The 50,975-nt window shown below is 45.5% G+C and overlaps 1 protein-coding gene across 1 annotated transcript; it reads right to left on the bottom strand.

Annotated features, from left to right (window-relative positions):
• Positions 1 to 6,595: 6,595 nt before the first annotated feature.
• On the bottom strand, positions 6,596 to 49,730 carry LOC116979925 (ceruloplasmin). The gene is made up of 20 exons (XM_033031866.1): positions 49,726 to 49,730; positions 49,492 to 49,680; positions 43,105 to 43,349; positions 40,889 to 41,101; positions 38,479 to 38,652; positions 36,321 to 36,575; positions 33,954 to 34,122; positions 33,163 to 33,302; positions 31,144 to 31,284; positions 29,285 to 29,505; positions 26,730 to 26,880; positions 23,141 to 23,353; positions 21,888 to 22,092; positions 19,095 to 19,234; positions 17,932 to 18,060; positions 15,429 to 15,535; positions 12,349 to 12,571; positions 11,549 to 11,688; positions 10,246 to 10,408; positions 6,596 to 6,800 (listed from the first exon to the last, which is right to left on the bottom strand). Exons 2-20 carry the CDS (start codon positions 49,647 to 49,649, stop codon positions 6,751 to 6,753), a joined length of 3,237 nt encoding a protein of 1,078 aa, XP_032887757.1. The 5' UTR covers positions 49,650 to 49,680; positions 49,726 to 49,730; the 3' UTR covers positions 6,596 to 6,750.
• Between the last annotated feature and the right edge of the window lie 1,245 nt (positions 49,731 to 50,975).

Raw genomic sequence — 50,975 nt, 5'->3', positions numbered from 1 at the left:
AACATGGAATGTAGAACACAGGAACAGGCCCTTCGGCCCACAATGTCTGTGCTTACCATAATGCCAATTCAAATCAGTCCTATCTGCCTGCACATGCTGCCACTTTTCTGCAGAGTGCTATGGATTGCTGAAGATTATTATCTCACTCCTCCCTACACCAACCTCGTTAAGTCTCTGCCTGGACGGGTTCATTGTGTTCCAGTGACCTTGAGGTTAACTGAACCATTGAGTCTCTTTTCATCATTTTGTGTATTTAACCTGTTATTTATTTAAGCTGTTGATATTTCACCATGTTTCTGTTGGTTCCAGAGATAAACCTTATTTGAAGCCAGTAACCTTTTACCAAGAAAGCAAAAAACATATTTTTTAGATTAGTAAAGTGATACTGCATATATTTTAATGCATAAAGTATTAATACTATTATATTTTACTGGTGGTACTCATGTAATCCTGGTGGACTAATTAGTTCACAAACCTGTTGCTAGGTGAACGTTGAGAAGAGTGTGCAATAAAATTCAATAACCAAAAACCTCGGCCAAGTCCTCTCATGCACTTCAGCTAAATACCACAGTATAACAAGCTTAAGAATGAAGACAAAATGCTGGAGTAACTCAAAGGTCAAGCAGCATCTCTGAACAAAAGGAAGAGGTGACCTTTCGTGTCGAGACCCTTCTTCAGACTGATATCTGCTTCACTGCGAAATCTCCTCAAGGTATCTCTACTTTGAAGAAGTTCCCCTCTCTCAGACGGAGCCGTCTGAAGAAGGGTCTCGACTCGAAACATCACCTACTATTTATCTCCATGGATGCTGCCTGGCCTGCTGAGTTACTCCAGCATTTTGTGTCTATCTTTGGTGTAAAACAGCATCCTTCCTACACAAGCTTAGGAATTGGGTGGATAATGAAATGGATATGGTTGTTGTTGAGAAGCACAGCATCAAACTTTAGTAGATTGGGAGGTCCACATTAGAAATGGAACTTGGCGCCAGTGCCTAGTCGTTCAGTGGTTTAATGATGCGTTTATCGTCACAAGTGCTAAGTGCAAACAGTGAAATACTTTTCCTCAAACAGTCCAGTATATTGCCATACCCTGATCCTGGGATTAGCAAGTGTATAGAAATAGTGCACTGCACCCGTGTGCAAGAAGTACAATTTTTGGCACCAATTTCCAAAGTCCACGCAGTAGTTGTTATGAGCGGTGCCTGTTCCAGGCAAGTCCCAGGCTGTTGAGGGCCTCCAGCCATCTCCTTCCTTGAACACCACGTCCCTCCCCTCGCCCGTCAACCCTTGTTCCCCGGAGGATGCCTCCCGCAGCCGACCACAAGGCCAGACCCCGGTTCCCTCACCTCTCCTACCGGCCTCGCTCCTCGCGGTCTCTCCTGGTCTCTGGTCTTCGAGGGACGAGCAGGGACCGGCAGCAATGAGCGCATGGCGGTTTCCTCCTGCAGGCCACGATCTGCTAAGTCTTCCATTGGGCCACGGGGGACCGGCTCGGCGGGCCCTTCCTGAAGCCACAGAGTAGACCATGAGGTCGGCCGTGGGGATCGGCGCGGTGGGAATAAGCCAGTTGCTAATTTATACCCACTCAAGCATAATTTTAATTCAACAGTAAAAAAAAGGAAGAAAATGGGCTTTAATTATTGTCCCCATTATATTACTCTACCCCACTTCATTTGACTTTATGGACTACTTTTCTACTGAGTAAGGTTTTCTACTGAGTAAGGTTGGTGCTGACACCAAATGCTCCAGTAACTCAGCGGGTCAGGCAGCTCTGGAGAACATGGATAGGTGACATTTTGCATTGGGACCCTTCTTCACATATGTCTTTACCCAGAGGATTGTAAACCATGGGAATAGGATAGGTCACATTCTGGATCGGGATCCTTGTTCAGGCTGAAGAAGGGTCCCCACCTGAAACGTTACCTATCCATGTTCTCCAGAGACGCTGCCTGACTCACTGAATTTAATCCAGCACTTTGTGCCTCTTTTTTTGTAAACCAGCATCTGCAGTTCCTTGTGTCTCCTTGGCATTTGTGCTGACGAGCTTTGCAGTATGTGCCATTTCTAATCATTTATATTGAATCATGAATTACCAAGCATTTTCCTGCAGCAAACAGAATTCTGCTGGGATGGTGTCCAGATGGATAGATCTTTCCATTCTGGAAAGTAGCAAGGAGTGTTGATAATTTGGTTCAGTGCAGACGGGTCTTTGGTGGTCAGAATGGACATAATGTAAAAGAGTCATGGTCATAGAGCATGAAAACTAACTCTTTAGCCCAACTCAATCATGCTGTTGATGTCCTTCTAGGCTAGTCCCATTTGCCCACATTTAACCCCATCCCTCTCAACTTTCCTATCCATGTACCTGTCCAAATGTCTCATAAATATTGCTATTGAGCCCGTCTCAACCACTTCCTCTGGCAGCTTGTTCTACATGCTCACTAGCCTCTATCTATGGCCCCTTAGGTTCCTATTAAACCTTTCCCCTCACACCTAAACCTAAGCTTTTTAGTGCTTGATTCCCTAATCATGGGGGGGGAAAGATTCTGCATTCACCTGAAGGACAAAAGGGCTTGTTTCGGTGCTGTAAGTCTCTACAGTATAAGATAAATTGGAGGTATATCATGGGTTCAACCCTCATTAATAACCTTGACTATATACATCAAGGGTAACACCCTATACTGAGTACCGAGGGATTGCTGCATTTTGAAAGGTGCTGTCTTTAAGGTTAAATATTAAGGTGAGATTCTGACTGAGCTTTTAGTTAGATCTGAGAGATCCTCTAACACTATTTTGAAAAGAGCAGACGAATCAACAACAAGGTCTCGGCCAATATGTAGACCTCAGTCAGATCATAACATCATGGCAAGTCATAATCATACGCTGTGGAAACAGACCCTTTGACCCAACTTGCCCATGCTGACCTAGATGCCTCATCTACACTAGTCACACCTGCTTGCATTTAAGTTCTTATTATTAGAGCAGAATCAGGCCATTTGGCCATCAGATCTACTCCGCCATTCAACCATGGCTGATCTATCTTTCCCTCTCAACCCCATTCTCCTGCCTTCTCCCCATAACCTCCGACACCCATATTAATCAAGAATCTTAGCAATCTCCAACTTAATATCCATTGGCTTGGCCTCCACAGCCTTCTGCGGCAATGAATTCCACAGATTCACCACCCTCTAACTAAAAAAAATTCCTCGTCATCTCCTTTCTAAAGGTATGTCCTTTTATTCTGAGGTTATGGTGTCAGAGTCGCCCACAAGTGGTAACATCCTCTCCACGTCCACTCTATCCAGACCTTTCACTATTTGGTAAGTTTCAATGAGGTACCCCCTCATCCTTCTAAACCTTTAGCTCATATCCCTCTAAACCTTTCCTATCCAAGGTGGATATAATGTAACTCATTGCAAAATACAGTAGAATAGATTTTACAAGGTGTATTTTGTCTGACCAGCGTGGGGAATATTGGCACCTGAAGGGAGTGTAAATAGATGGGCGGCACAGTGGCGTAATGGTAGAGTTTCTGCCTTACAGCGATTGCAATGCTGTAGACCCGGGTTCGATCCCGACTACGGGTATTACGTTCTCCCCGTGACAGCGTGGGTTTTCTCTGAGATCTTCGGTTTCCTCCCTCATTCCAAAGACGTACAGGTTTGTAGGTTAATTGGCTTGGTGTACGTGTGTACAATTTGTCCCGAGTTTATGGGGATCGCTGGTCGGTGCGGACTGGGTGGGCCAGTGGGCTGTATCTCTAAACTAAACTAAACTACGATGGCTATATCGAAGATTTCTACAGCTTGTTTACACACAGTGGCCGCTATGCCCATTCCGAATGAGTGCAACAATTGGCAAACTCAGAATCCTCCCCTGAGCTGTTCTGGTGTGCTCTCACGTACTAGCTCCCTAAAAGTACCCATCAATACCTGTTGCATTTCCACTTGTTGGTCTGCACAGTATGGAATCTTCACAGAATGGCAGTAGCATGGATAGTGGCCATTCTGCCTGGCAATTCCATTCCTGCTGTCAGTAAGGTTGTGCATGCTCAACCATAACCAGTCGGTATGTGAATTGCTTTGCCTCATGTCACTTTGGGTTATTTTACAGATTATCTTCACTCAATGTTCCCAACTCATGAAACCAGAAATCATTATTGTAAATTTATCCTGGTATTAGTTCATTACAGTGAACCCTCGATATAACGGACCACGTGGGGGGGGGGGGGAGGATGGTATCCGTTATTGCCGATTGTCCGCTATAACTGAGTGAGGGGGGGGGGGGGGGGGGGTAAAGTTTAACCCAGGGCTGGGAGGGAGGAATCTGTGGAATTCATTGCCGCCGAAGGCTGTGGAGGCCAAGTCAATGGATATTTTTAAGTTGGGTAACTGGCAAAAGTGGGAGGTGGTGTAACGAGAGCCTCAGTCTGCAATCCGCTATATAGAGGTCTGGATATAGAGGTGCAAGGGTTTACTGTATTGCCACATATACTGCGAAACCATGGGAAAACCGTTGTCTTGTGTGGCTTCCTGACAAATCATGCCATCCATGAGTTCAACAGTTAGTGCAAAGAGCGAAAGAAACAACATGCAGAATATAGTATTTTACCTGCAGAGAAATTGCTGATAAAAGAAAGTACGAGGGCTTCAGCGGGGAAGATTGGAAGATCAAGACTATACCCTTATTGCATGAGAGATCTGTTCAATAGTCTGATAACAGCAGGGAAGATCATAAGACATTAGGCCATTTGGCCCATCGAGTCTGCTCTGCCATTTGATCGTGGATCTATTTTTCTCTCTCAATACCATTCTCCTGCCTTCTCCCCACAACCTTTGACACCCTTACCAATGAAGAACCTATCAATCTCCGCTTTAACAATGCCGCTGTTCTTGAATCTGGTGGTACATACGTTCACCCTTTATAACATTCTGCCAAATGGGAGAGGGGAGAAGAGGGAATGAATGGTCCTTGATTATATTGGCAGCATGTAGTGTAGATGTAGTCAATGGGCGGGAGGCTGGTTTGTGTGACGGACTGGGCTGCGTCCACAACTCTGCAATTTGTAGCGGTCTTGGGCAGAACAATTGTTAAACAAAGTTGTGGTGCAGCTTTTCATTAAAGTCTAGTGCGGTGTCTGGAACTGGACGTAATACTTCAGCAGTGGCCAATCCAGTGTTCTATAAAGGTGCTTCACGTTATCATGTCCATAAGTTATAGGAGCAGAATTAGGCCATTCAGCCCATCAAGTCTACTCTGCCATTCAATCATGAGCTACCTTTCCCTCTCAAGCCCATTCTCCTGCCTTTCCCCATAACCCCTAACACCCTAGCTAATCAAGAATCTGTCAATCTCCATCTTAAAATTACCCAACAACATGGCCTCTACAGCTGTCTGTGGCAATGAATTCCAAAGATTTCACCACCCTCCAAATAAAGAAATTCCTCCTCATCTCCTTACTAAAAGTACATCATTTTATTCTGAGTCTCTGGGAGAGGTTGGATAAACTCTCCCACTAGTGGAAACATCCTCTCCACATCCGGGCCTTTCACTATTCGAGACCAATCATCAGACTGACAGTCAAGGACGGGGAAACTAGAGGTAGGAGAACTTACAGAACAAAGCAACTTGTACGGAGTTTGTACGGTCTCCCTTTGACCGCGTGGGTTTTCTCTGGGTGATTTGGTTTCCTCCCACATTCCAAAGACATGCAGGTTTGTAGGTTAATTGCCTTTGGCAAAATTGTTAATTGTTCCTGGTGTTCGATAGTGCTAGTGTTCGGGGCGATCAATGGTCGGCGTGGACTAGGTAGGCTGAAAGGCCCGTTTCCACGCTGTAGTTCTTTTAAAAGAAGCAACAAGGTTAACAGTAAAACTAGGTCGTGATTATAGAATAGAGGTTACAGAAAGACTTAATTAGGTGACAAACTAGGTCTTGATTACAGAATAAAATGATTGTCCACAAGTCTAACTTATTTGACAGTAGATCCAATTTTCTATTGGATCACAGTTCTATGTGGTCACAGTTTAAGGACAAAGGGGAAATCCTGTAGGACCGAGATGCGAAAAACATTTTTCACAGAGAGAGTGGTGAATCTCTGGAACTCTCTGCCACAGAAGGTAGTTGAGGCCAGTTCATTGGCTGTATTTAAGAGGGAGTTAGATGTGGCCCTTGTGGCTAAAGGGATCAGGGGGTATGGAGAGAAGGCAGGTACAGGATACTGAGTTGGATGATCAGCCATGATCATATTGAATGGCGGTGCAGGCTCGAAGGGCCGAATGGTCTACTCCTGCACCTATTTTCTATGTTTCTATGTTTCTATTACAATGAAGCATGCATGCTGTAACATAATGGAGTTCCTACATCTTGGGTGTCATCACTGCTGTTTTCCATGTCTTTACCTTTGGGCTTTGTCTGCCGTTCCCTGTGACCACATTCACACAATACACGTCCATATTTACTAGTTATTCGCCCACGCTATCCTTTCCCCCAGAACAGTGCCGAACAAAGATGTGCACTCTTCAGCCAACACGCTCGGCAGTAAGACTGTCCAGCTGTTTTACATTTGTCTTGAAATGACCGTAACAGTAAACCAGTGGACTTAAAAATTTTATTAGACACTTGTCGACAACGGGGTCCACGTAACAATCTCAGCAACACTTCCAATGCAACATCCTTTTGCATGAGATTGAAGTCATTAGCTGGAGTTCGAGCTGCGAAAGATATCTGTACAATCTTCAACTGATCCTAATTAGTTGGAACCAAACAACTTCCCGAACGATAAAAAGCTGCTCCCTTTTTCTGGGTGGGAGAAGAGAGAAAATTAATATTAGATAAAAGATACAAACATATGAGAAAAATCTAGGTTTAAGCGAATGTAGTAAGTAATACAAACATTGTTAGATCTTCTCTGCAGTGGGTTAAAGGCTACAGGGAGGTCAGATCTAAAACACAAAGTACTGGAGGAGCTCAGTGGGTCAGGCAGCATCTGTTGAGGGAAACGGACAGTCGACGTTGTGGGTCGGGACTCTTCTTCAGTCTGAGTTCCTCCAGCAGTTTATTTATTGCTTAAGATTCCAGCATCTACAGCCTCTTGTGCCTCCTGCAAGGTCAGGTCTGTGGGTGCTGTTATTTTAAGGTACCAACTTCATTACAAGGAAGCATGGGCGGAAATCCCGGGGGGGCCAGGGGGGACACGCTCTCCCCTCCCCCCCCCCTGTTTTGAGAGGTGGGGGAATATTCCCCCCATTTTTTGTAATCCAGATTTTAAAACACGGTGAAATCTCCGCTTTCCGCAAGACAGTGGGGGTGGGACTGCTGCTCGAGGGCGCCGATTGGACAAGAGAGACGTCGGTCAGCAGGCAATGGGGGCGGGACATGATGATTCGGCACGATGATTGGAGGAGGGAGGTGTCGGTCAGAGGCGGAAGTAGGGGGGGTGGGACTGAGGATAGAGCGCGGTGATTGGAGGAGTGAGACGTGCCAAAACACTCTCGGCAGCCCTGGACACAGACCTGCGCCTCATCCACAGCCAGGATCCATCCCGGCTCTCCGGCGCTGCAATCGTTGCCGAATCGCCACTGGACGATTACCATCCCCACGTGAGTGGCCCCCCCCCGGGGGTGGCCAGAGACGTCGGGAGTCAGACGGGAGCGATGCCCCCAGGCCCACAGCCAGCGCAGAGAAGCAGCGCTAAACCCAGCTCAACTCTGCCTGTCCCGCCAGGTTAACCTACAGCCCTGCCTGGACTTACGGGAAATATGGCCCAGGTTTACAGCCAGCGCGGAGAAGCAGCGATAGCTCCACGACTCCAGGCTGGTATCCTGTCAGTCCAGGCAGGGCTGTAGGTTAATCCGGCGAGACAGGCAGAGTCGAGCTGCATTTAGAGCTGAATTAAGCCTCCGAAGCTGTGTGTGTGTGTGTGTGTGTGTGTGTGAGTGAGTGAGTGTGCACATGCGCGCGCAGCCGCCAAGAAATTGTGTGTCCCCCGGTCCCCCCCATATTTTGATAGCGATTTCCATGCCTGCAAGGAAGTATACCAATGAAAGTGAACTCCCATTTTGGTTTATATGACCATACAGAAAGAGGGTCTAAAGATGAAAGGGGAAGAAGAAACTGGCTACAAATTTAAAATCAAACAGATGTGACCAAAAATGACACTTCAGAGCATCCAATGGATTTTCGTGGTCCTATCTGGCGTGCAATGTATGGCCTATATACAACAACAATCTCCATTTGTATAGTTCTTTGAAGTAGCAAATATATCTTGAGCATTTGACAGCAATGGGCCTGCACTATGCTGGAGTTTAGAGGGATGATGGGGTACCTCATTTAAACTTACTAAATAGTGAAAGACCTGGATACAGTGGATGTAGAGAGGATTTTCCCACTAGTAAGAGAGTCTAGGACCAGAGGCCACAGCCACAGGATAAACGGACATACCTTTAGAAAGGAGATGAGGAGGAATTTCTTTAGTTAGAGCAATCTGTGGAATTCATTGTCACAGACGGCTGTGGAGGTCAAGTCATTGGGTATTTTTAAGTTGTAGATTGACTGTCTCGTGATTAGTAAGGGTGTCAAAGGTTATGGGAAGAAGGCAGGAAAATGGGTTTGAGAGGGAAAGATAGATCAGCCTGATTGAATGGTGGAGTAGTCTCGATTGGATGAACGGCCTAAATCAGTTCCTATGACTTATGAACTTATCTCCAATTGGTGTATTACTAATCAAAATGAATTAGTCAAGCTACTTCAAGGCATTTAGACAAATGACCAAAATTTTGTTTACACAAGTCAAAAATAAGAAAAATGTTAGGGCACGGGCTTCAGAGTTTTGGATAGAAATGACAAGGTGCCAATAATTAGGACATAGAACGCTACAGCACAAGAAGAGACCCTTCAGCCCACAATGTCTGTGCCGAACATGATGCCAAGACCAAATCTTATCTGCTTGCACATAATCCATATCCCTCCATTCCCTGCATGTCAACATGCCTATCCAAAAGTCTCTTAAATACCACTGTTGTATCTGCCTCCACCACCCCCCCTGGAAGCGTGTTCCAGGCATTCACCACCCTCTGTGTAAAAATAATTTTGCCCTGCATATCTCCTTTAAACTTTGCTCCTCTCACCTTAAAGCTATGCCTTCCTGTGGGGGGAAATGTTCTAACTCTATATCTATTTATGCCTCTCATAATTTTATAAACCTCTATCGGGTCTCCCTGCAACCTTGAGTGTAATTCTGTGCAGGATTGCTCTACGCCAACACCGTTTCACTGTAATTGCCCAAATGCTCTCTGTTCCTACCAAGCTGATTGTCGCCCAGCTCCACACATAAACTCTGTAGATGTGCAGCATGCAAAGTAACTTGGAAACATGAATATGGGGCACTTGGTATCTATAATGGAGACACAAAGAACTGCAGATGCTGGAATCTTGAGCAAAACACAATGTGCTGAAGGAACTCAAATCAGCTAGCAATTGACAGATGACTTTTCAGGTCAGGACCCCTTTTCAGAGATTGTGACCCTTCTTCAGACTCTTTTTGTGGATGGGTCCTGATTTACATTAGATTTTAGACTTTAGAGATACAGCTTGAAAAAAAGGTCCTTCAGCCCACCCAGTCCGCGCCGACCAAGGATCCCTATACACTAGCACTATCTTACACACTAGGGAACATTTATAATTTTACAGAAGCCAATTAACTTACAAACCTGCGCGTCTTTGGAATGTGGGAGGAAACCGGAGCACCCAGAGAAAACCCACGTGGTCACAGGAAGAACGTACAAACTCTGTACATAAGGCACCCATTGTCAGGATTGAATCCGGGTCTCTGGCGCTGTAAGGCAGCAAATCTACCGCTGAGTCACAGTACTGCCCATTTCCCTCCACGGAAGCTGCCTGACCCACTGAGTTTCTCCAGCAGTTTGTAATTTGCTAGTGGCTATAATCATTTGATACCCCTTATCCTTGAATGAAAGAATGATACTATATTGTCACATGTACTGAAGTACAGTGAAATGCTTTGCTTTACTTTGCATACAAACGGGTACAATCATAGAGCAGACCTCACCTAGGCAGTATACAAGTGTTGCTATGTGTCTGGCGCCATCAACATTTTATAAATATCCTTGTACTGTGGACAAGGATGTTATAGTTCTTTAGAGTTAACACCCATTCATTTCTCTGCTTGGTTACAAATGCCACTGCTATATTTTGGACTGTTTTGCAGGCCTACTTCGACTTTTACCTGGTTTTTTGTGGACTGTATATGTTGTTTCCATGCCCCCGTGGATGTGATCTGTTACATGACAGTGGAGGAGCCAGGTGCCTGGATGTTGTGGAAGCATTTCCACAGTTTGGAACGTTCCTGGGAAAAGATCGTAAACATCTCCATGGTGGACTCCATTCATCTGTGGGGAAGTAACCACAGACATGTTCAGAGATGCTTTCCAACACATTGATTCAGAAACAACATGGGAGGTATAAAGGCAACATACATATCAAAATGTGTTCCACTTCAAAGGGTTGTATATTATAGCCCAACGAACAAAAGGCCTAAATACTAAACACTGCCCAGGACTGTCGGCTAGGACTCAGATGATCAATGCCGTGCCCTGAGAGTCTTTAGTTATCTTATAGCTATCAAAGCCCTTTGAACTCTTTAATTGGACTTTACTGGAGTTTATCTTGCACTGAACATAATTCCCCTTATCCTGTATCTGTACACTGTGGACGGCTTGATTGTAATCATATATAGTCTTTCTGCTGACTGGATAGCACGCAACAAAGAAGCTTTTCACTGCACCTTCGTACCCGTGACAATAAACTAAACTAACTAACTAATAATCAAAGGCATTACAAATTGATCAATTGGCATACTTTAAATAGAAATTACTTTGAAAGTTAGAAAATTATTAAGGAAAAGTACCTCAAAACACACTAGAGTAAAACATAATACAATAATTGAAGCACAGCACAATAATAATCAAACGCTTGTTGCATTTGTTTACTTAGGGTTGTCAACCGTATCCAAATACATGGGATTGTAAAATTTACTCCAGTTCTCCCTCGCATAAAACAGAGGAGACAGATGTGAGGTGCATCCTGATTTCCTGAATTGAACTCAAGGCAAGGCCACCAGCATAATCAAGGACGAGTCAACCCCGGTCACTCCCTCTTCTCCCCTCTCCCATCAGACAAGAGGCACAGAAGTGTGAAAACACACACCTCCAGATTCAGGGACAGTTTCTTCTCAGCTGTTATACGGCAACTGAACCATTCTATCAACAGCTAGAGAGGGGTCCTGAGCTGCCATCTAACTCATTGGTAAACCTCGGGCTATCTTTAATCGAACCTTACTGGACTTTATCTTGCACTAAACGTTATTTCCTTTATCATGTGTCTGTACACTGTGGATGTCTCGATTGTCATCATGTATAGTGTTTTCGCTGACTGGTTAGCAAGGAACAACAAGAAAAGGCTTTTCACTGTACCTCGGTACACGTGACAATAAACAAAACTAAAACTGAAGTGTACAATAAAACACTTACCTTGTATTCAAAGCTGTGTCCGTGGAAATGAGCTGTGTGCATGTCCACCTCATTGCCCATGCCAGTGAGATACCAAACTACTTTGTCACCCACATACATATCCAATCCAAGCAAGTTTCCATAGAGCCTCCCATTAATAGCTGGAATGGTGAAGGAAAAGGTAAAGTAGTGCCTTGCCATGATCGTATTGCAGGAATATTATACAGTACAGGTCCCCCATTGATTTTCCGGCACTTTTGGTTCCAGAGCCTAATACAGGATAATCCATTTTGCCAGACCAACAGAGGTCATGTAATAATAATTCAACAATACTCCACTGACCCAATAATTATTCCCCTCCCATGCCTCTAAAGCACCATGGACTACCAGAAACTTAAATAAAACAAATATTAAATGTAGGTTAAATTAACAGCGAATCCTGCGCTTCTTGCACGTTCTCCCTGTGAGCATGTGTGTTTCCTATGGGTGCTCCGGTTTCCTCCCACATCCCAAAGTCATCGTGTGGGTTCGTAGGTTAATTGGCCTCTGTACAAACTGCCCCTAGTATGCAGGGAGTGGGTGAAAAAGTGGGATAACAAAGAACTAGCGTGAATGGGTGATCAAAGGTTGGCGTGGACTTGGTGAGCTGAGGGTCTGTTTCCAGGCTGTATTTCTAAACTAAACTCAACCATGTCCATGGATCCCATGACTGAATGCTAACGGAGATAGTGGATGTGAAGGATGAAGTTCCAGACCACCATAGGTCTCGTGAATAACTGCCTCTGGTCCTTTAAAGTAGACCACGGTAGCTCTGAACATACCGTGTTTTTTGTTGCTCTCAATAAAATCATCATCTTCTTTGTCAACTTGCTTCGGCGTGGAGCAGTAATTTTTAATATTCTCATCCAAATACCATGACTGATTCTCGTCCAACACCAGGAAGAGAAGAGCAAACTCCTTGTACTCTGATTTCTTCAAACCAATTTTTTCCAAGAAGTTCTTCCGACAGGTTACCAGAGTCCCTATCAGGCCGCTGTACAAATCCTGCAACAGAGAAAAAGATTGAAAATCAAAAAATGATACGCATCTGAAGCCATTGGGTCTAACGTGCTCTTCAGTAGCTTTATAATGAGTTCCTCCCCTTTTCCTTTCACCTTGTAAATGTTTTCCCTTTGCAAATTTATACAACAACCTTCCCAGGTAATATCACTATGTTTATGAAGTAGTTTAGTTTATTGTCACATGTACCGAAGTGAAAAGTTTGTGTTGCGTGTTATCCAGTCAGCAGAAAGACAAATTCCAATCAAGCCATTTACAGTGAAAAGATACATGATAAGGGACAGGATACTTGATTTAGACATGTACATGGATAGGGCAGGTTGAGACCAATGGGTCAAATGCAGACTGGTGGGACTAGTGTAGATGGGGCATGTTGGTCGGTGTGGGCAAGTTGGGCCAAAGGGCTTGATTCCACACTGTGTGACCCTGTGACTCTATGACCTTTCAAAAGTTACTGTTGAATCTTTTTCCATCACCTCTTCAGGCAAAATATTCCAGACCACTGCATCTCACCAGGTAACAAGATGTTTCCTATGTGTAGGAAGGAACAGCAGATGCTGGTTTACACCAAAGATAGACACAAAATGCTGGAGTAACTCAGCGACTCAAGCTCAATCTCTGGAGAAAAGGAATAGGCGAAGTCTCGGGTCGAGACCCTTCCTCATACACCTGGTTCTTCTGACAAGCAGGTTGAAGGAATTGCAAGGAGACTACCCATTTTATTTTTATATAATTGTCTTTCAATATGTTAATCCATTTACGATATGTACAGAGAGAGTAAACAAAGCAAATCTGTCCAGGGAGGGTTAGCGCTGAGATCTCATGAACTAAAACCAAACGTATCAGTTGTCATGGAGACACAAGGAACTGCAGATGCTGGAGTCTTGAGTAGAACACAAAGTGCTGGAGTAACTCAATGGACTGGCAGCATCTCGGGAGAACATGAATTTGGGTCGGGATCCTTTACAGCGTGAAAACAGGCCCTTCGGCCCACCAAGTCCACACCGACCAGCGATCACCCCACGCACTAGCACCATCCTACACACTAGGGACAATTTACAGAAGCCGATTAACGTATCTTTGGAGTGTGGGAGGAAACCGGAGCACCTGGAGAAAGCCCACGTGGTCACAGGGAGAACGTACAAATTCCATACAGACAGCACCCGCAGTCAGGATTTGAACCCGGGTCTCTGGCGCTGTAAGGCAGCAACTCTACCGCTGCGCCACCGTGCCGCCCCACTTAACGGGGGCAGTAGGCAAAGAATAACCATGGCGCCAACTTGTGGAATGTTGGGAGTAGCGGCGAAGGAAGATTATAACTGGATTTAAATGATGGATGCCCAAAATGAGAAGAGGAAATGTAAGTAGGGCCAGCAAGGGAGGAGGGGAAGTGGAGAGGGGAAAGAGGAGGCAAGTTGATGGAAAACAAGAGGACAACTGATTGTTGTAAAAGAAACTGCATCGATTGCAGAAGGAGGGAGCATAAAGGAGTTTGGCTTTAAGATCAGGGGAGGATTGAAGAATTGCTGTCACAAACCTTATCTTCAAGGATTGAAGAAAGACAAACCTGTAGAATTGAGAATGATAACTTCAAAGGGACGTTGCCAATGGTCTAGATGGCACATCTTTACGGTAAGAGGGGCAAAGTTAAAAGGAGAAGTTCGGGGCAAGTTTATTTTTACACAGAGTGTGGAGGGTGCCTGGGACGTGCTGCCAGGGGTGGTTGAGGAAGCAGATACGATAGTGGAGTTTAAAAGGCTGTTAGATAGACATATGGATATGCAGAGAAGGGAGGAATATGTATCACATGAAGCCAGAGGAGATTTGTTTATCATGTTCGACATATACATTGTGGACCAAAGAACCTATTCCTGGCCTGTACTGTTCTAAATTCTATACTCTATGACAATTGTTGTCGGTCAGCTTGACTTATTGATGTATTGCAAGTTGAACACTGATTTTCTGGCACCGTCCGTTCCAGACCCTTTCTGGATTCTCCATTTTACTGGACCAACAGAGGTGAAGTGATAATGAAACGATAATCCACCCCTGTCCTGCGAATGACACCCCTCTAAAGCACAATGGAGTGACAGAAACTTAATTAAACTTAAATGGAAATGTAACTTAATAATAATAATAATAATGGATGGGATTTATATAGCGCCTTTCTAATACTCAAGGCGCTTTACATCGCATTATTCATTCACTCCTCAGTCACACTCGGTGGTGGTATGCTACTTCTGTAGCCACAGCTGCCCTGGGGCAGACTGACGGAAGCGTGGCTGCCAATCTGCGCCTACGGCCCCTCCGACCACCACCAATCACTCACACACATTCACACACAGGCAAAGGTGGGTGAAGTGTCTTGCCCAAGGACACAACGACAGTATGCACTCCAAGCGGGATTCGAACCAGCTACCTTCCGGTTGCCAGCCGAACACTTAGCCCATTGTGCCATCTGTCATGTAAACTTATGTAAACTGAATGTAAAATGAAACTTAAATGTAAACTGAATGCGAATGGAATGAGCTGCCGGCCCATCCCCGGCTCCCACCATCTCCCCGGCCATTTAGAGCCCCGGCTTCCAAACCCATTACCGACTCGCAAATTGCTCCAGTGAAGCCTTCTTCACCCACCACACAGTGCGGTGACATGGCTGTTGTTGCGGCTCACATTGTAGCCCATTGGGACCACGCCTACTTCGGGTCACTGTCCCCCCCCCACCCCCTCCTCGACACCCCCCCCCCCTTCCCCCCCCCACAGACCCTCCACAACCCCCCCCACCCCCTCCTCCTCCTTCAGTTGCCAGAAAATTGGTATTCAACGCATTAACCTGCAGTACCTTAATTGGATCTACAGTTGAGTAGTAAGCCCATGGAATGCACCGGGATTCCTCATTTGTAGGGGCAGATCGAGCGGGAATCTTCCAAATATACGTTTCTGTCTCACCTGCAAGTAAGATAAGTTTAATCAGACATTGATTCACCTGACGGGCCACATACTAATCCTTCTTTGTTAGTGCGATCGTCCAGTCACTTCCAGCTATAAATGGGCACCTCTTCATTACTTTGGCTGCTCTCACTTGTCCTGTTGTAAACAGTGCAATGTCCAGGATGCTGAAGAGAGATCTCCGGAGCTCACTTTGTAAAGTTCAACCCTTAGTTAGGTTTTAGTTTTAGTTTTAGAAATACAGCACGGAAACCGAGCCTTCTGCCCACCAAGTCCATGCCAACCATAAGTTCATAAGTTGTAGTAGCCGAATTAGGCCATTCGGCCCATCAAGTCTACTCTGCCATTCAATCATGGCTGATCCTACTTTTCCTATCAACTCCATTCTCCTGCCTTCTTCCCATGACCCTGATACCCGTACTAATCAAGAATATTTTAAAATATCCATTGACTTGGTCTCCATAACCGTCTGTGGCAAATAATTCCGTAGATTCACTATCCTCTGACTAGAGAAATTCCTCCTCATCTTTCTAAAGGTACATCCTTTGATTCCGAGGTTGTGCCCTCTGGTCCTAGACTCTACCACTAATGGAAACATCCTCTCTAGATTCACTCTATCCAGGCCTTTCACTATTCAGTGAGTTTCAATGAGGCCCCCCCTCATCCTTCTAAACTCCAGCGAGTACAGGCTTAGTGTTGTCAAACGCTCATCATATGTTAGCCCATCCTAGGATCATTCTCGTAAACAAAGTTCGATGTTTTCTCATCCACTCCCTGCACACCAGGGGCAATTTGCAATGAACCTACAACCCAGCACGTCATTGGGATGTGGGAGGGAAACGAAACACCCGTGGGAAACCCACGCGGTCGCAGGGAGAATGTACAAACTCTATACAAGCAGTACCCATAGTCAGGATCTAACGCAGGTCTCTTGCGCTGTAAAGCAGCAAATCTACCGCTGCACCACCATGCCGCCTCTTCTGCTGAACTTAACTGGAACCTGGCATATGAGGAAAACCAGCAACCAAAGATCCCACAAATGTTTAGCACAAGCAAGTAAAACTGTTAAACACAAAGCATTTATCATATGGGTCGATGACCTGTCTTATGATCAATGGCTCTGTGACCTTGCCGCATTATTTAGTATTGAACCTGTCTTCCTGCCTCTGTGGGAAACCACAGGAAGAACATTGCCTGACTTGGTAAGCTTTATTTCTAAATACCCTTGTGTTGGAAGGAACTGCAGATGCTGGTTTAAACTGAAGAAAGACCCACAATGCTGGAGTAACTCAGCGGGACAGGCAGCATCTCTGGAGAGAAGGAATGGGTGACGTTTCGGGTAGAGACCCTGCTTCAGACTGAAAGTCACGGGAAAAGGAAATAAGAGATGTAAACGATGATGTAGAGAGATATAGAACAAAGGAATGAAAGATATGCAAAAAAGTAACAAAGATAAAGGAAACAGGCTATTGTTAGTGTTTTCTAGGTGAGAACGACAAGCTGGTGTGACTTGGGTTGGGGAGGGATGGAGAGAGAGGGAATGCAGGGGTTACTTGAAGTTGGAGAAGTCAATATTCATACCCCTGGGTTGTAAGTTACCCAATTTCTATCTTCTAAATACCATTGCCACTTGTTTTAAATTACCAGCTATTTTCCAGCACCTTAGGGACGATATTGAGTTAGCCCTGTTTTAATTCCTCCGTATTTACATTCGGTGAACTTCTAAGATAAGATATCAATTACTCAACGTAAGTTCCAAGTGCAGTCAACATTAGAACCAGAAACACAAGAGAAACACAAGAGAGTGCAGATGCTGTGATTTTTGCGACGTTAGATCAGGTTTGGTCTTTTGGAAGCTCGAGCATGGCAGTAAATGAGATGCGTTGGATGGAACTGGGGATGCTGGTTTACAGAGAAGATAGACACAAAATGCTGGAGTAACTCAGTGGGACAGGCAGCCTCTCTGGATAAAAGGAATGGGTGATGTTTCAGGCCGAGACCCTTCTTCAGACTGAAAGTCAGGGGAGAGGGAAACGAGAGACATGGAAGGGTGAGGTGTGAAAACGAGAGACCAAAGAGGACGAAGCTCAAGGAAAATGTACAATAGATCATTGTTAGCTGGGGGGAAGGTGACAACAAAGCACATAAAGTCAAATTTAATCAGGAAGACAGTCAAACTAGTCTGAGAACTAGGGCAGAGGAGAGAGAGCGAATGCAAGGGTTACTTGAAGTTAGAGAAGTCAATATTCATACCGCTGAATTGTAAGCGGCCCAGGCTAAATATGAGGTGCTGTTTCTCCAATTTGCGTGGAGCCTCATTTGGTGCCTTAGACCTAAAACTTGAAGAAGGAGACCTGACCACAGAACAAACCATAACCATGGTATAAGACCATTACCTGGAAGAGTGTATTTAACCGTAGGGCTTTCTTCCTTCACTCCTTGTGAATGAATAGAATATGGCCTTGAAGCGAGGTTTTTGAAGACAATTTTGAGCTTATCATTCATGTTTGCATGAAGTAAAGGACCTGTGGGTGGAGAGAACAAATCTGTAAGCAGCAACTATACCGCTATACAACACACTGAACATTAGTATCTAACAGATGAGGACTATTACCATTTACCTGTTTCCATTATATATAACCATCTGCCATGTTTTCCTACTTACACTTGTCATTATGATTGAAGCATTTCATTAGAAAGCTGTATAAATGTGTCAATAAACTAATTGATTGATTGATTGATTATACCTTTAATAATCCTTTACAGGAAATTACAGTGCCACGACAGCTTCAAGACAGACATAACACCACACATTTCCTCAAATGGCTTCCATACTTAACAAGTTAAAATACAAGTTAAAATACAAGTTAAAATACAATTAATTTAAAAAAAGTGCAGCTATTTATGCGCATTATATAACCTTATAGCAGCTGGTAAACAGTACTTCCTATGTCTCTCAGTTTTGCACATTGGTGCAATCAGCCTCTGACTGAAGATGCTGCTCTTGATCACCTTCAGGGCATGGAGTGGGTGAGTGGGGTTGGTCATTATTGAGCCCAGTTTGTTCAGAGTTCTGGCCTCTACCATCTGCTGGACCGTTCGTTGCTCAGCCCCGACCACTGAGCCGGCCTTCCTGATTAGCTTGTCCAGTCTGTTTTTGTCCGCTATGTGGGCGCCATCTCCCCAACAGGCCACAGCAAAAAACAGAGCACTGGCCACCACTGAATGGTAGACACTGCACAGTAGGGGTTGTAAAATACAGTCGGCTTTGTCCCTTCCTGTACACCGCCTCCATATGACACTTCCAGTTCAGCTCACTGTCAAGCTGCACCCCAAGGTACCTGTGGTTAGCGACCACCTCCACCTCAGTGCCCTTAATGGTGATTGGTGTTGCTTGAGTCCTCCTCCTCCCCCTCCTGAAGTCCACAACTATCTCCTTGGTTTTTTTGGTGTTAAGATGGAGGTTATTGTGTGCACTCCATAATGACATGGAACATCCATTCTTAAAAAAAAAACAATAACCCAGCAACAAAAGGTACTAAATAAACATGCAGAATACCTAGAATTCCCAGGTGTTGCTCCTCTTTAGTTCTTTCCTTTTGTTTGGTAAATGTCTTATCAGTATATTCCCGATAAACGACTTTCTTATACTTGGAACCAATTGTCACATTTCCTTGAACTACATAAGCCTCGCCGGGACTAAAGATGTAAGCACAAAAATAGACATGTTAATAGAAGCAAATAATATGTTCCAAGTTGATAAAACTTTGGGAGAATTGGATTTAATCTTAGAAACATAGAAAATAGATGCAGGAGTCGGCCATTCGGCCCTTCGTGCCTGCACCGCCATTAAATATGATCATGGCTGATCATCCAACTCAGTATCCCCCTGTACCTGCCTTCCCTCCATACCCCCTGATACCTTTAGCCACAAGGGCCATCTAACTCCCTCTTAAATATAGCCAATGAACTGGCCTCAACTACCTTCTGTGGTAGAGAATTCCACAGATTCACCACTCTCTGTGTGACACTCTCTCTCTGGATGATCATGGCTGATCATCCAAAATCTGTACCCCATTCCTGCTTTCTCCCCATATCCCTTGATACCGTTAGCCCTAAGAGCTATATTTAACTCTCTCTTGAACGCAGAGGATAAAGAAAAACTCAAATGTTGGACCTATTAAGGCTATGAACAGCCCCATTCAATACCGCAAGAAATTGAAGAGAGTTGGGGATGTAGCCCAGACCATCACACAAATCAACCTCCCTTCATTGACCATCTACATTTCACGCTGCCTCAGCAAGACCACCAGCATAATGACAGACCATTCACTCCCTCGTCCCCTCGCCCATCAGGCAAGAGGTACAGAAGTTTGCAAACATACACCTCCAGATTCAGGGATTGTTTCTTCCCAGCTGTTATCTGGCAACTGAACCATCCTGTCATCAACTAGCGTGCGGTCCTGACCTCCCATCTACCTCACTGGAGATCTTTGAACTATCTTTAATTGCTCTTTGTTGGACCAATCTTATATCTTTGCACTAATCATTCTATATCCTTTATCTTTTATCTGTGCACTGTGGGCGACTTGAATATAATCATGTGTAGTCTTTTCTTTGACTGTACAGCATGCAAACAAAAGCTTTTCACTGTACCTCAGTGCACATGACAATAATAAACTAAACTAAACTAAACAATGATCAGAGGTACATGGATAGGAAATATTTGCAGAGATAGGGGCATGGCGCAGGCAAATGGATCGAGCTTGGATACGGCATCTTGGTCCGCATGGATGGGTTGGGCCATCTTCCCACATATTGTCTAAGAGTTACTGTTGCCGGAAATGTTGAAACTTTTAAGGAAGATGAGTGCTTTGTAATGTGTTTAACGCTAGAGCCTATATATTGGGAAAGCATGATGGGGGAAATGGTCAACATAGGGAACCTAAGGATGCTAATGACACCATAAATAGATGTGTCATGGTGCCTAGGTTCTACAGCACAACTAATTTAGTTAAAATAAAAAATTGGGGGTTGTAAACAGCTGAAGATAATAAAACTGCACAGGAAATGGGTCTTTTGTCCATTTGTTAGATCTATTAGACGAGATTATTTCAAAATAACAGGAAACACAAAGTTAAAGATAAATCTGAAGAAAGACAAGGATGAAAGGATACAGAGACATTGATCAATGATGACATTTCAAAAATGTCAAATTCACAAGTAAGCATTGTGTCATGAGAATATAAAAATGCTATAGGTACAGCGAATATTTGAAACACTTTGGGTTCTTTCTGTGCGTACTTTAGTTTAGAGATATAGCGCAGAAACAGGCCCTTCGGCCCACCGGGTCCATGCCGACCAGCGATTCCCGCACATTAACCATGGGCCGCGGAACTGGGGGGGCTGCAGCCCCTCCACTTTTTTGGCGAGACATGCTTCATAACCCGAAATTATCTGGCCCGCAGGCGTAATTTTCTCTTCTTCTGAGGACCTCCGACATCCAGAATCTCAGAATAAGCGGACAGTGAGCGCGGTAAAACCACCGCTCTATGATCTTTGGGTAAAACCACGACCAGCCGTAGCGGAAACCGACTGCCCCCCAAACCCTCCCTCCCCTCCGCTCAATGGCCAATCACAGCACGGTTCACAGTCGAGACATGGGGCAGTGAACGAAGGGCTGTGATTAGCTGCTGCCGAGAGAGCGAGAGAAAGGGAGTCAGTCAGCCCCGAGAGGGAGGGAGAGGGAGTTGGCCCCGAGAGGGAGAGAGAGAGAGAGGAAGGCAGAGAGAGGGGGGATATATCCCCCCACTTTTTGAGTTGGGGGATGGCCTGTATTATCCCCCAGTTTTTTGGAGGTCGAGCAACAACAACAAATAATAATTGTGCCGCCCTCCCCCCGCTCCGTCGCTCCGCTCCCTCACCGGGTACCCCCGAGGCCGGTGATCAGCGATCGCTCAAAAACGTTCCGCAGCCCCGTTTACCACCATCCTACACCCTCTAGGGACAATTTACAATTATACCAAACCAATTAACCTACAAACCTGTACGTCCTTGGAGTGTAGGAGGAAACCGAAGATCTCACGGGGAGAACGTACAAACTCTGTACAGACAGAACCCGTAGTCGGGATCGAACCCGTGTGTCCGGCGCTGCATTGGCTGTAAGGCAGGAACTCTACTGCTGTGCCACTGTGATTGCCCCTGTTAAGGCCTTCAATAAACCCACTAGTTCGATAAACTTACCGCTGATCTAGGATATGTTTTATTTTGTGTCTGTGCCTATTTGAGCTGGCCCCCAAGTAAAGTCAAATTCAGGGTAAGGGTATAACACAAAATTCCCTCCTACAGTTACCTTTCTTCATGAAATATATGCCGTTGCCGTTCCCAATTCCTTGAGGGTGAATAATCCCATTCGATCTCAATCGCTGCAATATAGTACGTCTTTTCATGGTGAGAAAATGAAGGAAAGTTGAACAGGGAGCACTTATTCACTGTATAAAACTGTTTCATTCCTCCAGCGAAGTGATCTGTGGTCTTGCAGGAAATTTCAAATGTGCCTGCATAAGACAATGTCATAAAGTAAAGATCAAACCGTTCCAAGGATTGAGTCTGGGAATTTTACAGCTCCAGCCCACTGGCCATCAAGTACAAGTCCACCACTGACTTTCGGGCACACTTGACTCCAAAGCCTTGTTGGATTATCCACTTTGGACTAACAGAGATCACATAATAATGATTTGACAATACGCCTCTAACCCTTTAACTATACCCCTCCCATGTGTCAACAGTTCTATCGTCTAGTTTTGTCACTTTAGAGATACAGAGGGGAAACAGGCCCTTCGGCCCGTCGAGTCTGTGCCGACCAGTGATCATCGTACACTAGCACCATCATACACACTAGGGGCAATTTACAATTCTTACTGGAGCCAATTAACCTACAAATCTGTACGTCTTTGGAGTGTGGGAGTAAACCCATGCACCTAACCTATGCATGCACCTGTCTAAATGTTTCTTAAACGTCGTTATAGTACCTGCCTCAACTACCTCCTCTGGCAACTCGTTCCATGCAACCACCACCCTTTGTGTGAAAAAGTGACACCTCAGATTCCTATTAAATCTATCCTCCCTCACCTTAAATGCATGTCCTCTGGCTCGATTCCCCAACTCTGGGCACGTGACTGTGCGTCTATTCGATCTATTCCTCACTTGATTTTGTGCACCTCTATAAAATCACCCTTCATCCTCCTGCAGGAGGATGTTGAGTGAATATAAAGCACTGCAGACAGGTCGTCTGCATCCATAGAAACTGCCTGACCCACCGAGTTACTCCAGCACTTTGTGGTTTGCTCAAGATTCCAGCACCTGCCATTCCTTGCATCTCCAGGAGTGGGCAGAAGATTGTTAATGGATCACAGGAGTGCAAGAAGCAATATAATATACAGAGGTAAACTATATTATAATGGTGAGACCGATTCATTCAAGCACTTGTTTTTTTCTCTGCATTAGATGGAGATATTGATCTTCTACACCAGACCAGCCACAATTTCTATTTTGTTTAACATTATTACAAATATCATCTGCAAAATATCACCTGGACATCTCTACCTGAACTATCTGGCTGCATGGCGACGGTGGTTGAGATGTGTGGAAACAGATTCATTGTGTCTCTATGCGTCCCTCGGCTTGTGAAGGTGTTGCCCTGGAAGTAAATCCCATGGATGTCGACCTCTGACCCCAGGCCCATCAGATGCCAGTGCACTAAGTTTCCCTTGCACATCTGCAGTCCTGGTTGATTGCCGTACATGTATCCATTGATTGCTAAAAATCACATTCCAGAGAAAAGGAGAAAAAAAAGATTATGAATTTTAAGCATTATTGCGCTAACTATTTAATCCAAATCACGGGCGGCACAGTGAAGCAGAGATAGGGCTGCTGTCTTACAGCACCAGAGACCCAGGTTCGATCCTGACCACAGGTGTTGTCTGTACGGAGCTTGAACGTTCTCCTGTGACCGCATGGGTTTTCTCCGGGTGCTCCAGTTTCCTCCCACGCTCCAAAGACGTGCATGTTTGTAGGTTAATTGACTTCCTAGCAACTTCTACAGATGTATCATAGAAAGCGATTGGGATGCATCACAGCTTGCTTTGGAAGCAGCTCTGCCCATGACCACAATAAATGTCAGAGAGTTGTGGATGCAGCCCAGTCCATCGCGTAGACCAGACATCTCACCATCTACACCAGACTGCCTTGGCAAAGCAGCCAACCTAATCAACAAATGTTTTCACCTTGGTAATTCCTCTCCCCTCTCCCATCGGGCAGAAGATACAAAAGGTTGAAAGCATGTACCACCAGGCGCAGGAACAGCTTCTCCTTCTCCGTTCTCAAACATCCATAAGTGAGGGTGAAGTCTCGATATTCCAATTTACATGTTGCCAACATCGGCATTTTTCTCTGCTACTGTAATGTTACACAATGCTGCAAATCTATATTCCGCACTCTCTCATCTCAGTACACGTGACAATAATAAATCAATATCAATACCAATAAGTTATAGTCATAGAGTCAGAGAATCATACAGAGTTGTAACAGGCCCTCTGGCCCAACTTGTCCACACCAGCCAACATGTCCCATCTACAATAATCCTACTTGCCTGTGTCTGGCTCATATACCTCTAATTCATGTACCTGTTTAAATGTTTCTTAAACGTTGCAATAGTACCTGCCTCAACTACCTCCTCCAGCAGCTTGTTCCATATGCCCACCACCCTTTGTGTAAAAAAGTTACCCCTCAGGTTCTTATTAGATCTTTCCCCGCTCACCTTAATATCCTCTGGTTTGCGATTACCCTACTCTGGGCGAGAGACTCTGTCCGTCTACCCGATCTATTTCTCCCATGATTTTGTACACCTCTACTATATAAGATCACCCCTCATTTTCCTGTGCTCCAAGGAATAGAGTCCTAGCCTGCTCAACCTCTGCCTACAGCTCAGGCCCTCGGGTCCTGGCAACATCCCTTCTCTGCACCCTATCCAGCTTGACAACATCTTTCCTGTTGTACATCGTTATAACTTTGGAAATATATCGCCAGTCCTTTAGAGTCATCTGGTCTACATCACGGAACATCCTGCCCAACAGCATTGAGGAAGGACCATCACCAGAGGGACTGCAATAGATCAAGGGCAATTAGAAATTGTCATTACCATCTGGCCCTGTCGGACAAACCAAAACCTGGTGTGATTTCTTCCCACTGCGTGCCAAACATATCACTGGCAGTAAATCTGTTTACTAACCATCCAACTATACACATACAGAATCAATACATTCTTCCCAGTGTGAATGTGGACTCGCAGACTAAGATGCAAAGATGCACAGAACCTCTTGCCCAGAGTAGGGGACTCAAGAACCAGAGGACATGGGTTCAAGATGAAGGGGAAAAGATTTAGTAGGAATCTGAGGGGTAACTTTTTCACACAAAGGCTGGAGGGTGTATGGAACAAGCTGCCAGAGGAGGTAGTTGAGGCTGGGACTACCCCATAGTTTAAGAAACACATGGACAGGAAAGGTTTGGAGGGATATGGACCAAATGCAAGCAAGTGGGACTAGTGGAGCTGGGGCATGTTGGCCACTGTGGACAAGCTGAGCCGAAGGGCCTGTTTCCATACTGTATCACTCTATGACTCTATGACTGAGTGAGGTGAAGGTATTGAAAATGCAAAACAAATCGTCAAACATCCATTCTGTTTGAGCATTGATGGACTCTGCACCAATCAGAAGCATATTCTATATTTCCTTACAACATACAAGGACAACATTTCCGTCCTTAGAATCTATGATAGCTCATAGAGCAATCTCCTTTTCCCTCCAATATAGCCTATAACCTATTCTCTCCACATTCTCATCAACTCATTGTGAATTCCCTAACTAAACCGTTGAAACATAAAACTGCAACCAATGGCTAAATGCTATTTTGTACAAACATTTTTGATTTCAAATCAGAAATTCAAATCCCACCGTTAACTTCATCTACACTTCACACTGCCTCAGAAATGCAGCCAACATAATTAAAGAGTTGTCCCATCCCAGTCATTTCTTCTTCTCCCTGCTCCTGTCCAGCAGAAGATACAGAAGCTGGAAAGTGTGTACCACTAGACTCAGGAACAGCTTATTCACCTCTGTTATCAGGCTTCTGAACAGTCCTTACATAAGCTGCCTTACATCAGACACGTGAGTCCTGTCTGATTCACCTCCACCCCATTGAGGACACTTGTCTAATGAACCAATGCACCAAAATGCTGAGAACTATATTCTTTCTATTGCACTTGAGTTTGAATAGATTGAACCAATGTACGGTATATCTGATCTGTTCTGATAGCATGTAAAACAAAGCTTTTCATGGTACCTCAGTACATGTGGTACATGTGACAATAATAAACCTAAAGCCCCGTCCCACTTAGGCGACTTTTTCGGCGACTACAGGCGACTAGACTCGTGGGTATGGTCGTAAGTAGTCTCCTCAAGTCGCCTAAAGAGTCGTAACATTTTAGGTGGACGTAGGTTGACTTTGGTTGTCGTAGGTTGTCGCATGTGTGGTCATAGGTTGTCGTAGGTGTGGTCGTAGGTGGACATCCTAATGGGTCGCCGGTTGTCGGTAGCTTGCCGTAGCTTGATGTCGACTAGGTGGTAGGTTCTCGTAGCTTGTCGTAGACATTGTTATAGGGGGGGTTCAGTCGCCGCTTTTTAGGCGACCTGCTACGACTGTCACAGTCGCCGAAAAAATGGCCGGTGAGACAGGCCCTTAGACCTATGCCTTTAGACTTTAAGACTTAAGAGATACAGCATGAACACAGGCCCCACGGCTCATCGAGTCCACATCGACCAGTGATCATCCCGTACACTAGCTCTATCCAACACACTAGGGACAATTTACAATTTTACCGAAGCAAATTAACTTTCAAATTCATATGTCTTTGGAGTGTGGGAGGAAACCGGAGCACCCGGAGAAAACCCACGTGGTCACAGGGAGAACGTACAGACTCTGTACAGTTTAGGATTGAACCTGGGTCTCTGGTGCTGTAAGGCAGCAACTCTACCACTGTGCCACCATTACGCCATCAGCTAAACCTAAATGAAGAGTATTTCATCTCTGTGTGGGGATGCCAGCAGGTGTGCCCATTATGATCGTCTTAAAGTCTCACCGTGCATTTTGTTTGATTCTTGGAAGTCTTCGTCCTCTTTATCTACAGCTTTGGGTTTAGTTGTAAATCTCTTGATGTTGCTGTCTAAATACCAGCTTAGGTTTTCATCAAATACTGTCGCCATCAGGTAGAATTCCTTGTCCACATTTTTCTGGGAAACAAAACAAAAGATTTCAAGCTGGATGAATGAAATGAGAAACATACTTGAAACATCTCCCTCTTTAAAAATAACAACTCTCCAGCCCGAGTCATACAAACATTTTACACGTATTCATGCTCAGAAGTGTCATTGTTAAGGCCATGATTTATTACCCAATCCTTAATTGTTCATGAACTAAATGATTAGCTAAACCTTTGCAATGGACAGTTAAGGGCTGTCCCACTTGGGTGTCATTTGCGCGTCATTTACGCGACAGGCTGGTAGTGACTGACGCGCGAATGTCTCGCACAAATCATGCATCATCATGCGTCAGCACAGCCGTCTGGTGCGCGTGATGTCATTAGGATACCCTGCTTCCCCATTCTGCATCAAAACCATCATGGAAGAACAACAGATTTTATTGCTACAGCAACAACAGAGACGTCTGTTAGCAGCAGCCCTCATACTTACAGATCAGCCAGGCAGGAGTACAACAAGAAAGTCTAGCAGGAAACCCAGGAAGAGGTCTGTGTTGACGAGGTTAGAGGTTACATGATGCGTAAAATGCGGGCCGACTGCGTATGGGAGCGGCGCGCGGGGTCGCATGTTTACTGACGTTGATGCACAGTGACGTAACCATGCGTCACCACACGATACACGTCCGATGTCGTGACGTCAGCGTGCGATGCCAATGCGTCAGCATGCGTAGCCAATGCGTCAGCGGCGTAGCCAATTCGTCAGCGTGTGTAAGCGATACGTCATGCAGGTGGCGTGCGAGGATTTCGGTACTCTACGAAATCCTGAACGCGTCGACCAATTTTCCACATGACGCGTAAATGAGGCGCAAATGACGCCCAAGTGGGACAGGCCCTTAACTGTGGGTCTTCACACACCCACACACACACACACACACACACACACACACACACACACACACAGGACAGAGTGTAAGGACAAGAAAGATAGACGCACAAAGTGTCTTGCCCAAAGTCGGGGGATCGAGAACCGAGGCAAAGGTGAAGGGGGATAGATTTAATAGGAATCTGAGGGGTAACTTTTTCACACAAAGGGTGGTGGGCATATGGAACGCGCTGCAAGACAAGAAGTTGAGGCTGCGACTATCGCAACATTTAAGAAGCAATTGTACAGGTACATGGATAGGACATGTTTAGCGGGATATGGCCCAAATGCAGGCAAGTGGGACTAGTGTAGATGGGACACGTTGGTCGGTGTGGGCAAGTTGGGCCGAATGGCCTGTTTCCACACTGTATCCCTCTATGACTTTATCACTCTAAATGAACGAGGGACATCAGGGAAGCAAGTTAATTATTTGCCTATCTTTGTATCGATCTTTGGTATAAACCAGCATCTGCAGTTCTTTGTTTCTACAGTTTTTAACCCTTTGTCTGGTATCATTATTGATGCCAGCATTTTATTCCAGATATATTCAATAATTTGGGTTTGCCACCTAACCTCTAAAGGAAGGTTTGTCAGGAACCTGCCAATACAGAGCACTGGGGGACTATAAACCTTCTAGGGAGTTCAAGCCATCTCCAATCTCTTGGTATGAAATATATACTGTATCCCCAACTGCTTGAGAAGGATTTGTGGATTGAATGTTGACCATGTTCCATTGATGGAGAGATGTATGTGTGAAATCTGCACACTCTCCCTGTGATAATGTGATTTTCCTCTGGGTGCTCCAGTTTGCTCGAACATCCCAAAAATGTACATGTCAGTCGGTTAATTGACTGCTACAAACCATTCCTGGCTCTTCTCTGGGTAGTTGATGGCAATGTGGGGAGAATAAAATGGGGCATGGTAAGGTTCACGTGAACTGGTGCTTGACAGTCAGCATGGACCTGGTGGGCTGAAGGGCCTGTTTCTGTGTTGGTTCTCTCTATGAATCTGTGACTATCTCTCTGATCACCCTGTGTATTTACTGTATATATATCATGCCAAAACTGTCACAATTTCTGTCATAATTTCTTTAGTCAGAGAGTGATGAATCTGTAGAATTCATTGCCACATTCAAGGCCATGTCCATGGATATTTTTATGGCAGAGATTGAGAGATTCATGATTATTAAGGGTGTTAGGGGTTATGGGGAGAAGGCAGGAGAATGGGGTTGTGGGGGAAAGATAGATCAGCTACGATTGAATGGTGGAGTAAACTCGATGGGCCGAATGCCCTAATTCTGTTCCTATGCCCTATAAACTTATGAATTAATGGTGTGAAACGTGCCTTCATATTATTTTGGAATGAAGCAATTTTGCATAATACGATTTGCAGTATCTCTGTTAATAATCTGATGAAAGCGTTTCATATCGATGGATTCTATCTTAGTTTGGTCATCAGTATTGGGGTAAAATCTGCTTGGAGTTCTAACTGGGAGTCATCCACAAGCTTACAGTACCTGTTTTCCCCGTGAGTCCAGTACGTTCTTCCTGCACACGATGAGAGGTCCAATCAGACCTGAACTGCTGTCCTTGATGGAGTCCACGGCTGAGTAATAGAGCCAAGTCTGGCAGTCAGGGTCACTGCTGCCAGGCCCATACTCTTTGGGGACACTCCACTGATAAATGAACGTGCGACCAGGCATCACATGAGGAGATCGAGATGGTTGCCCCACAAATTCTGCAAAGTAGATGTGGATATCAACGCCATTAAAATTCATTCACAACTCTTCAAGAGAGCCAGTAAAATTGTGATGGGCTGAATGTCCAGATCCTGTGCTGCACAATTGTGTGATTCTGCAAGGTGAGGTGAAGGGCCAGGTGAGGTCAGGGTCAGGTAGGTCAGGGTCAGGCAGGTCAGGGCCAGGTGAGGCCAGGACCAATTGAGGTCAGGGCTCGGTGAGATCAGGGTCCGGTGATGTCAAGGTCAGCTGAGGCCAAGAGCAGGTTAGGTCTGGGACAGTCGAGACCTGGGGTAGGTAAAGCCAAAGGAGAGTGCAGTCAGTGACAGGTGAGGTCATCTGATGATGTCAGAGGTCAGGGGCAGTTGAGGTCAGGGGCTGGCAAGGTCACAGGCAGGCAAGGTCAGAGGTCAGGGATCAGAGCTGCAACCTCTGTTGTTTGTGAGATATTTTAAATGTTATTATAATGAAGGAATCAGTGGGATCAAGTTAAAAATGAATTTATTGCAATAAAGTTAGTGTTAACTCGACTGTTAGTGGGGTGGGGGGAGGGGTGAAAAAGGATTAAAACTGCGAGGTGTTTTAAAACCCGAGGTACTGTTAGGGGAGGGGGGGGGGGGGGTGAAAAATGATTAAAATAGGTTGAACTGGCTTAATTTGAAAGTTTTAAAAAAATAGGTTGAACACAATATCAGTTGTTAATGAACACAGATTAATTTGATCAAAATGGTCAGCTGAACTGGATCTTCACTCGACTGCCTTGGTAGAGGGTTTGAAGTACGTTGTGGATGAAGGTAGTGGAAGAGTGGTTGGAAGAGTGACCAATGGTGAAGTTGTTTTTAAAATGCAAGTGTTTTAAAATCTGGAAACTGCCGTTGGGGCACTGGAATACCCCTCCCTCCCGGAGTGGCCCGTCCCGCCTTGCGAGTGCATTGTGACGTCACTCGGATTTTTTTTTCCAAAATGAGGGAGTTTGAAGAAATCGGGCTGTTTTAAAATTTCAACGATGAATAACTTTGGAAATATAGGTGGAAATGCGACGGGAAGTTGTTTATCACCACCACGGGGAAAATGTGACTGGGAAGTGTGAAAATGGGAAGGCTGTGGCCTAGCGTTTGGAAGAAGATAGGAATTAAGCAGATTGACACACACGCAGACACATCGTGGGCACAAACAAGACGAAGACTTTTAGTTATGTAGAGATGATTAGAATTTTATGCTGTAAGATCTGGGAACTGTGAGCCATTCTGGGTCAGCTTGGACAGAGGTGAGAAGACAGCAGGGAAAGGATAGGAGCAGCCAAGTTTAAGCTGGAAATTACAGGATAGTTTATACATTTTAATCAACAAAAGTCATTTGCAGGTGAAGGAATAAAATGGAAACCTGAAATTTCCCTAATTTACAGGAGAAAATTAGGTTTCCATGCCATGAGTTCATGTTGAATAGGCTTAATATGAGACCGTTTTTAAAATTATACATTCCAGGGTTCCATTTTATTCCTCCAACTTCAATTACTTTTGTTAGTTAAAATTTATAAACAATCCTTGCTCATCTTTCTTTGGCTCAGATCAGTAACGTTCTGGAGGTTAAAATTGACTAAACATTTTTGGTGGATGAAGGTGTGCGGTCTAAATTACCTGTGGTGTTAGTCTGATAATTGGCTCCCTCAACATCTTTCTCGTAGAATAGTCCATGAGGTTGCATGCTGTAGGTCTGGCTGGCGTTATTCCAGAAGGTCACCTTGATGTTATCTCCAACCTCTGCCTTAATGATGGGTCCTGCACAACAAAGGCGATCGCCAGTTATTGTAGAGATTACATGATAACAACAAATTTCATTTGTAGCAAGTTGCCCGTAGGTAGAGGCACAGAGCAGCACAAGAGAAGATTTGACACAGGTTAGGCGTCACAGCCTGGTCGGCAACTCCAAAGCCCAGATACAAAGAAGACTGCAAAAAGTGGTGAACACTGCCCAGTCCATCGCGGATACTGACGTCCCCATCATCGATGGGATCTACAAGAGTTGCTGCCTCAAAAAGGCAGCCAGCATCATCAGGGACCCGCACCACTCTGGCCACGCTTTCATTTCATTCCTGCCACCAGGAAGAAGGTATAGGAGCTGAAAACTGTACGGTCCAGGTTCAGGAACAGCTTCTTTCCTACAACCGCCAGGCTATTAAACACTGCAACTTCAAATAAGCTCTGAACTACATAGACTTGGGGGCATTATTTTAGTCTTTGCACTATTTAAAAACATTTACTGAAATGTTTTTGTTGTTTATTATAGTGTTTATAGAGTACTATATTTACATATCTGTTGTGCTGCTGCAAGTAAGAATTTATTGTTCTGTTTTGGGACATATAACAATAAATCACTATTGAATCACGATACCAGACTGACTGCTGGACCTCCAAGACTAAGTTAAAGGTCTAAGGGAGAGGTCCCATTAACTTCCTGATCTAACGTGAGGCCTTCAACCTGTGTCATTGATTCTGTTTCTTGCTCTGGGGGTGCAGCCTGAAGGATCCTTTCTGAGGGATCTTCTCTGAACCAATTCCTATGCATATACACCACTCCTTGAATAAGGTGAGCAAAGCCTTAAATAAGGTGAGCAGCGTTGTACACAGTCCTCCAGGTGTGGTCTTTATCCTCCAGTCTGCGCCTGGGACTCACTCACATGGTGGAGATGTGCATGTGGACCTCAAGGTAGCTCCTGGGCCCAGTAAACTAGGGTGGTGCACCCACCCATAGTCATATACACTACCTGCCCCCTGCCATAGCACTAAGTGATGCAAATCCTACCCCTCAAACAATACTCTCAACATTGAAGGAGGCTGTTCTGCCCATCAGGTTCCATACTGGCATTCAGAGAAGAACCCGCAGATTCCCATTCGCCTTCTCATTTTTCTGCATCCCTGCATCTTATTTCTCTGCCACAGATTCCCATCAAGACACCTTCAATTATCTTTGCCATTCCCTTCACTAAAGCATAATTTATGGCCGTCAATGAATCCACCAGCACGTATTTGGATGCAGGAGGAAACCAGAACACCAAATGGAAATCTGTGTGGTCTTGAGGCGAGCGTCCGTACTCCACACAGACAGCACCAGAAGTCAGGATTGAACCCACATCCCTGGGGTTGTGAGACAATTGCACGAACTGCCAAGCCACCATGACATGTCATTGCCCATTAAGCATTGCTGTCTGAAACCAAAACATACAATTATGACATTTGGACAGAGGCATGGATAGGAAAGGTTTAGAGTGATATGGGTCAAATGCAAGCAAATGAGACTAGCACAGAATGCCAATTTGTTCGGCATCTGCAAGTTGGGGTGAAGGGCTTGTTTCCAGCTCTATGATTCCATGATATGACTTGAGTAGGGGACTAGATCTTGGCTTTGTGTAGTTGTGTAAAGTAAGTTAGTGCTGGTTTCACATCTCTATCTCAGGTTTAATTGCATTGATTTGAACAATAATAAAAATTAGTGAATTGTAAACAAACAGTTCCTTCCATAGAGAAAAATGTTGCTCATTCTGTTTCCTCATTCCATGGGTGAATGAAATCATGTGTTATGCAACTAAATATTACTTTTTATGCAGAGTGCCGAATATAACTAAAAGTGTTGAAGAAACTTCCTAATTTATTTCCTACCAAGTATTCCAAGATGCTCCTCATCAGGTGTCCTGGGCTTGAGCTTTTTAAAAGTTTCATCTGTGTATTCTCTGTAAACTGCCTTTATGTATTTTCCTCCAATTCTTGTTTCTCCTCTTTCAAAGAACACCACAGCATCTCTAAAGGTGCAAGAAGACATAGCAATTAGTAATAGTAATTAGTAATTAGTAATAGTTTTATACCTGAGAGGCCAAGCGTGTGGATTGGACACGGCCTGCAGCGGCACAGAGTGGCAATGGAGGACATTCACAGCATCGCCTGGCCAGGCTGAACCCTTTAACTGAGACCCAGTGCCGTTGCCAGGACAACGGGCCTTATGGTCAAATTAAGACTACATTTTAATTCTACAATTCACACTCTACTATCTTTAACCAGACTTTACTGGACTTTATCTTGCAGTAAACATTATTCCTTTTTTCCTGCATCTGTAACACTGTGGACGGCTTTATTGTAATCATGTATAGTCTTTTCGCTGACTCGATAGCACCCAACAATAAAGCTTTTCACTGTACCTCGGTACAAGTACAATATAATAATCCAAACTAAACTTAACTAGAATGATGTACTGAAGTGAAGACAGCACCTGCGGTCCAGGGGCAGGACTATCTAGTTTAGTAAACAGAGTGGACGGCTCGATTGTAATCATGTATAGTCTATCCGCTGACTGGATTGCACGCAAAAAAAAGCTTTTTCAGTGTACCTCATTACATGTGACAATAAATTAAACTAAAACTAAACCAAACTAAAGTGAATGCATTGGTAAGACATACCCATGTGGATTGTCCAGAGGCTTTGCTGTGAATTGGTCAATGCCTGAAGGTCCATAGTCCCATACTATTTCCTCTGCAGCAATGTAATATTGCCTTTCCTTTCCTTTACTTGCTGGCTTTTTGGTTTTCTTCTCGTAGTCAACAACTTCAAACAAGGCCTGCATTCCAGCTGTAATCATAAAAATACACTTGGTTTTTCATCAGGTGTGTGGTGAGCCTTTGGCCTGTTTGAAATATTCTCCGCCTGGAGTCATCGTCAGCTTTACCTTGCTCTCCCTACTCTCCACCTGTCCATTAGTCATAGAGTTAAGTTACAGCTCTATAAGAATATTGTGAGCAGTTCTGGCCGCCAACTTTTAGGATTGATGTGATTGAGCAAGAGGGGGGCACGGTGGCACAGCAGTACAGTCGCTGCCTTACAGTGCCAGAGATGTCGGTTTGATCCTGTCTATGGGTGCTGTCTGTACAGAAATGATACATTCCCTCAGTGATCATGTGCGTTTTCTCCGGGAGCTCCGGTTTCCTTCCCCAATCCATTCTGAAGATGTACAGGTATATATGTTAAAATCAGCAAAAATTGTAAATTGTCCCTAGTGTGTAGGATGGTGCTAGTTTGTGGGGATCACTGGTCGGCACAGACTCAGTGAGCCGAAGGGCTTGTTTCTGCATTGTTTAAGAAAGAACTGCAGATGCTGGAAAAATCGAAGGTAGACAAAAAGCTGCAGAAACTCAGCGGGTGAGGCAGCATCTGTGGCGAGAAGGAATGCATGACGTTTCGGGTCTAGACCCCCCTTCAGACTGATGTTTCTGCATTGTATCTCTAAAACTAAAAACTAAAAGATTTGCAGGGATGTTGCCAGAACTGGCAAGCTCAGGTTATGAGGAGAGACTGGATAGATGGGACTGTTTTATCAAGAGTATAGGAGGCTGAGGGGTGACCTTATACACATTTATTAAATCATAAGATGGATGGTCACAGTTTTTCCCAGAGTAGGGGAATCTAAAACTACAGAGCATGGGTTAAGGTGTGAGGGGAAGAATTTAAAGGGGCAAGTTGGTACGCAGAAGGTTGTGGAATCATGGAACGAGCTGCCTGTTGAAGTGGGAGAGGTGAATATAAATACAATGTTTAAAAGACATTTGGACAGGATTCATGGATAGGAAAGGTGTAGAAGCTTTTAGGCCAAATGCAGGCAAATGGGACTAGGTCAGGAAGGCATGTTGGTTGGAATAGATGATCTGGGCTGAAGGATCTGTTTCCATACTGTTTCACTCTTTGACCATAATAGTGCAAGAGGATTTGAGTGATGGTTTTCAAGTGAATGTCCTAATCAGTTTTTTACGGGCAACTGATCTCTAAACACCGAGCGTGTTGATGTTGTGTGCTGAGGTGTCTTGTTGACCATCTGTGACAGAGAATAAGATGCAGGGGTGCAGGAAAATGAGAAGGAAAGTGGAGCTGTACGGCTTCCTTCCCTGAGAGACAGCACGGACCTAATGGGCAGAACAGCCTAATTCAGATGATTTTTCAACACCAAGGGCAACACGGTGGCACAGCAGTAGAGTTGTTGCCTTACAGCGCCAGAGACCCGGGTTCGATCCTGACTATGGGTGCTGTCTGTATGGAGTTTGTACGTTCTCCATGCGACCGCGTGGGTTTTCTCCGGGTGTTCCAGTTTCCTCCCTCACTTCAAAGGCGTACAGGTCTGTAGGTTAATTGGCTTTGGTAAAATTGTGAAATTCTAGTGTATTGGAAAATGCTAGTGTGCGGGTGATCGCTGGTCAGCCTGGACTCGAAGGGCCAAATGGCCTGTTTCCACACTGAACCTTCAAAGTCTAAAGTTTAATGTCTAAGAGCCTGTCCCACGAGCATGCGACTCCATGCGGCAAGCGCGACCTAAAGGGGCCTGTCCCACGAGCATGCGACTGCATGCAGCAAGCGCGACCAAACCAGAAGCGGGGGCCGTATGGAGGTCGAGTGAATGGCATGAAGTTCGAGCGAAGTCTGCGGGAAGTTCGCGCGTGACGTACAGCGTCGAGGCTGTGCGTCCGGCGTCGAGACGGCTGTGGGCCGGCAGGCCGTTGCCGCGCGGAATTTTTGAACACGGTCAGTTTTTCGGAGCCCCGCGTGATGTCGGGACCAGCTCCGCACAACTCCATATGGCTCCGGCGATCGAAGTGGGACCGGCCCCGCGAGGCTGTACGGCTCAAGTGACTACGTTAGGTCGCGCTTGCCGCATGGAGTCGCATGCTCGTGGGACAGGCCCTTTAAAGTGTAAACCACAATCCAGTGCTGAGACTCTTCATGTGAGAGACAGAGCTATCATTAAAGTAAAGGTGCTGAGAACAAGAAGGAAGACTTCACACCTTCAACATGGTCATTGACTTGACAACTGAGAAGCCACTTTCCGGGATTGTTGGGCACCATTACAGCAGTAACGAATGTGGCAGGGAATAGACTGATGGTATCAGTGCGGCGGTCAGCAGTAACCAGCATCTGCCCATGGAAGTATGCTGAGTGGATATCCACCTCGTTCCCCATCCCAAAGAGATACCAAACCACTTTATCCCCAGTAAACATCGATAGATGAGGCAGGTTCCCATAGACGTATCCATTTATGGCTGAAAAATATAAATAGATGGTCAGGTCATTAGCAATCATTGACTGAGGTGTTATTCCATTGTGTATCAGGCAATGTCCATGTTTTCATGTTCTCTCCCTGAACCCCACCTCCACGCAAATTATCTATTGTTCTTCCCTCTTATTTCTTTCCTTTAGCCTCCCCCAACACACTCAGTGTTCTCTCCCCTTCGCTTCCCACTCTTTGCCCATCGTACACCACGGACATGGGCTCTTCACACCAACTAGTCCATGTACACCATAATGCCTATCTGCACTAATCCCACTTGCCCTATCTCTCTGTTCCTTTCCTATCCAAGTAGCTGGTTTGTAGAGCTACAACATGTCACCCCAACCATTATACTCAATGCCTTGGTCTTTGTTGGCAAGCTTGCCAAATGCCTTTTCACCACCCTATCCACCCTTGTCAGCATTTTCAGGGAACAATGAATGCCGAGATCTCTCTGCATGTTATCACCTTTAGTGCATATGTACAGTTAATATTTGATACCTCAACACACAATACCTCACACTCGTTTGGATGAAATTCCATTCGCCAGCACTCCATGTACTGGAGTGGGTACTTTTACTGGGATGTACTGGGATGTATTATCTGCAATTAGTACTTTTTGTAACTTTGTCAACGCCTTTGTGGCGACTCCTTTGTGTACTTTGTTTGCAAAAAAACAAAGCATTTGACTGCACCTAGCTAGGTACAAGTGACAATAAAGTATCATCATCACCATCATCATCCAAACTTCAGGGTGTCAGGGGTTATGGGAAGAAGGCAGGAGAATAGGGTTGAGAGGGAAAGATAGGTTAGCTATAATTGAATGACGGAGTAGACTTGATGGGCCGAATGGCCTAATTCTGCTCCTAGAACTTATGAACTTCCAGCTGATCTATGTCCTTGTGCAACCCTCGCCGTCTATGGCTCCACCTATTTTCTTGTCATCTGCAAACTTACTAAACAGTTCACCTGAATGGACCTTCAATTGACGGCACATTGACGCAGCCAAGCTGCTGCCTCACAACACCATAGACCCAGGTTCGATCCTGACTTCAGGTGCTGCCTGTGTGGAGTTTGCATGTTATCCCTTGGACAGATTGGGTTGCCTCCAGCTAGCTATATTCCAGTTTCCTCAGACATCCCAAAGACGTGGGTTTGTAGGTTAATTGCCCTCTGTAAATTGCCCCAAGTGTGTAGGGAGTGGATAAGAAAGTGGGATTATATTGAACTAGTGTGAATGGCTGATCGATCGTCGGCATGGACTCGATAGGCCGAAGGGCCTGATAGGGCAGCACTGTGGCGCAGCTGTAGTTTTGCTGCCTTACAACGCCAGAGACCTGGGTTCGATCCTGACTACAGGTGTTGTCTGTACGGAGTTTGTAGGTTCTCCCCATGACCTCGTGGGTTTTCTCCGGGTGCTTCAGTTACCTCCATCACTCCAAAGACGTGCAAGTTTGCAGGTTAATTGGCTTCTGTAAATTGGCCCTAGTGTGTAGGATAGAACTAGTGTACGGTTGATTGCTGGTCAGCCTAGCCTTGGTGGGCCTATTTCCACACTCTATCTCTAAACTAAAGGTCCGACAGACCATGGAAAGGAGGGAACTGGAGGACGATGATCTGCGATCTCTCTAATTTGAAGTATTACCTGCCCTTGGGGGTAAAATACCCGAGGATGATGGTGTACAGTGTGCCAGACACCTCTGTGTGAGTGGGAGAAAGAGATTCATAGCACACGCGATGGTGGGGGAACACTGAAGTTGGAGAATAGAGGAGTCGACTTGATGGGCCGAATGGTCTAATTCTGCTCCTACAACTTATGAATTTATGAGATTCTATTTACACATTTTCCTGAAAGCTCAGCTTTACCATTGAACAGAATTTAACGGGTGTCTTACAGTGCATTTTGTTACTTTCAATAAAATCTTCATCATTTATGTCCACGTTATTTGGGGTAGTGCAGTAGTGTTTGATATTGTAATCCAGGTACCAGCTGTCATTTTCATCCATTACAGAGAAGAGCAAGGCAAACTCTTCATTCGCCCATTGTTTCTTCTTGCTGGTTAAAACACCTGGAAGTGAAACAAGAAGTAATTAACAATATCATTGATGTTATTTGATGGGACGGCATGGTGGCGCAGCAGTAGAGTTGCTGCCTTTGCAGTGCACGAGACCCAGGTTCAATCTTGACCAAGGGTACTCTCTGTATAGAGTATGTACATTCTCCCTGTGACCACGTGGGTTTTCTCCAGGTGATCCGGTTTCCTCCCACATTCTAAAGACGTTCAGGTTTGCAGGTTAACTCGCTTCTGTAAATTGTCCCTAGTGTGTAGGATAGAACTAGTGTGCGGATGATCACTGGTTGGCGTGGACTCAGTGGGCCGAAGGACCTGTTTCCACTTTGTATCCCTGCACTAAACTGAATGAAACTAAATGGTATTCTGCTGATGGGGTCAAGGAGTCTTTCAGCTCCACCTGGGAAGGGAGAGAGGCCCACACTCTATCATCGCACCTCAGGTAACGTTGCCTTCCTGTGGTGTATCTGCCTTATCATTAGTGGTCTGGCTTGCATCAGGGTATAGCAGTGAAGAGCAGGCAGTAGCCTTAAGTCTCCTCCAGTATTTGATAACATGGCTGATCTGAATGTAACCATGATTCCCTATTCCCATCAAGTAATCTTTCAGCCCTTTGCTTCTCTCTACCGCTGCCCTCAAAGTGTTCAAAGACACAGCTTCCACTGTTCTTTGGGGAAGAATGTTCTAATCATTCTCTACCCTCCGTCTCTAAATGGATGTTCCCTTCTTTTTCTCCCATAAAGAGTTCTAGATTCAATTCAAGTTTTGCCTGAACAATCTTTGCTCCTACTACAATCCACCTGATCCATGTATCAATCTGGTTTAGGAAGTTTAGCATGTCCCCAACAACCCTTACCACCTCTGCAGATGCGGCGTAGAACATATTTTATCGGGATGCATCACATCATGGTTTGGGAACAGCTCCATCCAAAACCGCAAGAAATCGCAGAGGTCCTGGACGCAGCCCAGTCCATCACACAGCCAACCTTCTTTCCAATGACCATAAATAAACTTCATATGGCAATAGACAATAGACAATAGGTGCAGGAGTAGGCCATTTGGCCCTTTGAGCCAGCACCGCCATTCAATGTGATCATGGCTGATCATCCCCAATCAGTACCCCGTTCCTGCCTTCTCCCCATATCCCCTGACCGCTATTTTTAAGAGCCCTATCTAGCTCTCTCTTGAAAGCATCCAGAGAAGCTGCCTCCACCGCCCTCTGAGGCAGAGAATTCCACAGACTCACCACTCTCTGTGATAAAAAGTGTTTCCTCGTCTCCGTTCTAAATGGCTTACTCCTTATTCTTAAACTGTGGCCCCTGGTTCTGGACTCCCTCAACATTGGGAACATGTTTCCTGCCTCTAGTGTGTCCAAGCCCTTAACAATCTTATATGTTTCAATGAGATATCCTCTCATCCTTCTAAACTCCAGAGTGTACAAGCCCAGTTGCTCCATTCTCTCAGCATATGACATTCCCGCCACCCCGGGATTTAACCTTGTAAACCTACGCTGCACTCCCTCAATAGCAAGAATGTCCTTCCTCAAATTAGGGGACCAAAACTGCACACAATACTCCAGGTGTGGTCTCACTAGAGCTCTGTACAACTGCAGAAGGACGTCTTTGCTCCTATATTCAATTCCTCTTGTTATAAAGGCCAACATGCCATTCGCTTTCTTCATTGCCTGCTGTACCTGCATGCTTACTTTCATAGACTGATGTACAAGGACCCCCAGGATGCCCAGATCCCGTTGTACTTCCCCTTTTCCCAACTTGACGCCTCCAGATACAGTTTCTACCTAGCTTTTATCAGGTAACTGAACCATCCTATCACCAACTAGAGAGCGGCCCTGATCTCCCATCTGCCCCATTGGAGACCTTTGAACTATATTTAATCGGACTTGCCTGGACTTTATCTTGCACTAAACACTATACCCTTTATCCCATATCTGTACACTGTAAGCGGATTGATTGTAATCATGTATTGTCTTTTCACGGACTGGATAGCACGCAATAAATAAACATGCTTTTTACCATACCTCGGTATACATGACAATAAAAACGAAACTAAACTTCTTCTGAACAGTTTCCAACTCATTAACATCTTTCCTTAAGCAAGGAGGCCTAAAGGTAAGAAGTACACATGCATGCTGATAATAGCACCGTTAAGGTGTGGGGTGTTGCAGGCTAACATTTTAGCCAATTATCCTTGAAGCAGCGGATTTAATGATTACCTCTTTTACAAATGATCAATGGTCCAATAAGTCCAGTTGAAATATCCCTGGGAGCATCGATGTGTGAGTGATAGATTCTTGACAAACATTCAAAGTCATCTTTTGTTGGGCTTTGATCTTGTGTTAAATCCCAGTGGTAGGTATAATTTTTACCGGGGTTTACAATATCATCCCGTTTCTCCAGATTCGTGGTGTTGTCGGGATAAAATGCACCTGGGAGAGCAAAACAAGAAGACAATAATTACTGATGAAAATTACATGTAGAAATTGCTGACAATCAGACCAAACCATCATGATCTGATCTGAGTTTGGTCAAGTTGTTGATCATGGGCTTCTGCCAACAACAATAGCAAAACAGATTGAGTCATAGAGTCATACAGTGTGGAACCATGCCCTTTGATCCAACTTGCCCACGCCGACCAACATGTCCCATCTACACTCGTCCCACCTGCCTGTGTGTGGCCCATATCCCTCTAAACCTGTCCTATCCATGTACCTGTCTAAATATTTTTTAAAGATTGTGGTAGTACCCACCTCAACTGCTTCCTCCGGCAGCTCATTCCATACACCTACCACCCTTTGTATAAAAAAGTTGCCCCTCGGGTTCCTATTAAATCTTTCCCCCTCACCTTCTTCTTCTTGCGTATGGCGTGCACAGCCTAAAGTTGTAGGACAACTTGTTCTATTTGATCTTATTTGATTGTGCACGCCGGGTTGATAGCATTCGTCGAAACAGGGCGGACCACGTGAAGGTTGCAATCTTCCACCCCCCCCCCCCCCCCCCCCCCACCTTAAACCTATGTCCTCTGGTTCCCGATTTTCCTACTCTGGGTAAAAGACTTTGTGCATTTACCCGATCTATTCCTCTCATTGCTATCTTGTATGCCTGTATAACATCATGCCTCATCTACCTGTACTCCAAGGAATAAAGACCCAGCCTGCTCAACCTCTCCCTATAGCTGCCCTCAAGTTCTGGAAACATCGTTGTAAATCTTCTCTGCACCCTTTCCAGCTTAATGACATTTGTCTAATAACAGGGTGACCAAAACGGAACACAATATTCTAAATGTGACCTCACCAATGTCTTGTACAACTGCAACATGACCTCCCAACCCCTATACTCAATACTCTGAATGATGAAGACCAATGTGCCTAAAGTCTTTTTAACCATCCCATCTATCTGTGACGCTGCTTTCAAGGATCTTCTCATGACTGTTGCGTTGATAATGATTTTAATTACTGATACAGAAGGAGGACATACAGCTCATCAGGTCCATGCCAGCTCAAAAGAGAACAATCCCATCCGACATATTTCCCTCATCCTTGGCTTCTTGTAGCCGTTCAAACTTATTCCTTCTCACAGATGTATGAGTTTGTAGGTCAATTGCCCCATGGTGTGTAGGGAGTGGATGCGAAAGTGGGATAAGATCAAACCATTGTGAACGGGTGCTTGATGGTTGGGGACTCGGTAGGCCGAAGGGTCTGTTTCCATGCTGTGTCTTTCAATCAATCATAGGGCAAAAGCCTTTTCAATGCGACTGGTGAATCTGGCTTCACCACCATCAATCTATCAAATTGTCATTAACCTCGATGAATGAGGAATTCACAGCCACAATGGAAGATAGAGATACACTAGAGCACAAAGAGGAAAGAATGTATAAACCCCACATAGACATCAGGGGTGGCACGTTGGCACTGCTGGTAAAGCTCCTGCCTCACGACACCAGAGACCCAGGTTCGATCCTGACCCCAGGTGCTGTCTGTGTGGAGTTTGCACGTTCTCCCTGTGGATGTGCGGGTTTCCTCCTGGCGCTCCGGTTTCCCCCCACATCCCAAAGACGTGCGGGTTTGTAGGTTAATTGGATCCTGCAGGTTGCACCTGGTGTGTAGGGAGTGGATGCGAGAGTGGGAACTAGCGTGAGCGGGTGATCGATGGTCAGCGTGGACTCCCTACACATTGGAGGCAATTTACATTGGGCCAATTAACCTACAAACCCACATGTCTTTGGGATGTGGGCGGATACCGGAGCACCCAGAGGAAACCCACGCTGTCACAGGGAGAACGGGGAGGAACTGCACCCAGATAGCACCCGAGGTCGGGATCAAACCTGGTCTCTGGCGCTGTGAGGCAGTGGCTCTACCAGCTGCGCCACTGTGCCAGCCCCTTATGGTCACACGATGTAGACACTTAAGGGAACAACCTGCATAAACATTACCTTCATTGCTTTTTGTGTAGGTGACACCATGAGGATGTATTGAATAAGGCCGAAGAGCAAAATTCTTCAGGTGAATAATGATGGTGTCTCCTTGCTCTGCCTTAATAACAGGTCCCAGAAATCCCAGCCATTCTGGCTTTGCAACCTCCTTGGTGTAATTGCCATCAGTGTACTCCAGATACACGGCCTTCTTGTACACACTTCCTATCCTGGTTGGACCACGTTTCAGGAATACAGATGCATGCCTAAAAATTACACAAAGTCAAGCCGTTACCAGTGGCTGGCATGAAGGAGGGCTGGCAATTGTAGAGAGCCTCTCTGAGCTCCCAGCCATTGCAAAACCACTTTGGCTTCATTGGTGACCCACAGACTAACATTAATCAGACTTTTCTGGACTTAACTTGCATTAAACGTCATTCCCTTTAGCCTGCGGGTGGCTCGATTGTAATCATGTATAGTCTTTCTGCCGACTGGATAACATGGAACACAGGGCAGCACAGTGACTCAGAGATAAAGTTGCTGCCTCATAGCACAAGAGATCCGGGTTCAATCCTGACTACAGGTGCTGTCAGTACAGAGTTTGTACGCTCTCCCCGTGACCACTTAGGTTTTCTCCGGGTGCTCCGGTTTCCTCCCACACTCCAAAGATGTACAGGTTAGTAAGTTAATTAGCTTCAGTAAAAATTGTAAATTGTCCGTGGTGTGTAGGATAGTGCTCGTGTACGGGGTGATTGTTGTTTTACTTCATTCCATACTGCTAAGTCTTTCCGAGCTTTATTATGGTCTTTGTCTCGGAACAAAAGAATTAAGCAAAGAATTGCACAAGGGAGTGATATTCTTTATCAACGGGAGGTTTGTTTACTTGTCAATGATTAAATTATCTCCTGTGGAGCCACAGGAGATGGGTGAGATGGTTCATGAATATTTCTCAACAGTTTTTACTGTGACGTCGATCAGTGAATCTGAGCAATTGAGGCAAATGAGTTGTGAGATCTTGGACCATATATGAATTACCAAAGAGGCAATGTTGGTGGTTTTAAAGCACAGTAAAGTGGATAAATCTCCTGGGCTTAACCAACTCCATCCTCAGTCCTCGTGGCAAGCTCTTGCGGAGGCCCTTGCAGAGATATTTGCTTCATCTTTAACGACAGGCAAAGATCTGGAAGACTGTAGTGTGGCTAATGTTGTATCATTATTTAAGAAGTTGAAGAACTGCAAACAGGTGATATCAGTGATGGATAAGTTACTAGAGGTGATTCTGGGGATCAGGATTCAGAGAAACCATCATGTAGATAGGTAAGGTACACAAAAATGCTGGAGAAACTCAGCGGGTGCAGCAGCATCTATGGAGCGAAGGAAATAGGCAACGTTTCGGTCCGAAACCCTTCTTCAGACTGATGGGGGGTGGGGGGAGAAGGAAGGAAAAAGGGAGGAGGAGGAGCCCGAGGGCGGGGGGATGGGAGGAGACAGCTCGAGGGTTAAGGAAGGGGAGGAGACAGCAAGGGCTAGCAAAACTGGGAGAATTCAACGTTCATGCCATCCGGACGCAAGCAAGATAGGTAAGGTATGATTAAGGATAGTTAGCAGGATCTGTGCATTAGAAATCGTGTCTTACAAACATGGTAGAGTTTTTTTTTTGAGAGGTAACTAAGAGGATTGATGTGGGCAGGATGGTAGATATTCCCAATGTGGACTTTAGCAAGAGACTAGATCACATGGTGGGCTAGACTGGAAAGTGCTGATGGCTAGATCACATGGGATCCAGGGAGAGCTTGCGAATTGGATATTCCATTGGCTTGAAGGAGGAAAGCAGTGGATGTTTAATTTAAGGTAGACAAAAATGCTGGAGAAACTCAGCGGGTGCAGCAGCATCTATGGAGCGAAGGAAATAGGCAACATTTCTGCTGCACCCGCTGAGTTTCTCCAGCATTATTGTCTACCTTCGATATTCCAGCATTTGCAGTTCCTTCTTGGATGTCTAATTTAGTTTGGTTTAGAGATACAGCGCAGAAACAGGCCCACCGAGTCCATGCCAACCAGTGATCCCTGCACTATCCTACAATAGGGCCAATTTACAATATTTTACCAAAGCCAAATTAACCTACAAACCTGAACGTCTTTGGAGTGTGGGGGGAAACCAGCGAAACCAGTACAAAATCCGTATATACAGTACCCGTAGTCAGGATCAAACCCGCGTCTCTGGCGCTATAAAGCAGCAACTCTACTTCTGCGCCACCGTGCCGCCTCATTCAGTGTCCTGACTGATGACGGTGGAAAGATGTTGTTCAGATTTGAGACCTGTTTATCAGACTGGAGGAATGAACCACAGGAATTGGTGCTAGGCCCATTGCTGTTGATCATTTACCTGTATGATCATGTTGATCATTTATTAACAAGATTTGGACAAGAACATGCAAGGCGTGCAGACTTGCTCCAACTAAACGAGAGCAAGTCTGAGGTCATCATACTCGGCCCCTCGGACTCCATCAAAACGATAACAGGCAGCCTTGGAAGCCTAACCTCCTTACTCAAACCGCACGTCAAAAATCTTGGCGCGATATTTGACTCCGCTTTGAAGTTTGACAAACAAGCCAATGCTGTGGTAAAAGCTAGCTTCTTCCAGCTTCGCACGATAACTTAAATCAAACCATTCCTCCAATTCGATGACCTTGAAAAAATCATCCACGCATTTATCTCCTCCCGCCTTGATTACTGCAACTCCCTATACACTGGCATCAGTCAATCATCCCTGTCCCGCCTGCAGTTGGTCCAAAACGCCGCAGCGAGACTTTTGACGGGAATCAACTTCAAGCTCCTCCTATATGTATACAAAGCCCTTAACGGGCTTGCCCCCCCCATATCAAAAATCATCAAACCAACCATTCTACCTCTTGGTCCCTCAGGTCGGCCGACTTGGGGCTACTGACTATCCCGCGGTACAGGTTTAAGCTCAGGGGCAACCGCGCTTTTGCGGTTGCAGCCCCTAGACTGTGGAACAGCATCCCTCTCCTCATCAGACCTGCCCCCTCCATCAACTCCTTTAAGTCTAGACTTCAAACTTATTTCTACTCCCAAGTGTTTCTTGAAGTCCTCTGAGGGAGCATTGTAAACAGTTTTTGTATTGTTAAAGGTACACAAAAATGCTGGAGAAACTCAGCGGGTGCAGCAGCATCTCTGGAGCGAAGGAAATAGGCGACGTTTCGGTCCAAAAACCTTCTTCAGACTGATGGGGGGTGGGGGGGAGAAGGAAGGAAAAAGGAGGAGGAGGAGCCCGAGGGCGGGGGGATGGGAGGAGACAGCTCGAGGGCTAAGGAAGGGGAGGAGACAGCAAGGGCTAGCAAAATTGGGAGAATTCAATGTTCATGGCATCCGGACGCAAGCAACCCAGGCGGAATATGAGGTGCTGTTCCTCCAATTTCCAGTGTTGCTCACTCTGGCAATGGAGGAGACCCAGGACAGAGAGGTCGGATTGGGAATGGGAGGGGGAGTTGAAGTGCTGAGCCACCGGGAGTTCAGGTAGGTTATTGCGGACTGAGCGGAGGTGTTCGGCGAAACGATCGCCCAACCTCCGCTTAGTCTCCCCGATGTAAATCAGCTGACATCTAGAGCAGCGGATGCAGTAGATGAGGTTGGAGGAGATACAGGTGAACCTCTGTCGCACCTGGAACGACTGCTTGGGTCCTTAAATGGAGTCGAGGGGGGAGGTGAACGGACAGATGTTGCATTTCTTGCGGTTGCAACGGAAAGTGCCCGGGGAAGGGGTGGTACGGGAGGGAAGGGAAGAATTGACAAGGGAGTTGCGGAGGGAGCGGTCTTTGCGGAAGGCAGACATAGGGGGAGATGGGAAGATGTGGCGAGTGGTGGGGTCACGTTGGAGGTAGCGGAAATGGCGGAGGATTATGTGTTGTATTTGCCGGCTGGTGGGGTGAAAGGTGAGGACTAGGGGGACTCTGCCCTTGTTGCGAGTGCGGGGATGGGGAGAGAGAGCAGTGTTGCGGGGTATGGATGAGACCCTGGTGCGAGCCTCATCTATGGTGGCGGAGGGGAATCCCCGTTCCCTGTAGAACGAGGACATTTCCGATGCCCTGGTGTGGAGCGTCTCATCCTGGGAACAGATGCGGCGTAGGCGAAGGAATTGGGAGTAGGGGATGGAGTCTTTACAGGGGGCAGGGTGGGAAGACGTGTAGTCCAGATAGCCATGTGAGTCAGTTGGTTTGTAGTGTATGTCGGTCAGAAGTCTGTCCCCTGCGATGGAGATGGTGAGGTCAAGGAATGGTAGGGAAGTGTCGGAAATGGTCCAGGTGTATTGGAGTGCCGGATGGAACTTGGTGGTGAAGTGGATGAAGTCAGTCAGTTGTGTGTGGGTGCAGGAGGTGGCCCCAAAGCAGTCGTCAATGTAACGGAGGTAGAGGTCGGGGATGGGGCCCTGGTCCGTATTGAACAAGGATTGTTCAACGTACCCGACAAAGAGGCAGGCGTAGCTGGGGCCCATGCGTGTGCCCATAGCTACGCCTTGTGTTTGGAGGAAATGGGAGGAGTCAAACGTAGAGTTGTTGAGGGTGAGGACCAACTCCGTTGTATGTAGCACGTTAGTACCTGCACTGATGTAAAGCACTTTGGTCAACGAGAGCTGTTTTTAAATGTGCTATACAAATAAAATTGACTTGACTTGACTTGACTAGTAAGTTTGCAGATGAGACTGAAGTTAAGAAGGTTGCCAAAATTACAGTGAGATCTTAAACTGTTGGGTAGGCGAGGAATAGCAAATGGCATTCAATTCAGGAAAGGGTAAGGTATGCCATGAAAGAGAAGTCAATCCAGGGGTAGCACTTTCACAATGAAGGTTAGGGCCCTGGGGTGTGTTGTAGAGCAGAGGGATCTAGAGTGCAAGTACGTAGTTTCCTAAAAGTGTAGTCACAGGTAAACAGGGTGGTGAAGAAAGCTTTTGGCATAAAGTCCTTCATCACACAAGGCACAGAGTACAGAGGTTGGGATGTCTAGGAAGAAACTGCAGATGCTGGTTTAAAATGAAGATAGTCACAAAATGCTGGTGTAATTCAGCGGGACAGGCAACATCACTGGAGAGAAGGAATGGGTGATGTTTTCGGGTCGAGACCCTTCTTCAGACATGAGTTGGAATGTTATTTTACATAGAAACATAGAAACATAGAAAATAGGTGCAGGAGGAGGCCATTTGGCCCTTCAAGCCAGCACCACCATTCATTGTGATCATGGCTGATCATCCACAATCAGTAACCCGTGCCTGCCTTCTTCCCATATCCCTTGATTCTGCTAGCCCCTAGAGCTCTATCTAACTCTGTTTTAAATTCATCTAGTGAATTGGCCTATACTGCCTTCTGTGGCAGAGAATTCCACAAATTCACAAATGACAGTTTCATACAGTGTTGGTCAAGCTGTACTTGGAGAATTGTGTTCATTACCCTGCTATCGGAAAGATGTCATAAAGCTGGAAAGGGTGCAAAGAAGATTTACAAGAATGTTGCCAAGGATCAAGGGCCTGAATTAACGGACTTTATTCGTTGGGGGGCAGGAGGCTGAGAGGTGATCTTATAGAGGTGTATAAAATCATGAGGGGAATAGGTAGGATGAAGGCACAGAATCTTTTAGGAGATGTTGGAGACATAGGAGTGGCCTTGTGGGGATGTATAAAATCTTAAAGGGCAGGATAAGGTGAATCCGCACATACATTTACCCTGGGAGGAGGAATCAGTAATTAAAGGGCATAGATTGAAGGTGAGAGGGAAAAGATCTAAGGGACAATTTAATCACACAGAGGGTGGTGGGAATATATGGAACGAGCTTCCAGAGAAAGTGGTTGAGGCTGGCACAGTAACATTTAATAGACATTTGTACAGGAACATGGAAAAGAAAGGTTTAGAAGGATATGGGCCTATTGTGTACAAATGGGATGGGCTTAGATGGGGCATCTTGGTGAGCATGAACGTGTTGGGCCGAAGAGCCTGTATTGGCTCACTGTGTTACAGTACATGTTGTATTTAACCAACGTAACCTCAGGAAACCGACCTGCCCACCGAGATGATGAAAATCACTCCCTGGCTCCTTTGTTTCTGACTTACTCTCAACTTCAATTGTTGATCCAACTCTTTGCACTGACTCCACTTCAGAGGAGTGTAGTGACTATTGCACCAATATGTGATTCAGATCAACTGCGCCACAAACCCCCGCGGTCACAGGGAGGACGTGCAAACTCCGCACAGACAGCACCCGTAGTCAGGATCGAACCCGGGGCTCTGGCGCTGCGTGACAGCAGATTTACCTCTGCGCCACTGTGCCGCCCTCAACCCCCATTAATCTGACATATAAAACATCAGTCGATGTTCTCTCGTTGCTGTTACTTTTACTCACTCGTCCTTGTCGATCTTAGTGCCAGCAATGACGTTTTTGCCGCTGGGAGCGTAATTCCATTCGACTTCCCTGATGCCAATGTAGTACTCGCGGGTTAACGCCAGTGAGGCGGCACTGAGGCACAGCAAGGAGAAGCAAACAGTTAGTACTGTCCTCATGTCCACAGTGGAGACGAGACAGCAGAGAACCCTTAAACTGTTCAGAATGGCCACATTTATACGGCAGGGGCGGAACCGTCTGCACTCTTTGATTGATCTGACCAATTAAAACAGAGCGAATTGCTAAACAATGTGGGTTTTGTAATCTGTTTGCTGTTCCTCCAACACACGTGCATTCCGATAGATTCAGACAATCCACTAATGATTTCTCTCTGCTCCAGAGCACATTGGTCTCTAGAGTCGCACATCACTCACTGAACTGCCAACTATCAGAACATTCCCTTGGGCAATCTTTAGAGCAATATTTGCTTTTTCAGCAACATGAAGAACTGACATATTCTTTATAAGTCCATAGGTACTTGGTGCAGAATTAAGCCATTCAGCCCATCAAGTCTACTCCGCCATTCAATCAAGGCTGATCTATCTTTCCCTCTCAACCTCATTCTCCTGCCTTCTCCCCACAACCTCTGACACCCATACTAAAGAAGAATCTGTCAATCTCCACCTTAAAAATATCCATTGACTTGGTCTCCACAGCTGTCTGTGGCAATGAATTCCACAGATTCACCACCCTCTAACTAAAGATATTCCTCTTCTCCATTCTAAAGGTACGTCCTTTTATTCAGAGGCTGTTCCCTACTGGTCCTAGACTCTCCCACGAGTGGAAACATCCTCTCCATATCCACTATATCCAGGCCTTTCACTATTCGGTAAATTTAAATGAGGTGTCCCCTCATCCTAAATTCCAGTGAGTCCAAGCCCAGTGCCTTCAAACACTCATCATATGTTAACACAATCATTCCTGGGATCATTCTTGTAAACCTCCTCTGGACCCTCTCCAAAACCAGCGCTTACTTCAACCCGTCCTACATACCTGCTCCATCCTATTAGATCATTGCTTATCGCCCTGTTCATTGTATTTACTTGTCTTTGCTGTACATCCTTTGATGTATAGCCAGTAAACAAAAGTCTAGTTTACTGTAACTTAGTTTAGTTTAAAGATAGAGCATGGACACAGACCCTTCAGTGCACCAGGTCCGCACCGACCAGTGGACCACGCACACCAGCGCTATCCTACGCACTAGGGGCAATTAACAATCTTTACTGAAGCCAATTAACCTACAAACCTATACATCTTTGGAGCGTGGAGGGAAACCAGAGCACCCGTAGAAAACCCACGCGGTCACAGCGTGAACGTATAAATCCCGTACAGACGACACCCATTGTCAGGATTGAACCTGGGTCTCTGGAGCTGTAAGGCAGCAACTCAACCGCTGCGCCACTGTGCTGCAACCTCCTTTACCTGAACACTGTCTAGATTTACAA

Source organism: Amblyraja radiata, chromosome 13 (genome assembly GCF_010909765.2).
Source record: "Amblyraja radiata isolate CabotCenter1 chromosome 13, sAmbRad1.1.pri, whole genome shotgun sequence".
NCBI classification, from domain to species: domain Eukaryota; kingdom Metazoa; phylum Chordata; class Chondrichthyes; order Rajiformes; family Rajidae; genus Amblyraja; species Amblyraja radiata.
This window is presented reverse-complemented; position numbering and strand designations above follow the sequence as displayed.

Excerpts from the sequence above, each read along its gene's own strand:
- LOC116979925 (XM_033031866.1), bottom strand. The coding sequence starts at position 49,649 with ATGAGGACAGTACTAACTGTTTGCTTCTCCTTGCTGTGCCTCAGTGCC. Across the intron at positions 41,102-43,104 it reads CTACACAAAAAGCAATGAAG|GTGCATTTTATCCCGACAAC; the intron begins GTAATGTTTATG and ends TTGCTCTCCCAG. Across the intron at positions 10,409-11,548 it reads GACACAGCTTTGAATACAAG|ATGAATGGAGTCCACCATGG; the intron begins GTAAGTGTTTTA and ends ACTTCCCCACAG.